General features: G+C 35.7%; 4 protein-coding genes across 40 annotated transcripts in view; 1 reads left to right on the top strand and 3 right to left on the bottom strand.

Annotated features, from left to right (window-relative positions):
* Nucleotides 1-4715: 4715 nt before the first annotated feature.
* On the bottom strand, nt 4716-9628 carry LOC18448740 (ENHANCED DISEASE RESISTANCE-like protein (DUF1336)). 2 transcript variants are annotated; one of them, XM_011630440.3, is made up of 3 exons: nt 9519-9628; nt 6562-7527; nt 4716-5065 (listed from the first exon to the last, which is right to left on the bottom strand). In XM_011630440.3, coding segments are annotated over exons 2-3 (945 nt in total). In that variant the 5' UTR covers nt 7506-7527; nt 9519-9628; the 3' UTR covers nt 4716-5064. The 2 variants fall into 2 exon arrangements, with proteins under 2 accessions (XP_011628742.1, XP_006858863.1); XM_006858801.4 differs by lacking the exon at nt 4716-5065 and having other exon boundaries at nt 6461-7527.
* A 7577-nt stretch (nt 9629-17205) lies between these two features.
* On the top strand, nt 17206-29646 carry LOC18448741 (U1 snRNP-associated protein usp106). 31 transcript variants are annotated; one of them, XR_016057257.1, is made up of 17 exons: nt 17206-17467; nt 18525-18577; nt 19044-19212; nt 19308-19371; nt 19886-19965; nt 20106-20262; nt 20348-20384; nt 20929-20990; nt 21246-21308; nt 24861-24919; nt 25054-25099; nt 25253-25334; nt 25872-26132; nt 26216-26314; nt 26840-26889; nt 26987-27262; nt 29013-29646. XR_016057257.1 is itself a non-coding variant. In XM_020676235.2 (13 exons), the coding sequence occupies exons 1-13, from the start codon at nt 17321-17323 to the stop codon at nt 29096-29098; spliced, it is 1290 nt and encodes a 429-aa protein (XP_020531894.2). In that variant the 5' UTR covers nt 17206-17320; the 3' UTR covers nt 29099-29646. The 31 variants fall into 31 exon arrangements, 3 of the variants coding, with proteins under 3 accessions (XP_020531894.2, XP_006858864.2, XP_088725264.1); XR_016057255.1 differs by having other exon boundaries at nt 25051-25099; XR_016057252.1 differs by lacking the exon at nt 20348-20384 and having other exon boundaries at nt 25861-26132; nt 29071-29646.
* Nucleotides 29647-34567: 4921 nt separating this feature from the next.
* Nucleotides 34568-45688, bottom strand: LOC18448742 (stress response protein). 2 transcript variants are annotated; one of them, XM_020676387.2, is made up of 8 exons: nt 45342-45688; nt 41449-41624; nt 41090-41146; nt 36524-36732; nt 35514-35642; nt 35308-35370; nt 35055-35177; nt 34568-34871 (listed from the first exon to the last, which is right to left on the bottom strand). In XM_020676387.2, exons 2-7 carry the CDS (start codon nt 41597-41599, stop codon nt 35079-35081), a joined length of 708 nt encoding a protein of 235 aa, XP_020532046.1. In that variant the 5' UTR covers nt 41600-41624; nt 45342-45688; the 3' UTR covers nt 34568-34871; nt 35055-35078. The 2 variants fall into 2 exon arrangements, with proteins under 2 accessions (XP_020532046.1, XP_006858865.1); XM_006858803.4 differs by having other exon boundaries at nt 35055-35165.
* A 5055-nt stretch (nt 45689-50743) lies between these two features.
* Nucleotides 50744-61161, bottom strand: part of LOC18448743 (protein PHOX1) — a 12885-nt gene continuing 2467 nt past the window's right edge. The window contains exons 1-6 of one of the 5 annotated variants that reach the window (XM_088869135.1): nt 60705-61161; nt 59701-59980; nt 59327-59550; nt 58937-59217; nt 51376-51522; nt 50744-51082 (exon numbers count right to left, since the gene is read on the bottom strand). The exon at nt 60705-61161 is cut by the window's right edge and continues 2467 nt beyond it. In XM_088869135.1, the coding sequence (XP_088725261.1) occupies nt 59832-59980; nt 60705-61161 (606 nt within the window). In that variant the 3' untranslated portion in view covers nt 50744-51082; nt 51376-51522; nt 58937-59217; nt 59327-59550; nt 59701-59831. Of the gene's footprint in view, nt 51083-51188; nt 51523-58936; nt 59218-59326; nt 59551-59700; nt 59981-60704 lie in introns of those variants that run through there. The other 4 variants (XM_088869136.1, XM_006858804.4, XM_020676212.2 and 1 more) reach the window with 4 other exon arrangements.

The raw sequence follows: 61161 nt of genomic DNA, 5'->3' as shown, positions 1-61161 counted from the left end.
TTTGAGGCTATCACAAATATTTTCAGTAGTAAAACCACATTTGTCGACACCATTTGAAGGTGTTTTCTATATTGATAATTTAGGACCTCCGCTCTATGCAAAATGCACCCTATAAAAAATGAATGAATAGGTATTTTTTATATAAAATCTGCACTTAAAATATAATTATTGGACACATCTCGTGCCCTTTTGAGCTTAGGCCGCAAGAACTGGGCGGCCTAGACCCTCCTGACCGCCTGGCGTTTTTTGGAGCACTGCAAGCAATCAGGAGCTACATTTTCTTAATAGACACTAGGTTCAGCCCTCCATTTTGTTAGTGCAGTAAATTTGAGAAGAAGCTGGGTGCTTACAAAACTGAAAAAGGGGCTTAAAAAAGCCGACTGGGGCCGATTTTTCTACACTCGAAGGTTTTTGAGAAGGTCAATGCTGGAAAATGGAAATTGTGGATTTACCGCATATTTATTCTTTTAACTCTTTAGAAACTGTGTCTTGATTGTCTTTTAGATAAACTAAGCTTATTGGAGAAATAGTCAAGATGGTCAGGAACACTAACAAACAAATGAGATCCAGATATTAGTGTTTTTTTAATACTGTTGTGCTGATACACAGAGCCTCTAGAGCTTGTGAACTTTAAATATCTTATGCAATGAAGAATATATTCATAGAATGTTGGGTCATCAGCAAACAATATATCTCTAGAATGAGTGTGGTGGAGATGAAGATGTTGAGATAAATGAGTAACAAGATGAACACATGAAATTCAAAATGAATACATTTGAAAAAAATTAGGCGTGGCATTAATAGGTAATAAGATAAGAAAGAGTAGACTTAGGTGGGCTGGCCATATGCGCCATAGATCTCGTACAACACCTGTTAGGAGGTGAGAGTTAGTTTAAGTATAAAGCTTGGTAGGAGGTGAGAGTTAGTTGAAGTATAAAGCTAAAAAAGTGCAAGGGGTTGAATCAAAAAGACATGTTTGGAAGTAATAAGAAAAGATGTAGAGACTTATAGCCTTACTGAGAGTATGACCGTTAATAGAGTAAAATGGCAGATCAGGATTCGTGTAGCCAACTATAATTAGTTAAAAAAAAGTTTTGACAATGATAATGATGTTATACAAAATGGATTTCTTTTTCTATCTTGACAAAACTGAAGAATACATTATTTTAAATTGTACAATCGCATAAACCAGCAATGCAACTTTGAATGTTGAGTGTAGACTGTCGAGCTACAAAGTGTTGGCCAATCTGGTTGATGATTTGTTTTTCCAAAACAAAAAGGTGAAATACGAAAGTTTGAAATAATAATAAAAAATTGAGAAATATGATAAGCTATTTTAATTTTCTAAATAAGAGCAGTGTACTGTGTTGAAAATTCCAAGTTCAAGTGGGCATTATACAGATTGTCCTCAGAGGGGTGAACTCCTTAGGGGCCCTTATCGTCCTTGCTGTGGAAAAACACAGTTGTTTGTGATTTTACGGCTGTAATTTATATTTGCTAATTATGTGAATTTTGTCTTATGAGGCTATCTTTCTGGACTTGACAGTATGAAGTCTACTGAAGACTGATTCAGCATGTGCAAATTGCAAACTCCATTTACACATCCATATGTCAGATCTTATGTATATCAAATTGAGAATAGTTCTCCAAATGGAAAACCTTTATATAAGGTTGCAACCCTATATTGTGCACCTCAAAAATATGCTAAAAAAGAGTGTTTCGAAGTTGAAGAACTTTTTAATTGAACATTTGGAACTCGAGATATATGGATATAAAAAAGCAATTGAATTTTAAGTTCAAAAAATTAGTGAATTTTAGGACAAGTTATCTGGGACGCTTATTTTTAACATTTTCAAGTGTTTATAGATCTATTTGATCTATAGCATTTTTGGATCTTTCAATTTTATAACTAAGGACAAATGCAAATTCTCAAAGCAAAATAAAGTTTCTGACACTAAAACTACATTCCAAACAAAATTGTGAAGTGAATCTTAATTCTGCAATATAAGGAGGCAGCCTTATGTAAACCTCACACGCCCTCCAAATTGGAGAAGTATTAAATGCATCAGGGGACATGGTTGTTGGACTGCATTCCCTAGTATTTCATACATCCATTGGAATCTATCCGCAACAACGCCAAAAAAATAAAAATAAAATAAAAAAAAGTACCAATTTTAATTTTCAAAATTTATTTATTTTGTTTTATGATCAACATGATTGATAGTTTCAGCTCTAAAAGTTTGGCACTCAAAATTCATCTTTAAGATGGATTCTGGAGGGAGAACACATATGAATGGCTTGGTTGACTCATAAAAACTGGATCCTTTCAAATTTATTGTCGCTAATGATATGTGAGCCGGGCTTTTGAGCCTTGGATGTTATGTTCTGATGTTCCACCCACCAAGTCATGCTATATTCAGAATTTTAGGTAGTGAATCTATTTTGATTAAAAAATATGTAGTTTGTGATTTTCTAAACAATGTTTGAAAACTTGTTGCTATGGGGAATGAGCCCATTTAAAGATGTCAAGGGAATTAAGATCAAGGGAAAGCAGACAATTTGGCACAAAAAGGTCACAATCCCTTTATAAGATGTGATGTGAAAATCATAGGCTGGGGATGTACGATTAATCATGCTTAGGTTTGGAAATTAATTTATTTCTACAATTTCCACAAGGAAATAGCGCACACTCTTATGTCTAATTTCACAATTGGTGGCTCGATATGAAAATTAACAGCCGCATTGTGTAAGATCTTCTAAAATTAAAATTTTATCATCATCAACTTCTAAAATTAAAATCTCATCATTATCATTCAAGCCTTATTCTAACGGTCTAAGATTGGCTAAGCTAAAATTAAAATCTACAATGAGAAAATTTGGAAGGCTTTTGCTTGGAAGATGAGGATGAGGAAATAGCAAATTTGTGTAAGATGAGGAAGTGTCTAAGATTTAGGCATGATGTGGCCGTTATTGGTTTATCATACCCTCTCTCTCTCTCATTTTGATGAGTCACTCTTATTCAGGGCTAGAGAACCCTGAACAAGGGGGATACTTCTTTAATTTGACCCAGGGTCTCCTAAGTGAGTCAAATTATTAATATGCATATACGGTACTTCTTTAATTTCAACCACAAAAGCTACTCTGGTCATTTGTATGAACCTCCTACGTGAATCAAATTCTTAAAATACCCATGCTTGTTCAATGGTCTGAAAAGAAACAATTTGAGATACAACAATATATACAAGAGTTATTCTTATCCTTCTTTTTTTTTGAAAAATTTCCCTTTTGTGTCTTATCCTTTTTTTTTTTTGGGAAAATTTCCCTTTTGTGTCCAGACTTTCTTGCTGTCAACCCAATCTTCTCCTTTCATTTTTTCCCCTATCCAAACCAAGGGTTTTGATGGTCAAAGAGGCAACACCATTGGTTTTGAAGGCATCAAGATGGTGGAACTTCTGTTCCCCCAAATTATTGCACAACACTCATCTATCTCTCTCTTAGAACTATGATTTCCCCCTTTCTCTAATAAATTTGACCCTTCTCTCTCCCTCTTAAGAAGCCGCGCCTTCCTTTTCTTCTTCTTCCTCCTCTCTCTCTCTCTCTCTCTCAAGTAAAGTACCATCCCTTTCTCTCTCTAGGCAAAGGCTCTATGTTGATGTTACGATCTAGCTGCAAAAAGCACAAAAGCCCCATTTCTATTCTACACAATCCACCAATTTCTCCCCTCTCTCATCTTATCTTAAGATAAGAAAGCAGTCTCATCGTATCCGCCCAAATTGTCAAACATTAATCCTTACGGTGCTTTCAGATCTTTTATCCATAAAAATCAGTACGAACATAGGCTCTCTTCGATGTAGAAAGGTAGATCGTAAGAAAAAGAAAAGAAAGACTAAGCATTTTGGGGTTGGGGGGTTCCCAACCTAGAAGTGAAGGCAAATCCATTGAGAATGGTTTGAAGGTGTACATGGTAGCTAGAAAGAATCTCTAGCCTGAAAATGAGGTACTCCATTGGGGCAGGCACATTGTTGCAAGAGCAGATAGAATGATGAAAGTGGTAAAAAGAAAGCTGGAGAGGGATAAAAAGGGTAAAAATGTCAAAAAATCTGCTTGTTAAAAGGTCATTGTTGGGCTCATCAAATAAATAGTAATTAGGTTTCAATCTATAAAATGAACAATCCAAGAGTCTTATATATCATAATATAATATATTTAAAATACACATGATCATTCCCCTTTTTTAAGATATTCAAGGAAGTTTTAAGTGAAATGAAAATTAAAAGGTGAACCTCTAATTTTTAATTTGATTAAAATTTATATTTTTCCAATTTTTTTCATGAGCACTTAAATTTACTATAAGGGATTTGTATACTATGATAACATTTCCCATTGTTGGGAGGTAAATTACTCCTAGCCATTAGATGTGAGATGGCTTGGGGTGCGTCACAAAGTTCTAAATATTTTTTTTGCACTTTAAATCTCATCAATGACAAAACCACCCAATTTAAAATCTAACAAACAATAACGATTAACCTCCTTGTACTAAAAATAAATAATCTCTTTATATACTTTTCCATAACTTAAATATATTTTGATTAATTTCCATTAAAAGTATTGAGCCTACATTACATATCATGCAAGGAGAATGTGGGTGGCAGCATATTACAATATTTCTATTCCAATAATCAACAAAACCAAGAAGATCAGTATTAATAGCTGTTCTGAGAACAAGGCAAGTATAAATAGCCACTCAATATTACTTGCAATATTTTTGTCCCAATTTACACATCAATGAATGGAAGGGAGAATAATGAACTAAATGGTCTCTCTCTCTCTCTCTCTCTCTCTCTCTCTCTCGTGTCAGAATCCACATGAATCTCTCTCTCTCTTGTGTCAGATAATCGACATGAACAATTTCCACCAACCAATCCATGATATTTACAATATTATGGTTTCTCATTTTGCAAGAAAACACCACCATGCGCAGTCTCACCATTTCATGAGTGGCATCCTTGTATCATCCTCCAGCCACAGCGAGTAGAGGGATCTTTCATAACTTGCCCTTGCCCAGTCTGAGGATATCCAACAGTTGATGTAAAGGATCCAATTATTAAATCGATATAAAAGAAAGCAGTATCAGACAACAATATGTGCTGGAATCAGTTTTTTGAAATCAGAACCGGCCTACCAAACTGGTACTCGGGCGGTTTCCTGAGGAAATTTTATATGGATGCAGTTTTTATAAGACCTAGACTTTGTGAAAACAAAGTATAGCCTCACGTTGAATACTCATCTGGAAAGTACTTTGGGCTTCAAATATCTCCATAATGACTCTCTCAAAATCAATTTTCAACATCAACTGTGAAATCGAAGGCTCAAAAAATGGTACAGATCTTGCAAATACATGAACACTTATTTTTGGGTGAAATGGATGGTCTAGATAATGTGTTACAATATGCACTGTTTTTAGGACTTGAAATCTTGAATTTTTTCACAACCATAATGCTCCAGGCCTAGATGATCGATTTGAAGGTCTTCTGATGCCAAATCTATGATTTTCTGATTTGAAGGTCTTCTGATGCCAAATCTATGATTTTCTTTGTACTGTTTTTTATAGGGACTATCAAAACGGTTTCCATTTTAAATAGAAACCAAAAATAATAATACAATAAATAAAACTGTAGGAACCGGGGGGGCTTTAGACCCGGACCGGTATCCACTAGTTCCAAGCTAGATCACCGTTCTCTAAAACACCACCTATAATCAATATCTATGAGTTTTCTTAAACATCTAGCTGGATAATATCATCCATGGATTCTTGGGTGGTCCATTCTGGACTAATCTATTCTCAGTTAAAGCAACGAACATGATGGAAATGGCTAATTCTCCGAAAATGGGTTTTTCCAATGGCATGACTCCCAATTTGAATGAGGGAGGTTGAGTTGAGAATTCAAAATTTGTCGCTTATATATATATATATATATATATATATATATATATATATAGAGTGAGAGAGAGAGAGAGAGAGAGACTACTATACCCAAACTAATGTGATAGAGAATACCACAAATCAAACAGGCGAGAGTGCACCAATAGTCAAGTTGAAGCGTTAGGCACAAATTGCATAGAACAAGTTATTAAACACAACAAGGAAATGATGAAAAATATGTGAAATTCATGGGAAGGCATTCACTCTTATTGAACAAACTCGACAATAGTTCTATTTACTTTCATCAGACAGAGAGAGAGAGTGAGAGAGATGCAGCTAGAAAATGCAACCATCCTATACGGAAATAGTGAATAATGCAATAGAGAGACAGTAATTTGAATGGTCAGTGATGTCCCCTACGTATAGACCAAGTCAATGCATTAACCATGAACTGCATAGAATTAGTTATAGGCATATAATAGCAAATTCAACAGGATACATGCAACTTCTAACCATGCCATGAACAAACTTCAAAAAATTTCTTCGTAATAACATCATTCATAACTTTTAGTCATCATACAGCACAAGACAGAAGTAATTAATCTAGCATAGTGCACAAATTGGAATTTTGAAACTCACCATCGCTTATTGTCTTCCTCCTCATTTTCATGCAAGTGGCCATTGGTATGTGCCGAACCAGAGACCGAGCCGTCTTGGGCACCTGGGTGTAGAAGCTGGGAGAAGCCTTGCCCAATTGACTTCCATAATCTAGTAGAGAGAGAGGACTGTGGATTCCCCAAAGCATCCTCCAAAGGAGGAGGCTCAAGAGGACCTGCAGAGGCTGGATTCAACTCAGAGAATCTCACTGCCCCCAGTAACCGTTCAGGCAATTCAGATTCTACTTGGCTTTCTATTAGAAATGCTAAATCAACAGTTAAAGTTTGAATATACCCAAAAGCCAAATGAACAATAGCATTAGCAACCATAGATGCCCCAATATCAACATCTACTTCGATATAATTATCCCCAAAATAATATTTACAAGAAACAGCTCGCCCCAATATACAAATCGCCTGCTCCCCAACTGCTGTTCTAACAATCCAGGGCCCTTTAACAATGTTGGCTATAAGCTTAAGCCTCGAATTCCTAAATGCATCATCTCCCTTTAGAAACTGGTCCATAAGAGACCCATTGGGAATTGGTTCGAGAGCCACAAAGTATGCAACCGCACTGTAATTATCTTTACTAGGGACTTGAAGATTGAATGCCCATACAAATGGCTTTGTGTCTGTAGATAATACTTCATTAAGAACCCTTTTGACGCGACTGTTAGGGTTGTTCAAGATCTCTGAGATTTTCGTGGGGCCTTTGATCCAATCAAAGGCCAGTGGCTTTAAGAGATAATCACCAGCTGGTATTTTAACCTTGGAAGTGAAATATTCGGGGCCTCTGACCATGAATGTGCCACCAGGGGGGGAGGCCCAACAATTGCGACAGTCATCTAGGCCAATAAGTGGAACTGCTCCTTGTGATTTTAGGGCTTGAATCCATTCGAGCTCGTTTTCATAATCATGGCCAGCCATGTAAGAGGGAAAAATGAATAACCTGGAAAGAAGGGAGAAGTAAGGTCCTAATACCACTAAACCATAACTGAACTACATATGCTGGGCCCTTGCAAAAACCAAACCAGATCAAATCATAATACTATAAATGATGTTCATGATGATGACATTGGTGGTGGTTGCGATAACTAGTAACAAGCACAATTAAAACAATGATAATAATAGGTTTAAGCGCATGAACATCTCATGTATGACGTACTCACACACACAAAAATTTTTTTTTTTTTATAATAATGTACACACATAATTAAATGCTTTAGTTACTCACAGCATAAAAAAGATGTAGAATATGGTTTATGGAACCCCAGTGCTTATGAAAGCCAATTTAAAACGTAAAAATAAATTTCTTGAGACATGAAAAAATAGAAGAATTCATCACAAGTCAGCCTCATAATTAAGGCTGATTTCCTAGCTATGTTGCAGGGATACTCTAGGCTCTATTAGGGCTGGGATAGCCCAGGACCTAGTCCTCATAGATTTGGCCCAAGCCCTGCCTGCCCTTGACCGGGCCAAAGAGGCCTGGCCCTAGCCCTATCAAGGTCGGGCCAGGCCAAATAAAATCAAAAGAAAAAAAAAAGCAAAGACTAAGAGAAAGAGGGCTGGGCCAGGCCGAGCCAGGCCGGCCATGGCCTAGGCCCAACCCAACCCTACCCACGGGACATGGCTGCTCAGCCCTAGCCCAGCCCTCAGGCCACATTTTGTGACCCAAGCCCTAGGTTTCTAAGGCCAGGCCATCCAGTCCATTGCCACTCCTGGCTCTATACCCATGTCAAAGTGGTACAAGCAAAGGTACAACATGAATACCAGATTCTAATCACGAGTAGGGGATTAGAATGAATGTGGACATGAGGAATCCAACACGACTGGATTCCTTTCAGGATGAATCAAATTCTTTCCCGACAATAATCCTGCAATACACTATTACATTTTGAACTTTTACTTGTTTTAATATTTGTGATTTTCCTTATTTGAACCCCTAAACATAGAGAAGCGGCAGGCATCTCAAACCTCTAGTTTAGAGGCTCTTATCTCTCCTACTTGTACCACATTACCAGTGAGTTCTTGACTATAACTAGATTCTTGGATTTTCTGTTGGGTTCTTGTATGAATATCACGTGAATCCGTTTCACATTTTTTTGCAGAAGCACATGCATGTTGCAATCAACAGCATATTGATTTTTCAATGTATAATTGTGTAGCTGAATCCTACTTTTCCTTTATTTTTTTCATATAACAAGAAATTGAAGAAAAACAAAAAAAGTTTAAAAAATTATATCACTTTATATTATCAAAAAAGGAAAACAGAATAGCAGTTCTTAGTTAAACCTGGAGGCAAAATAGTTTTCACACTCATTTTTCTCTTACAGATACCTAATTAGAACCATGAAATAGTTAGCTGAAAGTTAAATTCATCTCCTACTCTATAACCAGATGTAACAACTACAATTTGTTATAACAATCACAATAATTACAAGACAAGGACTATAAAGCAGGTTGAATCCACAGATCTCTACAGATTTCAATTGTGATCAAGAGGGAAGACCCAATAATTTATCCAGGCATAAAGTTAACCTAAAAGCAAATACACAAGAGATATAACCAAAATATATCTTTTTTCCAATAAAAAAAAATCAGGTTTGATGACCTAAGACCTAAAAATCAAAACTTGTATATAAGTGCCACCGAATCAAAGTCCTAACAAAAGATCTAGAAGTTTAACCCCAAAAAAAAACCAGAATGTTAGAGCAGTTGACGTACTAAATCAAAACCCTAAGCGGAGCTCCAAATGTTTTACCCTGAATCAGGAGCCAAAACCAATATGTAATGAAAAATTTTACCCAAAAAAAGAGAAGAAGAATAACAAATTATCCCCTGATAGAGATGCATGAAACTCTCAAGAGAAAATACCTCATGAAATTAAATAAAAAACGAAAATGCATAGTAAATAACAAAGAGGGATCATAAAAGTTATACCTCAGCAACCACTGAAGTAAATATCGGTGTAATTCAGCGGCTGGTCGGATGAATCTGGGCAAAGAAAAGCGCCAAGTGCGATAATGGATTTTAGAGCGAGAAAATGAGCTTCAGATATATGGTTTTAGAGAGCGAAACAATAGCGTTTCTTGTGCTGTGTGGTTTTCGCCTGTAAAGGAAAGAGGAGAGAAAAAGTTGAAAAAAAAAAAGCAAAACGATTCTTAATTTTTTTAGATAGAAACAATAGCCTTTTGAGTTATGGTTTTCTCCTCTGCATATTAGACGCCTTTAAAGGCCAGATGAGAGAAAAAGTTGAAAAAGGAAACAAATCGTAATTTTTTGGCGTATACAGCACGTACGATTAATGTGACTCTTTAACGTTTAGGAAGAGTGATAATCAGACCATTTAGCATTAGTATAAAGTGGTAATAGTTAATCTTGACCATTGGACGTGAAATTGGGCGGTTGTATTTATTCCATTGACATCTCATAGTTTAAATGAAATTTTTTCGAATTTTACGACCCACCAAAGCTATCAAATTTCGACGGTCATAAATAAGTAATCGTGACGTCGTTGTATCAATGGGGAGAATAGTCCCATCTTGTATAATCTCTTTTCTTTAAATTAGTTATCTTTTTAGGGCTTTAATTGTTGTTTTAAGTCTTTTTCTATTCTCTTGGATTAGTGGATGAGCTGGGATGGTAATGGGCTCAGGCCACCACGTGGGCATTCGGGCCAACCCAAACATTAGGCATGACCAGGCCAATATATCCAAAATACCTTTGGGTTGGGCATGGACAAACACTGGCCGTGCTCCAGCTCAGCATGAAACTTTTTAAATATTAATTTCTATATATAGAGATAATGATCTCTTACAATTAGTAATATAATAAAAAAGAATTCGTCACAAATATACTTTAATTTTCATTTAAAACTTTTTAAAGCGGTTTCTATAAGGTTGCAATCTTTAACAATCCAATTAAGGCGTACCACCAAATTTTATCATAACATATAATTTTGTTGTAAATTTTTTTTAAGATTATCTTAAAATCTAATTTTCTATCTAATTAGAAAAGCTTAAACTAAAAAAATGGTTAAAATCGAGGAGATCTATAAACACATGAAAATCTTCAAAATTGACGGTCTAGATAATGTGTTGCAATATGCATCATTTATGATACTCAAAAATATTTTTTTTTTATATTCATACATCTCGATATCGAGATGTTCAAATAGAGGATTTTTCAACATTTAAACAACCTTTCCGATATATTTTTGAGGTGCATATGTAATTTTACATTATTCTACATTTTAAGGTTGCAACCTTATATGAACTTTTCCCTTAATTTATATATATATAGATAATGATTTCGTACAGCTATTAATTTCCCTTTATACTTTAAGTTTTGTTTAAAAAAAACCTTAACCTTGCCCATACCCTTTTTTTTCAATTTTAGATTTTTTTTACCAAAATAACCTTCATAGTAGTCATATTAGTGCAAATTTTTTTACCAAAAAAAAACCTTCACGGTAGTTGTATTACGGTACTTAAAGTACTGTAAAAACTAAAATGTTATACATCATTTTAAGTAACGTAAAAACTAACTCATATTATATGGCATTTAAAATACGCTGTAAACTAACCCATGTTTAATTACCATACAAACTAAATACCCTATAAACTAACCCATGTTTAAGTACCATACAAACTAACTACCACATAATCTAACCCATGTTTAAGTACCATGCAAACTAAGCACTCGACATGCCGTAAACTTTTTGCTAGTGTTTACATTTATCTCTTTCATCCCGTTTATATTTATATATTTCATCTCTCTAATTCTTTTTATGTTTATCTCTCTTATTATTTTTATTATTTATCTCTTATTTATCTTTCTAACTCTCTTTCTCTCCCCAAAGAGATTTGTACAACAACCTATGCATACCTTACCATACCCTATAAAAACTCCCTTCAAACCCATCCCTTATGAAAATTAGATGGAGAAAATTTGTATCACCTTAGAATTGTGTTTACCGACTTGATGAAGTAAGTAGAGAGAGAAAGATAGTGAGAGAAATAAGAGATACAAAAATAGAGATAAAAAGAAGAGATAAATATTAAAAAGAATTAGAGAGAGAAATAAGAGACAAATCTAAAACAAAAATTGCCCCATGAAATAGTGAAAAAGATGAATATGAATAGAAGAAAATCGTTTATGGATGCTGTATAACATGGGTTAGTTTTTACGGTACTTAATGACGTATAACATGGGTTAGTTTTTAACTGTATAACATAGGTTAATTTTTACTGTACTTAAAACATGGAATAACTTTTACGGTACTTAATTGCCATATAACATGGATTACTTTTTACGGATTTTTTTTTTTTTAATAGACATAAAATTAAGGTATACATGTGATAATTTCCCTATAATAAAACAATATTAAGGCTATTTGCTTGGCCTCAACTTTTAAATATACATTATTTTCATTCTAATAAATAATCCAAAATAATAAAAATTTGAAAACAACCTTTTAAAATATTTTTTTAGCCCAATCAATATAAGCCGTCTATTTTAGTGAGATGCTTAGATCTAGGCCTTAGAACAATTTTTTCCCTTCCAAAATTTTCAGATGGCTTTATTATCATTAGATAAAAAAATATTTTTTTTAAAAAAAAGATTTTGAGTTCATAAAGGCATAGATATTAAAATTCACCAAATAGAATGTCTAATTATTGTTGAAGGATAAATCATTTTGACTCTATCTAGGGTGCAAATTGAATTTTATTTTTTTTAAATTGATTATTTGATAAAAAGACAGTGTGTGCAATTGTTTGAGTCATAAAAAAACCACAAATATAGTTTTCTAAAAATATGGTTTCATCATATTACAATGACATAATGACATGAAATTTGTATATGTATTCCATTCCCACAGGGTTAAGCTCATCCAGCAATACTAAGGGTTTAGGTCAGGTCCGGACTGGCCCCCAAATTGGGTTCAGGTACAGAGTTGGCAAAGTCTGTTGGCATCACAATGGTAAGTGATCAAAAAGCTACAAGAGCACTCACTCCTTTTGGTAAAACCTAGCCTTGTAGTAAGGATTGACATTCGTCACATGATCACTAACCCCAAAATCCAAAAAAAACTAGTAAGCACTCTACATATACCTCGATAAAATAATGTCCCAATATTGAATGGAGATCATTTGATTATAGGATCCTCGTATCTAAGTATTTAAAAACTCAAAATCTATGTTTTTTCTTGAAAATATATGTGTGGTTATTAGGATGGGATCCCAAAATCCCTGAAAAGAAAAACAAAAAAATAACTCCTAATTAAAATGTTTCTTAGAAGGAGCAAGTGTTGTGGTATTTAAGGCTAGGGGTGACAATAGCCTCATAATCGACCCAGGACCCGTCGGGCGTACTCAACAGGGGTCTGGGTATGGGTCCAATATTTGGACCCCAGCAGGTCGGGTCCGGGTCCAAAACCTAGACCCAAACACTATTCGGGTTCGGTTGGACTCGACCCCGTACCTATTAACTGTTGGATACAAGGTTTAAAAAATCGATGATCCGATCCGAATCGGGAATCGCCCGGGACGCTTTGGATTAGGCCAAAAAGGGGATTCGGGCAGTTTCAAATACTAGAATCACTGATTTTTTCCCGAAACCACCGATTCCGATGATTCTTCATGGAGTCTAACCGATTCTTCGCTAATTCCGACCGATTCTTCACCGAGTCAAGCGGAAAAAAGAGGATAAATAGTTTTTTTTTGAATTATTTTTTTTTAAAAATTGAAACGAAAATTGCCGATTTTTCCAATCCAATCCGCCGATTCCCTTGATTTGACACGGGTATGGGTGGGACCAATTCGAGTCACCGATCCATTTTTTAAACCCTGGTTGGAGATAAAATACTTCAAACCTATTCGTTTGGGTGTATTAAGGATCATATACAATAATAACTCGTAATCATCTTTAGCTATTAAACGACAAATCAAACGGCTTGAAATCTAATTGCGGGTGATTGTGACCTTGTTGGCAATAATTTGGGTATAGGATGGTAAAAAATGACAAAATAAAAAAAGAAGCTCATAGTGAGGGTTACAATGGACCCAACTAGACCCGAGATTTCGCGGGATAGACCTAGGACATAATGGATACAATATGGGTGGTCCAACGTTTGGACCAAACATGTCTAAAACATAGACCCGAATACTATTCGGGTATGGGTCCAAGTCCAGCCGGACTGGACGCATACCCAACCCATTGCCACCGCTATTTAGGGGTAAAGTGTGATTCGATCGAAATAACTATTTGAGAAAGTTATTTCTCACTAGACTCCCAATTCCCCATATTTGTTTCATGGGAAAGTGAAGCATGTAGGAAAGCGCACTCACTTTAAAACAAGTGTACCAAATTTCGAGTTATAAATTTTTTAATCGTGATGGAAATAGATTTTAGAACTATTACATGAGTTTCCATTGCCCAAAGTACTTTTGAGACGAGGGTTTGAGGTAAGGCTTTACTACCTCTTGTAGAAATCACACCCTTTAAAAAAAATTGACAAACACGTTGTGGATATGACTAGACAATTTGCAGTACATTTCTATCAAGTATTCAAAATTGATTATTTATATTTTTACAAAAATATAATTTTCATAAAATAACCTCGAATTGTAAATAAATGAACCATGAGACCAAATAATACGCACTAAAAATGGGTTAACAAATCCAAATAAAAAAGCTTCCAATAAAAAACATTGGGAATTAATTGTAATTAGAGCACATGAACAAAATTTACACAAATGTAGTGGAGGAGGGTTGAAAATTTAGGTTTTACTATTTGCACCTTGTTTCGGTTAGAGCAGTTGAAAATTTAGGTTTTACTATTTGCACATTGTTTTGGTTAGAGCAAAAATAGAGTGCAGATAGCAAAATAGCTCAATAATATAATAAGAAAAATATAAACTATATTCACATAATACCAATTTTATTGTGTCATCCATGCAATAAGATCCATTGATTCTATTCGATTTAATAATAACACAGAGATTTATTCTCTCCTGAAAATCTAGGATATCTATTGACAAAATTAGTGCACACGTAAATAAGATTTATTTGCATTTTTTTTTTGTATCTTGGCAAAATAGGATTTTCATAGCGTGCATATGATTAAAAATTGCAAAAAAACCCCAAAATGGATTTTTTACGCACTTTATCGCACTCAATTTTTCAAATGAAAATACCCTTCCCTCATATAACAAAAAAATTTCATTAGAGAGGTGAACAAGCAGTTAGGTGATTATTTTTGCTGGAATGGGCGGTCCGATGTTTTGAAGTTACGGTCCAGCATTTTGAAGTGGCAGTCCAACGTTTTGATATGGTCCGACATTTTGAAGTGGTAGTCCGGTATTTTCAAGTAGTGGTTCAGCATTTTGAAGTGAGCAGTCCGGCGTTATACAAGTACAGTCGGACGTTTTTATTCTATTGGGATCCGAAAATGATTTGTTACATGAGGGAAGGGTATTTTCGTAAAAAAAATATGATATGTTATACGAGGGAAGGGAATTTTAGTCTAAAAAAATGCTTGGTTACATGATGAAAGGGTATTTTCATCAAAAAAAACTGTTTGTATAGAGGTACTTGGTAGGAAATATGATTTTTTGTGGGAAGCTGAATAGTCCATTTTGGAGGGGTTGCAATTTGCCCTTGGGTGGATTTTTTAAACTCAATTTCCAAGGAAAATAAGAAATTAAGTCTCTCAATGATTTTAATTTTCACACAGCAACTTTAATTGTTTATATTGTCAAATTAAAATGAAAAAGTTATAAAATAATTATTCTTAATATAAAAGAGTCATAACATGCAAGTCTTATTTGAATTGCAATTGTAGAATGATAATAGATTACCAAAATAATTATAAAATACTTTATAATATAAGTACCTTGATATAACCCTTTTAAAATTGAAAAATATATTATTTGAAAAAAAATATTAATGTTAAATGAAAACAATAAAATAATGTATATTCCTAGTAGTTGCATTGCATATGCTAAGAAGTAGTCTCCCCATTGTTGGCTCCTACAATCTTAAAATATTAATGGTTCGTCCGTTAGGAAACCCAATATGGTTGGGGTGGTGGCGTCATTAGGGATGATGGACGCGGTTTCAAAGTTGCTTTCGTATCACGTCTAGGTAAACTATCTAATAATGTTGCATAATTCCAAGCATGGTAAAGAGGCATCAAATTGGATATGGAACCGAAATTTTTTGCTCCTTAAAAAAAATATTCGGTTTATATAGAGCCTAGGATATAACCAATCAAATTAGAGCATACCTTCAAATAGTATTGAGAAATATGATTTCAATACTGGTGTTTACGATGAAAATCGAACAGATCTTCCGATGAATATATCTTGGATCTTGACACTTTAAACTGATAAACAAAATGTGGTAAAGAAAGTGAGATAAATCGAATTCAGATCGAAAACCAGATCTGCCCATAAATGAGTAGATCTACTCTCAGATATGTGGCAGAGCCAGCATGATCAAAAACATTAAAACACAAATTCAAGCAACAAATTGATTAAAATGAAATAAAGACAATAAGAAGAAGAAGAAATAAAGGGCAAGAGAATAATACCGATTCGGGCCGGATAGCCCAGGACTCATGAGCCTTGGAGGGCTCGTCCGTATCAGAACCGGCGTCCTCTTTACCTCTCTGATTCAGATGTTGACCAGACGGTCTTTGGTTGAAAATGATTGTTGTGCCTTAGAGATGATTTAGAACTAGGGTTTCCCTAGGTATATGTAAAGGTTTATCAGGCATAATGGTTTTAGGTCACAGGTAGGCTATGTGGACTATAGATTTGAGTTTACTAGGACAATGTGGTCTTAAGGATTCAAGAAACCACAAAATTTGTTAGATTTAAAATAGGGTGTCTACAACTGGAAATTTTCGTGATAACCTTAAAATACATTTTCACATTTATTTATAAAGTTTAAAGTTTTAAAAATAGTATAGATCGACAAACTTAAAAATCTTGAAAATTGACGGTCAAAAAATGCATTACAAAATATTATTTGCAAAACTTGAAATCCATTTTTTTTCTTATGTCCACGCATCTTGATGTCGAGATGATCAATTTGAGGATATTTGAGCATCACAACAACTTCTTCTAGTTAAATTTTTGAGTAGGCTCAAATATGATTGTTTAGAGCCTCAGCCCTATATAAACTTTCCTCAAAATGACTCCCAACATTGAGTGCATTATTTGGAAGGCCGCTGTAACACCCCTTGAAGGGTTGGAGCCTCATCCCCACTGATTTATCCCTTAAAAAGAAAAAGAAAAAAGGTAGCATATTCTTCTTGGCCACAGTAACAATATGATCCCATGATTTATCGCACTCCAATCAACGGGTCGAACGGTGCGGAAGGAGGATGCGAAGTGTAGTAAATCTATATTTCCACTTCATCATGGTCCAGCCCCCCAACGGACGCTTGTAACCTCGTCTTCATGCAGTCAAGCTATGTATCATACTGTAAAATTACTAACATGGCTATTGATTAAGTGAAGATGACTCATATAACCCTTCATCAAGTCAAAAAGCTTCTCGTAGAGATGAAGGCGTTTTTTGCTCCATATAAATTCAGTAAACTCTCGCTGTAACATTCGCAGAAAGCAGTGCCCTAAAATATCTCTCCCTCTTTCTCTTCTCTGTCCTCTCTCTCTTCTCTTTCCTCTCTCTCTGTGAGTTCTGGTTGAGCTTTGGCGGGAAAAACCCCTACCATGGACGCTCTGAGAAAGCAGCTGGACGTTTTGATGGGGGCGAATAGGAATGGCGACGTGAGGGAAGTTAACCGTAAATATTATGATCGAGATGTTTGTCGCCTGTTTCTTTCTGGTCTTTGCCCTCATGAACTTTTTCAATTAACGGTGAGTAATCCTTGTAGTTATCAGGAGTTTTGATCTCTCTTTTTCTTCGTGATTTCCGGGGATGAATTTGTGTTAGCATGGTGCATTGATGTTGGTTTTGTGGTTTTGTTTTACAAGTTTAGATGTTTAGATGGATCTTGTTGGGTTTTGTGGTTCGAGTGATCATGGAATTGTTTTTAGGGTTTTGGGGTTAGTGTGTTTTGGAGGTTTCGGATGGAGCAAGGCGAGTATTATGGGTGGATTTGAAGGCTTCAATGGTTTAAGGTTTCAGAGATAGTGGGTTTAGAGTTTTAGGAAGCTTGAGATCTCAAAGATGAGTGGATCAGTTATTGAGTGTAGTGACATCGAAATTGAGGGTTAGAGGGATTCAAGGTTTGTATATTAATGATGCATGACTTTGAATTTGAAATTTTTTGTGCTTATGGGCTTCAGGGTTTTCAAGATTGAGGAATTGGAGAATTAGGATTTGAGGAATTTGGGTTTTGGAAACTGGGTTCATAGAATTACATATTGGTATTTCATTTTTGCTATTTCTTTTTCTTCCAAACGACTAATTGGAAGGCAGTAATTTTTTGAGTAGTCTCCCACTCTGTTGTTTAGTTCCATTTATTCATTTCCTTATTATGTAAACAGGGCTTGTATATTTCTCATTAGTTGTTTGGTCCCGCATCATGTCTGCTTCATCCCCTTTTTTTATCCTTACACATGTCAATTTGCATTTCCATGGATGTGAGTTTGATCATCCTAGTATTTGTAAGTTTGACTATCCTTTATGCTTTTTTACTTTGTTTTAAATGTAGTTGTAACCTTACACATGTCAATTTGCATTTCCGTGGATGTGACTTTTGGGTTATATGGCCCTTTATATCTGGTCGAGGGTTTAATATTGATTATGTTTTCACTAAGTTGTTCCTCCAGCTTCCATGTACTGCAATGTAGCTCTAATTGCCATAATGCCGGTGGAGTTATGATTAACGTTGGGTTTGATTTTAGATATTAGCTGTTGCGCAGATCTCTGTCACTACTAACTTGTTAAATGTTCCCTTGTCTGTGACAGAAAATGGATCTTGGCCCTTGTCCAAAGGTGCACTCATTGCAGCTGAGGAAAGAGTATCCTTAACATTCATTCAGAAAGCTATTGTATTTCTTGATCTGCTTCTTGCTTGAAGTGTTCACTATCTGCAATGTTATTTTGAGATACGTTTTATTTATACACTACTTGTATGTGTGCCCGCGCGCGTGCATGTGCATGTGCATTTGCGTGTGTGTGTGGATGTTCAACTTTAGTTTTGATACTCATTTAGTTTTGAATATAAAAATATGGTATCTTCTGATGGATGGGAGATTTGGTTATTTTTTGATTTTTTCATGTTTGTCTATTATATTTGGGCGATGTAAACTTGGGATTGGGCAGTGCTTTCTTGTGCCTTTTTTTAAGCGTATGCATGAAGAACGCTTTGGGTTTTGATGTTTTGTTGTGTTTTGCTGGAATCTAAAGTGCTGTTCGTTTTGTGCCTTAAAATTTTATGACTGGCATACCTTTTTGCATTAGCATTTTTTCTTTGACAGTTGACAGATATGACGAGGCCAAGGCAAAAGGTACTGATAATTATGATAGAGACCTGGAGGATCAAATAGAAAGACTTATTGTGGAGTGTGATAGGAAAATTACTAGAGCCCTTAAGCGTCTTGAGGATGAGGATGCTAAGGCTGCCATTGCTATATCTGTTTCTGAGGTTACCCAGGTAATGCTAGTGTTTCAAGTTTTTATTTGGTTTAGTATAGCCTCATCAGCAAGTTCGTTGGAGAAGACTAATTTTCTGGACACTGCAAAATGCAGTCACCCGAAGTTCTGGAGTTATCAAAGCAGATAAAGGAAAAACTTAAAGAAGTTGATACTCTAGGTAATTTGTCTCTTGATTCATTTTTATTGTTCTTTTGTCATTTTTTTTCTGCTAAAAAACATAAATCCTCTAAGGATTTTTACATATGGGCTGTGGAAAACATTTGTCTTTGTTATTGATCTTTGCATCCGTTTGTTTTTAGATCACTCATATCTCTCCCATAATCATTTGTTTTTGATGGAGACTTTCAATCTTCATATAACCTCGTCCATAGCTTGAAAACTGTTTCACAATGGGGCGACATTTCAAGACAGCCCTCATTGTAGAAAATTAATATCTTGCATTTTTGCCACGTAGCTACTAACTTTGAGTATCATTCCTATATTGTTTGAGTAAAACTTACTATACACTTGCATTTATAGTTGATCTTTGATGCGAGTTTTCTCTATGGGGTATTTAAATGATGGTTTACGCTGCAAGAAAAGAGAAAAAAAGAAAAGGAAAAATAACTAATTGAAATGGTTTTATTGACAAATAACAATGCATCGATTATGTTGGGGCCCAAACTCTTCAGATTTGGAAGGGAAGACGGACAGTAAAATCAGAGCCTTAGAAGTGGTAGAAGAGCTTAGAGCTAAAAGAGCTGATAAGCAGGTAGGTCGACTGTAGACACAATCTGATCTCTTGTTTTGCATGATCATTCCCATCTGCTTTTTAGTGAACCATTTGTTCACTTCACACGTGGTTACCATATGTATTTTGCATACTCACTTAGTGCTATTATTGTATATCAGTCAATGCTTCTACTTGATGCCTTCAACAAGGACAGAGCTTCTTTGCCACAGCCACTCCAAAACCCTCCATCATTGGCACCCTTACCAGTACCTCTTCCTCCAGATCCTCGTACACAGGAAATGATAAATGAAAAGTTAAAAAAATCCGAGGAACTTGGTGAGCATAATAGTCCATCAATTTATATTATGCATATTTCAGTATTGTCTTTGGTAATTTGAATATATACATTCTGCTATTTCAGTCTTGCTGTTTAAGAAATGGGCTTCAGCTTCTCTGCTGTAAGATTAGTTGTTTATGTTCTCTTATTTGCTTTAGATGACTAAATTACTATTTCAGAACTTCCACTGTTTATTGCATGCTATTGTTTCTATTGTTAATTGTAATAAACATATTGCTTAGTCATTTTTCTATTTAATATGGGAACCATTGTTTGATTTACTTTGTTAAACTGGAAATATTATTCTATGCTGAGACCAATAGGGATGCTGATTGGTTGGGGTGCCGCTATTATTGAAGGTAAAGTTCGTGGGGGTATCATAATATGTTGTTATTTTGTATGCTTCTTTGTAAATGTGAGTATTGAGGAGTAGATGGTAATTTTGAAATTCCTAGCAAGGTTTGATTATTGTTTTAGTTTTCAGACATTCGCTGCGGCTTATACCTAGGTATTTTTGGCTGAAAATAGTTGGGATATCATGAATTATTACCAGTTTCTTAATTTCTAATCGTTGTAACTATGCTTGCGCCTATTTCTATCTCACTCTTATGGTCTTTTCTCTATAATGTTGTGTGTTATGGATGTGAGCTGTATGGCTTTTTTAGGTGAACTTGGAATGGTTGATGAAGCACAGAAAGCATTGGAGGAGGCAGAGGCTCTTAAAAAGGTATTCTCTCATTGTGGTTCTTCTAGAATATGCTTCCTGAGCTGTACTTATTATCTTTCATTTCGAACTTGTTTTGAGCCTAACAGTCGTTATGAATTGTTTTATGAAATTTATGCTTGCCTATTGATGTCTTGTGGTTTTCTGTTCTTGTTTATTTATTTGTTTTGGTTATGCAAATGGCTTATATGAAGCACTGGAGCTTGTTGTTGAAAGAGTAAACTAGATTTCTAACTTTGTATTTTGTTTTGTTTTCAGTTGAGTGCAAGACAGGAACCAGTTGTTGACTCTGCAAAATATACTGCTGCTGATGTGCGCATTGTGAGTTCAAACATTTTGGACCGTTTTGTCTTATACATGCCAATTTTCAAATTATGGCATTGGTGTCCCATTCTGGTGGAAAAATTGCCTTATTGATAGAATGTCTTTGTGTCTCTATTGATGTTGGATATCTCATGAATGCAAATGTGTAAAGGAAGATTATCAAATCTAGTTATTTTTTATCAGTTGAACTTTCAATTTTGAATAAGAGTTTTTCTATATTGTGTATATTAGTATTTTGATGTTGCATTCTGAGTTCTCTAATATTGCATTATGAACAACACTTTGCATGGGACTGTTTCATTTATGTTGAAGATACTTATAAAAAATCATGAAATATTAATAGTGTAATAAAAAAGAGGTAAAAACTGCAACCTAATGTTTTGAATTGCTGCTTGCTGAGGATTGGACTTGAAGATTTTTTGGCAGGGACGGCTTGTTGTGGGCCCTTGGTTACAGGAGATTTTTTGTTTTTTGAGTGTTGCCTTGCAACATAAAAAACTGTATTGCCTCTCCTAAATCCATTGTACATCGATATAGAATGTGCATTTTGATGAGGTAGTACAGTTTTTAGCTACCCATGCACACACCAATGCTCCAAAAAACGCCGGCTGGCACCTAGGCGGCCTGGGGTTCTAGGCTGTCCAGTGCTTAGGCGGGTGCCGAGGTGGCTTCTGGGCGTCCAGGATGAAAAGGGGGCAAATGGTGTCCCGTAACCTTGTTTTAGGTACATTTTGGACAAAATGTGCATATTCATCTATTTTTTATAATCTAAACCAGTGGTTTAAAAAGCCAATCGATGTGCTGGATTGGGCACCCCGAAAACCTATTTGGATTGGTGAATCGGCGATCTGGATCGGGAATCAACCGAATCGGTCGGATTAAGCCTTAAAAAACATCCAAAAAAATTATTAAAATTCATTATAAATGTTGTTTTTTAGGAATCCAATAAGAAATGGGGGTACTCCACTAATAACTTTCATTTTTTCGCATCAATATGCGAATATTGGGATGTTCTTTCCCTGTATTAAGAATCTTAGCAAACATTTGTTAAAATCTAACGAAATAAAATATTATACATTGAAATTAGAATTGTTGGTTCATATTTTGTTATTTTATCATCATTTTACAATACAAATAAGAATAAATTTGAAAATTGTCTTATAGTATTATCTAATTTAAAAATCTAATTTACAACTATAATAAAAATAATACATTGCATAATTTATAATGTCAATAAATTAATAAATAAAATATAAGATTTGATTATTATAAATAAATAAATCTAATGTATAATAATTAGTGTTGATAGACATATAGAATTTAGTAACATAAATTTGCCATCATATATTAATAAAATTAAGAAAATATATAAAGAAATTCATCTTTGCAATGCAGGTTAATTGATAAAGCAATTTGCAATAAATTCTAAAGTGGTATGAGCTAGTGTTATTTTCCTCTATTAAAGTGTTATTTTTTTTTTTAATGTTTAATAAACCAGTATTAGTATTATTTTTTGCTTTTTTTAATATCCTATGAGCTAGTTCTAATTTTTTTAAGACCAATTAGCTAATAGTTTAATTCTATCGGTCTTTTTTTTGGGACAAGTAAATTTAAATTTTTTTGGTGAAAGAAAGGGGTGGTGGGCCCTATCAACCAATTATTATTTTTAATAATTTTTCGCTGCTTTAAATTAATATTTAAAGGCCACCATGTTATAACAGAAATTAATATAATTATGCCATTTATTTTTTGGTAAAAAGCTAGGTCCCATCCTTTAAAACCTAGCCCTAAACGCTATTAACTAATGCCATTTAGTTATTAACTAACGCTATTAACTAATGCCTTTAACGCTATTAACCAATGCCCTTAACGGTACAAAGAGGAAAATGTTAATTTATTTACCAAAAAGAGGAAAACGCTATTAACTAATTCCTTTAGCGGTATAATGCCTTTAACGCTATAGAGACGCATTAACTAATGCTACTAACAAAATGTCATTTATTATATAAGAGAGAGAGAGAGAGAGAAAAAGCTACGCTATAGCCTCCATAGTTATCCCACTTCGAAAAGTCAGGAGAGGTTTGGCATATATAAAAGCTTTCTCATCATCCTTATACGTGGGCGTCTGTAAAGCATGCATGATGGAAGGCTCGCGTTTGGCTGTAGCGAGGGGCACGTGGCGAAAGGGAGGCCTCACAAGTTATAAAAATTACAAAAATACCCTTGTGTGTCACAGTGTCATCAATTTTCTCCGTTTCACTGCAGTGAATCACCGATTTACTGTAGTGAATTGCCTGTTTCAGCTCTAGAGTCACACGGTTTTCGGTATTTCGCCGGAATCGGCATGGGGTGGCCGATTTCCGTATCGACCCGGAATCGTTGGGTCGACTAGGCTTTTTTAAAATCACTGATCTAAACAAAAAAAATATCAAAAATACCCCACCCGATAGGTATTTTTTCACTCGGGCGCAATCCCTTGGACGGCTGCCTAGGTACCTTAGGCGAGGTGGGGGTCTAGGGTCCCTAGTGGGTGCCTAGGGACAGCCTGCCTAGTCTGGGTGGACTGCCCACGCCCCCCATACCGCTTAGTCGGACCGCTTTTTTAATCAATGGCACACACATAAATGTACCTCTGGAAATATAATATACAGGATATTATGAAATGTCCATAATTGTTATCTCTTAGCTTTGAGACTAGAGGATATTTTGGTGATTACCACCTAAACTCCCTTCCACATTACAATGATGTTTGTGGTTAGCATTTGTGGACATATCAACACCGTAATCAGTCCGTATATCTGAACATTTTGCATGTTTGTATTAGAAGATGGAAAAAAAAAGTGATCTGGGATATTGCATTGCTGGCCATTCTAAATGCACTTTTAATTGTTTTCTCAGCCTGAGAGTGGCCTCCACTCTCCTGCTCTATGGGTCTTTCCCTTAAATGAGAAAGGCCTGCATTATCCTATTGCACGCATTGAATTTATACTCTTTAAATGGAGTATGTCAATCGACAAGTGGAAATCTAAGTAACATCAATTTTTTTAACCTGAGCATATGGATTGGTTTTGAGTTGACATTTGTCATTGTATGTCAGATCTGAATGAGAATTAGAGATGAAAAATATCATGCAGAAGCCCTTTATTACTGATCAAAAGAAAGGAGAGAAAAAGAAAGGAAATCTTACTTTTTATTTGCCAAATGCCAATGCAGTACCACTTCTGCCTTAATGTGTCAAGTGCTCAGGTGTTTGATGGCAGGCAGCCTCAACCTGTTCTGCGCTCTCTCTCTTCCCCCCCTGCCCCCCCTTCTCGTTCTCTCTCTCTCTCTCTCTCTCTCCCCCCTTCCCTCCCCCTCTCTCTCATACACACACACGTACACATTCACGTGCACATGACATCCTTGTTGGTCCTGGGATGGAACTTGCCACCCACACTACCATGTGGTTAACCAGTGGCATTCTTGGTTATTTTTTTCAGTGGAATAATCCTTTGTTACTGTTAAGTCATGCGCGTGATCAATAATTCTGCTTTGTGTTTCTTTTTGCAGACTGATCAGAAGTTACGTGTTTGTGACATTTGCGGGGCCTTCCTAAGTGTTTATGACAGGTAAATTTTTACGGTTCTTCCTCTGAAACTATGGTTGTGATATGAAAGTTCTATGTGCAAGAAGACTAGTGTTTGGGATATTTCAAATACTTCAGCTTTTGACCAGGCGCATCATACCTCCTTGTTATCAGCAGGCTTTTGGGCCCGGTTTTACGAGGAAAACTTTTGCAGCTTCAGAATGTGCGTGTTATCTGTTTTATGTTTGTAGATTAAAATTGTTTAGGACTCTTAGGATCACCAGGCAGTCCACTTTCCTGAAAATGTATAGGAGCAATTCATGGCAACTGACACTATCTATTGAATGATCTGTTTGATGTTATGCTGTGATTTCAGTGATCGTCGTTTAGCTGATCATTTCGGAGGTAAGCTTCACTTGGGCTACATGCAGATTCGTGAGAAATTAGGAGAACTTCAGGTATGGTTCTTCAGTTATATACTTTGGTTCATTTGTAGAGAAATATTAGTATGTATCATCATCATCATCATCATCATCAGCATCATCTTCTGAGCCTTATCCCAACTATTTGGGGTTGACCACATGAATCCTGTTCTGCAATTCTGCACCATATTATCTATGTTGACAAAATTAGCTCAACAAAATTCAGTAGGTCAACAAAATTCCTAGTTGTTAAAAGGTATAGTAATTAGTATGACACAGCTTTCTGACCAAAAATCCATCTGTACTGAAGGGACACACATTTTAACATCCGGTTCCTCTTGTTTTTGAAGATGGTTACCTTGTTTTGTTGTTTCGATTGCTGATAAAATGTTCTATAACTTATACCATAATATGTAGAATGTGTATATATAATGTCCTTGTGAGTTTCCTAGCCGCAGTAGACACCAGTATGTGCTTGTGCTATTTCCTTGTTCAAATAATGCTTGTGTGTTTGTTTGGACTTCGGCTTTCAGATATCTTATCAGTCCACTTTTTTGTTAAGGGGATCATCAGTCAAGAACTATGTCATTACAATAATTAAATAGGAGGGTGTTATGGAGTCCAAATGCAGTTAAAGATAAGTATTTTCATCCAATTTGTGTTGGGAAGTAAATATGTGAAAATACGTCTCACATAATAAGCGTTTGTCCCTCTTTGGTGGAATAGACTTATCAATGGTCACCCTTTTGGTTGGCCTCATGGCAAGCTCAATTAATCTATTGGGAAAGGCTTTATCACACTCAGCAAGGTGACTCTGTACAATATTTGAAATGGGTAATTCTATTCAGAATAACCAGCTTATTATATGGAATTACCAGCCGATTTTATATGCCTGAATTCCAAAATGCCATATACAGGCATGCATCTTGCTTTTGGTATCATGGCAAGCTCAATTAATCTATTGGGAAAGGCTTTATCACACTCAGCAAGGTGACTCTGTACAATATTTGAAACGGGTAATTCTATTCGGAATAACCAGCTTATTATATGGAATTACCAGCCGATTTTATATGCCTGAATTCCAAAATGCCATATACAGGCATGCATCTTGCTTTTGAACTTCAGTACATTTCCTAACAACTTCTTCCTGAATCTTACTTTATAGATCTTTCAGTACGTTTTTTTGTCTTAAATGTTTTTCATTTGTTCCTGTTGAAATGTTTATTTTGTGGGATCTGTTGATTCTGCGTGCTCTATTTTGTTTTGTGTGTGTTATAATAATGATAGTGATACCAATAATGTACAGGTGCCTTTTCCTAATAACAATTCGTTCAAATGGTTCAAGTACATTGCATTTATGATTTTGGATTTGTGAATTTTTTAATGTATCGAAAACAGCATTCGTCATTTATGGCCATTCTCACTTCTCTATCTCATTGTTTGTAACTGAAGCCTTTATTAGCATTAGGTGTGGTTGGAAGTGAGCATGTTTTTAAATCAAAGTTTTATTTACCACAAAATAATCTCTTACGATTTGTCAGGAAGAGAGAAATAAGAGTCGAAAGTCAGATCGAGCTGAAGATGATAGAAGGTTGGGTTTCTCGTTGCCCCTTGCCTCCTTCCCCTCACCCTCTTTTGGGTTTTAGGGCTAGCTAAGGCAATCAATTCATTCTTTTGTTATGTCTCAGGTCAAGGGGCCAAAGTCGGGACCATGAAACGGGTGGGAGCAGGGACAGGGATAGAGAGAGGGATGAGAGAGGTGGGAGTCGTGATAGGGGTAGGGATCGGGATCGTCGAGGAAGGGATGGTGACCGTGGCTACGATAGGGGCCGTAATTACGACCGTGAGCGCGAAAGAGAAGCAGATCGCTCCCGTATTAATGATTTGAGGAGTCGGAAGAGGTCACGTTCGAGGTCAAAGGAACGTTCGAGAGATTATGATCGTGAGAGAAGTGATCGCCACAGGTAATATATTGTCTATCTCAAACTCTGGTTTAATGGCTGTACAACTAGCTTTCTTCTCCTCCCTTCCCCCCCTTCTTGAGTTTTGGTAGGCATTGTAGGTTTTAAAATGTAGGTATACAATAAGACGTAGTACAAGGTTACAATTACCATTAGTCGTTAGATGTGAAAGCAGATTATTGGAGGTTCACTATTGAGATTACGCGAAGTTCAAAAAAATTCTCGGACTCCGTGACATACTTTTAGCCGTCTGGCTTCAAATCTTAAAAGTCTATGATCCCTTTGGAAAATTGTTCAAGACTGGTAGAGTTGAAATTTTTTCTCTTGCGCATATTATTTTTTGATTACAAGCTGTTTGGCACTGGTTAGGCATGAGTTTCTTGAGAGATTTCAAGCAAAGGTAGAGAGAGAGAGAGAGAGAGAGAGAGAGAGAGAGAGAGACCCTGTTCGCCACTGATTGTGAGAGAGAGAGAGAGAGAGAGGGAGAGCTGATTATGGTCATGTGTTGAACGCTGCTGCACTAGATCCCATTGGAATAGCTAATGTAAGCACACTAGGTAAGTAAAATGTCAAGTGGGAGATAAAGCCTGGGCTCTTGCATTGCACATCGTGCTTACCACTACAAATGAGTGCTTACCACTACAAATGAATATAGGAACAGATGGTATGACAATCAGTTATTAGATTGTTTTGAAATATTTGAAAAGCTGCTGAAAGTATTGAAAATCTGCGCCCTCTATGCATGGATCTGTTTGCGTCGTACATTGTGTTATAAGCATGTTAATACCTTCGAAGTGCAGTTTGATAATTTGTGTCATCATCATCGTCATAGCTTTTTCCCCGTCAATTGGGATTGGCTGCATTTTAAGATTCATGATGAGTTTTGGCAAAATTTTACTGCCTACGTAACACAACCCATCTTTTTTACCTGGAATGGGACGGGTTAAGGGAAAGTTTAACATGGGATGGGTTAAGGGAAAGTTTAACATGGGATGGGTTAAGGGAAAGTTGAAGGTCATCACCGACCAGTTTGATAATTTGTGTATACACCTTTAACATGGGATGGGCGGGGTGGGGTGGGTGGGAAAGCTCAGTAGGATTATGATTAGCAAATCTAGTTTTAGTTCTGTTTCTTGTTGGACTGCCCTCGACCGGGAATACCATATGCAGTGATTAATGATAAAATCATAATTTAAAATTTTAATAATTAGAAATTAGACATAAAATAAAGTACTCTCACCCAACTTCTATAACTTAGTGTCCGCTCTCCTGATCATTATTTATTTTCCTAGCCCATAAGTAAAGGAAGGAGCCTTCCTTTTTGAGCCATGCATTTCTTTCCAGCTGCTTGGTTTGTAGTAGGTATTTGGTTCACTGCTTTGGGTATTAGCACTATGGCTTTCAACATAAATAGTTTCAATTTTCAACCAATCCATAGTTAACTGTCAAGATTGTGTTTTTAACACTTGGGCTGCATATCAACTGTGCTAACCTTGTTGTGGAAGTTATGCATGGAAGCAAACCTCACAACTACCCTATAGTCTTCAGCTATTGAAGCTCTACAAATGGATACTTTGATCAATATATATGAGTCATCGAAGGAACAATACCAAAAGTATTGTCGAACAAGATATTTGGTGTTATTTTTTGACGAAATGTTTTGTTATTTCTTGTTTGCGGCATTTTGTTAATCTCTTTCCTCTCTTGTTGCAATTTTCCCTTCTTGAAATTTTTTGTGTACTTTTTGTTGCAGGCGCTATGACAGATACAATAGGTACTAATACATCACCAGGGTGTGCTTTTTGTTGCAGGCGCTATGACAGATACAATAGGTACTAATACATCACCAGGGTGTGCTTTTAAAATGCTTCTATGAGTTAGTGGTTGCAGACTTGTGAATGATTTTCAATGTATGACTCCATCACATGGGATTACTTGCGTCTTATTTCACAATACTTTTTAAAACTCTGATTACCAAGAGTTTGCATCTCTCTCAGAAAAAAGGTTTAGTTAGTTAGGATTTTTTGCTCTCTCTCTACCTTTTTGGTATCAACCCGTTTGCCCAAGGACGTCCAAAACTTCCCATCGATGATGCCTTAAAAATGTGGAGTTGTGTCATGCTCTGAAAGTTCTAACTGACCCAGCATTTACATCTTCTCATCTCTGAATTTCTGTTAGTTTTAGGATTTTTCATGGGACTTGGTTTCAAGTGTTTGGGTGCTGGATATCAGCATTTAATGCCCTTTGCTTTATTTCAAGGCCATCAAGTTATTACCTTACCAACTGGTTTTTAGGTTGGTTTTTTATTTGTTTGAACATTGGTTTTAGGTTGGTTTTTGACTGTGATTCTAAAAAATAGAATAGAATTTTGAGTTTGATCACAAAAAGGGAGGAATCTTTGTTCTTTATTATAATGGATGATTTTTGTTGAGGTGATGGTTTTAGCATAGGAGAAAATTGGTACAGATGATTTTTGTTGAGGTGATGGTTTTAGCAAAGGAGAAGCTTGGTACCGATGATTTTTGTTGAGGTGATGGTTTTAACAAAGGAGAAGCTTGGTACCATACTGGTTTTGAGCTTTAGGGTGGCCAATGGTCACTGCCAGGCCGCAGGCTTGACGTTGATTATAGTGATTTCGGGCCTGTAGCCAGCTGAAACTAAGCTGCCCCCAGGTGTAAAAGCAGATTGTATCCGAAACTAAGCAAGCCCCAGGTGTAAAAGCATATTGAATCTCTCTCTGAAAATTGATCGACCGCCTAAGCCACTCTCTCTGTAAAGGCATTGGCCCCATTGGTTGGGGTGAAAGCAAATCGACCGTCTCTCTATAGAAAACAAATAAACAAAATAAAACAAATCGACTGGTAAGCTGCTCTCTTTGTAAAATCCATAGCTCTCTCTATAGACCCTCCCTTTACATAAGCCTCCGTCTCTCTATAGAAAGCAAATCGATTGGTAAGCTGCTCTCTCTTTATAAAAACTATAGCTCTCTCTATAAACCCTCTCTTTACCTAAGCCTCTTGCCGGGTGGGGCCAGGCCTTAATGTAGTTAGCGTTTTTCTTGTACAGGCGTGGATGGGGCTAAAGCCAGTATGGTGGCAATGTAATTTTTCAAAATTTTTCAGTGCTCTTTAATTTTAATTTAAGATATTTTCTAATTTTTTTGATATTTTTTAACATTTTTTGGCGCTGGGCATAACTCAGCCCAATTCGGACCAGGTTACTCAATTTGGGCCGAGTACTTGGCTTGGTTACGGGCTGAGCAAATACTTGGCTTGGGTATGGGCTGAGCACCCGTCTGGGTCACTATTTCCAGCACTGGCCTTTGTTCCTTTTTATGAGTGCTTACCTCGCCCACATCCATCCCAGACGTGGGATAATGGTTTTTTTGATAGAAGTTCAAAGCTTTATTTATTTGGAACTAAAAGAAATTACATAGTTAGAGACTGTTGTCTCAAATAAGGTGGTTCCACCTTTGGCAAGAGAATCTGCCATGAACAAAAGAGTGAGTTATAGACAGTTGTCTCAAATAAAGTGGTTTCACCTTTGGCAAGAGAATCTGCCAAGCGGTTGGCCTCATGAAAGAACAAAAGACCTCATGAAAGAACAAAAGAGCAAATGAGAGGTTTAGTTAAGTCCAAAATAAAGATATGAACAAAAGAGCAAATGAGAGGTCTAGTTAAGTCCAAGTTAAGTCCAAAATTTTCAACAAAAGAGATCGGAGTTTTTAGGGTCGTGTTTGCTTTAGTTTGCACCATTTAATGGCATTAAGAGAATCACGTTCCAGCGTGCCAAAATTTTTAGCAGTGAACAATTTTAGCTCATGAAGAAGCATCATTTCCGCACAATTAGCAGTTTTAACACTCAAAGGTTCAGCATAAGAAAAGATCACCACTCCAATCCAATCTTTCACCATTTCAAATCCAGTAGGACTTGGGTTTTTTTAGAGAACTTCCTCCAAATCCGGTAGGACTTGGGTATTTTAGAAAACTTCCATCAAAATTGAGTTTGAAAACCTCAAACAAAGATGGCCTTCATCTCCCTCGAGGCTTCAAAGGACATCTAAAAAATTTCTCCTCGCATCCATCTCAATAGTTTTACCTATTTTTGTAATAGAACATGATAGCCAAATGGAAGGTAAGATCTTGTCCAACACGTAGCCAACAGATAAACAAGTCCCACCGAACACTTCTTTATTTCTTTCTTTCTAAACTTATCGCAGAATCATGCCTTTTGAAATTTGTCATAAAACTAAACAAGTTGGTGGCAGCTACGGGATTGTTAAATTTGAAATAATCTCTTGTACAGCCGCAGGCGTTATCATAGTATTACCCAATTGGACAAAAAACCAATGTCAAATTTGTTGTGTACAAGGGCAATAAAAGAACAAATGGGCTCCTATTTCAGCGTTATTCTTGCATAATAAACAAATATTTGACAAAATTTTAGCTCGTTTGATGAAATTATCAATCGTGAGCACCTTATCTTGCACGGCCAGCCACAAGAAAGCTCTGACCTTGGGTGGTGCAAGCCATTTCTAGACATGGGATTTTGTGAACGTAAAAGGGCTAACCTTCCTTTTGCTCTGTAAGATTCTACAAATGTTCTTCATTTGTGCCATATTTCATTATTTTTGGTCCATTTATTCTTTAAATAGTTTCAATAGGTCTGAAAATTTATTCCGAATCAATCACAATCAATTTAAAAACAAATCAATACTAGAGCTCAAAAAATGCTCCAATCATCTTCAGGGACCGACTATGAATTTAGTCCATTTGAGGGCAATTTATCTTGACCTTTTTTTGAGTTTTATAAAAATTGAGATAGAATGACCCAACAAATGGGTTTGTGCATTATATATATATTTCAATTTATACACAAACGTATACAATGGATTACATGCTATAGTCCCATCACCTCTCTCTCGCTCTCTCTCTATGGCAACGGGTTTGTGCAACATATTTTTTGTTCATATGCAGACCTTTAAAAGCTATTATATGGAAATGCCCGTTATATTGATTCTCTCTCTCTCAAACAATTAGGTATGTGATTATATCCCATCTCTTTACAAGAAAATATCTAGGCCTAATCTGGAGAGCAAGTGAGGCCAATATTTCAAACAGATAAAGATTCTCGGTATGATCAACAAACATTTAGACATGAAACGGTTTTTCAATATTTTATGTATTTTTAATAAAATAATAGAAATTCATAATGTAATGGTCATTTTATTAAAAATATTAAAAAATAAAAAATAGTGATTTTTTGAGAATTTGTTAAGGCCAGTTCGGGCTGATTCGGCCAATCCACCAATCCGAATTGTCGATCCAAACCAGTTTTCAGGATGGGGGATCCGTTTTTCTATAACATTGACTAGAACAAAAGTCAAAATCGGTCTACACATTTTATCAAATCTAGCTTGCTCCTCTAGATATATACCTCAACATACACAACTCTGATTATTTGAAAACTCAATTAGAGAAAAGAAGTACAAGAATGCTAGAGAAAAAACAGTTAAGACTGTAGCTAACTTGAAAAGGCACAAGCTCATGTAAGTACCAAAGTACCCAGTTCAGTCACAAGTAACAAGATTCAAGAAAAGAGGAAGAAATGAGTAAATAGGGTTTGAGAGAATAAAAGGGATATATACGAAGGAAAATTGTTCATAAAAATGGGCCCGTGGCCCCTTATTGAGCTTGATCAAATTGATCAATAAGTATGGATTGAGTAGAGGTAAGCAGCTAACTAGCTATTTAGTGAGAGTGATGGAGTGACATGGGCTGGTACATAAATGCTCATAAGTAGCAACTCACATGGCAGTTTTACTTGCCCAAATTTTAAAGGATGAAGTTTCTATAAGGCCTAAGCTTTATGAAAACAAAATAAAGCCTCAACTCAAATCCTCGTTTGGAAAATACTTTTGACAACAAAAATCTCTATGAGGATCTAAAATTAATTTCTGACGTTTTAAAACTCAAAAAATAGTACAAATCTTGTGAATCTCTAGATAATTTGTTACATTATATACTATTTTTAGAGCTTAAAATCCTAATTTTTTTCACAACTATAATGTTGAAGCCGAGATGATCGATGTAAAAGTTTTCTAAGGCTTGAATTGTAATTTTCGATGAGTAATATAATGACAAAGGCTGCAGCCGTGTCAAACCATTTTCCAACTTTAAATCCATGCATTTTTTCACCAATAAGGTCTCTTTATCTCTCTTCAGCATCCGTTCTAAAATACACCTCTTCTGTAGTATGTCGATGGCTCCAAAACAAAACATCCATTAGCAGTAGCTTATCCCCTTGTCTCTCTTGCACTCCTTCAGTTTTTGTGCTGTTTGCATAAGGCTGAAGCTCTAAACAATCTAAGTAAGGCGCATGCTTAAATACTGTTGAAATATATTATTTCAGTATCAAATATCTTTTTGATAGCTTAAAAATTCATTTTCATATCTATTTATAAATTTTTAAAATTTAAAAATAATGTAGATCGAACACATCTATGAACACCTAAAAATCTTGAAAATTTGTCCTAAATAATATATTACAATATATACTATTTTTAAGACTAAGAAATCTATTTTTTCCCACATCTATACATCTTGAAGTCGAGATGATCAAATTAAGGGTTTTTCAGCATCGAAACATCTAATAAAATTTTAAGCAGCGCCGTAATTCGATGGGTTTAGGGCCTCACAAGTATATAAACTTTTTCCTTCTAGTAAGCAATGATTCTAGGACTATTGATCATTCGCTCAAATAGGCACAAGGGGATAGGATGGTTCCATCATATATAGTCCCCACTGTTTTTTTGACTGAGAGAAGTGTATGCAAATAGCAAGAGCAGTTGAGGAACATTTGCATTAACGCATGTTTCGGTGTTTCCTTCTGCACAAAGCATATCCTTCATCACTCCACATTTCTTTTTCAGCACTCCACAGTGATCTGCTTTGCCTAGTGTTTTAATACATAGATCAGTCGGTGGGCTATTCTGGATCATCAATCCTGGTGGGATCAGATTGATGCTTTCGTATGGGAATCAGCCCAAAGAAAAAAAAAAAAAAAAAGTTAAATTGAAAATTTAAGAAATTGAAAATAATAAAACTAAAATTGGTAGAAAAACAATTTTGTTCTACAGAATGGCCCAGTTCGTTGAGTGGCTCAACTAGTTCTTTGAATTAGGCCGATTCCCCACTCCAGGCATTAATTGGCCCGGCTACCACCGATTCCCATCCACTGGTGATTCTCGACCATGATCAATGGTCATTGGCCAAACTTTTGACAATAAAAGAAGTTTTCGGATGCATATGTTAAATGCTCACATTCATTTATATTCATCACTGTTTGACTAGCTGTTAAAGTATCTCAGCATGTTAGTAAAGAATACTTTCTACACACATATACATAGATCCCCAATGAAGCACTCAAAAATGGAGGGCCATCTGATTTAGAAGTTTGCATCCAGCAGTGAATACTTTGTCAGGAATTGCACCAAAATGAGGGAAGGGCATGACAGATAATTTATCATCAAATGCTCATCTAATAAGCAGTGGGGTACGCGATGGAACCACAAAAGAGCAGAAAGAAGTGAATAAAGACAATTCTTGGCAATCTGAAAAGGCCAATCAATAATGAAGATGGATAAATAACTGATAACCTAGCTTTAATATACTTCCATAATATCCTCTTCTCTTTACATTCTTGAAGTGCAGGCCTCTCTAAACAGCCTATCATGATTCTATCAAAAGCAAAAATGATTCGAAAAGTAAAAGTTTCCAAGCAAGGGAAGGTATACCAGTCAAAAATCTTGATTTGGCCTTCAGTCCTTGGCTTTGTGCCTTTTCTTCTTTGGAGAATCTGCAGGCCCCTTTGATTTGCTCTCCTTCATTCGTCCATTCAACATTTTCTGAAAATCCATCTTGATTCATCAATCCAAAATATTATCCAGACTGCAGATCTCATTATTTTTCTTCTGATAATAAAATCTGCCTTTTTCATGTTTTCTTAATGTACTGCAATAGCCAAGAGTCTGAATGATGGCATCTTACCTTTCTTGCCCTCAGTCTTTGTCGCTGCCGTCCCCTACTACGCGTTTTTGGATTAGATGAACTCTAAGGAAAAAAAAAAAAGACCCTGTTAGATCAATTTCATCCATATTCTTCATCAAGAAAAAAAAATGCGCACATACGAGAAGCCCACTATAAAATGGATCCGTATATCAATTATCATATTTACTCAAGAATAAGAAGGATACCTGTGCAGTAGCCACAGTTCGGGCATGCCTCTCTGCATGTGTTTCTTGGTCCTCCTCAATTTCTCCATCGCTATTGAGCATTAATTTTAGCCTCCCTTCAGCAAAAAGCTTCTTCGAGCGATCGTGCCTCTGAGGACAAATAATCTGGATTACTTTTCTTTTTTTCTTATAGTTGTTTTTTTATTTAGTCAATTATCTTATGGATAAGCATTAATTATCTCCAAATGATATGAGTTTTGTTTCATTAATCCAGGTGAAAGGTGATCCTAACCCAGGAGGCATATCTCTACAGATGGAAAACTAACCTGAGATGCACCTAACATGGTGTGGGAAAAGGCAGGTTAACTTTCTCAAAAAAGAGCATGGTGTGGGAAAGGCTTTTCAATAACAATTTATGGAGCTTGCAACCAGTTCCAATCTAACTGTGGAATAAGCCAACTAAAAGCATTAATTTACTTGATGACGAGCTGGAACTTATATATCCTCTATCCATTTACAATCAATCGACCCAAATAAACACAGCTAACAAAAATGAGGGAAAAGCTAATATGATGCTGATATTCAACAAATCACTTCACACCCCTCCTCAATTCATGAGTTGCTTGGTTTTAAAAACAATCATATATCATTAATGAACTGAGTACAAAGTACGAAAGGTATAATCAGGGTTATTTCAATTTTTCAACAATGTAAAACGTGGGTATACAACATCTAACATGTAAATAGAGTGGACTATCAAACGTTTTTCTTCGGATTGTTGGCTTCAAAGCCAACAAATGTTTTCGTTTCTTTTTTTTTTTTTGATAATTAGCTTCATTGATTTAAAATGCATACATCTAGTTGTGCAAACTGCAGAAAGCGTATACAGAGAGAGACTATACACGTGAGAGATAAAAGTGGAAAATGTAGTTAAGAAAGAGTGGAATTAGGGGAAGGGGAGAGCTAGGCATCCAAGATCTAAAGGATAAAAGCAAAGTTCTGAGTAAAATCTCTTTCTACGTAATTTATACCTTTGACTTAAGATGTGCCCTCAAAACTTCCTCAGACAAACAAACAATTCGTGGGCACAGGCGGCACTTGTATACAGATCGACACTTTATTACACAATCATCTATATTGGCTTCAAAGGGTTCTTTCTTATCACATGCTGTGTCTCTGCCATCTTTCAGAATTTGATTGCTAGTTTTTGTGTTCCCTTCATCCTTCTTTACCAGCAAATCTGAGCATCCAACAAGCAAGTTATACAAGCAAACAGTTGAATTTTCAAACATCAGGCAACCTATATGTTTCACTGTAAGAGACCAGAGAAGTATAACATTCCTCAAGCAGAGCTGTAAACATGTTGGATCAACTCTGACCTCTTGGGTGATCAGGTTGGGTCCAGTCAAGATATTAAAAAATAATGTATTATATATTTTTACCAAATATAAATTTAATAAATATAATTATATCATTACATAACCCGACCCAACCCAAATTAGCCCATGTTGGATGTCAACCCTGACCCCAATTGGGTCCAAGTCAAATGGACCAGACCTGACCCACAGGGTCTGGACACAGACCCAGGTTGGGTCAAACCAACTCAATTAACACCCCTATACAATAGTTGATAGTATAAGGAAATGAACAATGTAGTTTGAAGAAATCCCAGTGCATCTAACAATTCAAGGATATGAAAAAACTATTAAGCTACTAATCAATCCTTAAACATGAATCCTATGTTCTAAAATCCGGATAGGTTGGCCGAACCAGCCATTCAGGAAATTAGTCCGAATTTGCGACCCAACCAATTAAATAAAAACAAAAGAACCGAGCAATCCGGCTGGTCCAAATAAGCCAATTCCCTGATAAATGTGGGTGGTTTCATAGGAACTGGACCAATTTTCGGATCCAACAGGGAACAGGTTGGTCACCACCGGTTCCCGATCCTGAGGGGCGATCCCATCCAGATTGCCATTATTTTAAACACTGCTTGAATCAATGAACAACACAATAGTCACTCAATTATCAGCAACCTGAGATGCCTCAAGAAGGAAAATGACCAAATACTCCTCAAATTGCAAATTACTAGAATAACTTAAGGTAGAAAAGTTAAAATAACATAGTTGTACAGAGGTAACATGTACAAACAGTATGTCAACAACTTCTACCAACCTCATTCAGTTGAATATAGAGAAACCATTATGCACAAGATAGCTTGTCCAAAAGAATCGACACTACCACCCGAATTCCTCAAGAGTTTGTGAACTCAGAGGAACAGGTTAAATCTTCTGTCGTTGTCTCGAAATTGCTTCTCACAACAAAATGAGCATCATAATAATGCTAGGAATAGAAGGTGGATATCTTCATTCTCCACATCTAGGATTAGCTCCTTGTCACAACTTGTTTTGAAAAACTGAACTAGAGGAATTGAAGGAAAATATAAAAGAAAGAGGGAAAAGAAAAAAATCAGCCAAAGTTTGAGAGCAAGAAAATTATGTCCACTCTCCTCTCATGCGTGCCTTGTAAATAGAATATGGCAGAATAGCACTTGCACATTTCTAGATAAATGGTTCTCATGGAGAAAGGAAATATGGCAGACAACCACCCTCTAGCACTCATGACGAATTTTTCCTGAGGAAAAATACTGCTCTGAACCAAGTGAATTTTTCTTGAGGAAAACTACTGCTCTGAACCAAGTGAATTTTTCCTGAGGAAAAATACTGCTCTGAACCAAGTTCTAGAAGCTACCCAACTTTTCCTCTTTCTCTTCCACCTTAACCCAACCAACTCAAACCAACCCACTTCCCCTTTGTTCTAGACCCTGGTGCTGCTGTCATATGGAGAGCATCAAAGAGGACTAGACTCCACACTATCATGCAGAGTCTCTCTAGTGAGTCGACTCATGTAGGATTAGGAGGATCGACATAGCCAAGGGCAACATCAACCATAAACTGCAACCAATGGGTATTTATGTTGCATGTACACGTGTCAGTGTCAGGTATTGGTGTCTGATTCTTCAAGCCTTAAAAAGGTAGGAACCAGTGACATGGCTCTATATATAAACAATAGATACATATATAAACAAACACAAATTTAACGATATGTGCATATATTCGCTTGTCTTTTAGTAAAAGTTTCAACTTCATCCCTTATAAAGATGACAAAAGTACCCTTTAAATTTTAGTGATAATTAATAAATATATATATATATATATATATATATATATATATATATATGGGAATTGCTACAAAACACCTGCTCGTGTTTAGTGGTGAGGTGCGCCCACGGTGTTCCAAAGAAGGTTTTTTTTTAGAGGGTTGAGATGGGCGCGTTCAAATAGAAAGCATCAGGTTTCCTTACCTTTCTATTTTCTCGCTCTCGTGCCCATTACCCCTCTCACAGTCTCTCCCTCTCGTGCCCACTACCTCTCTCTTGCCTGTCAAAAGAACTCATGCAGTCCAAGCTCTTCAATTTCTCACTCCAACAAAACAAAATCTTTCACCCATCTGTCTCTTTTGGGAGACAGGTTCATCAGTAATGCCAAAAACCTCACCTTAGATTAATATGATTTTCCTTTCTATTGAAGGCCGAAAATGACCACTGAAAATTCGCAGTGAGAAAGTGCCTTTCTCTCTCTAAATTCTCTCTCATTCTTCTAACAATTGAACCAGCACTGAGATAGAGAAGGCATGGCTCAGTAATATCAAGACCCCAAAACCCACTAAAATTATTTCGACTTCCTCTCTATTGACAGCTGAAAATAAACACAGAATGGGGCTTTGGTCATGCAACTCACATTGGACCAAGCTTGCAAGACGAGAGAGAGAGAGGGCTTCAAAGTCCTGTTGGAATATGGTGGTTTGGGGAAAGAGTGATGGTAATGGGCACAAGATAGGTAAATGGGGGATGACTTTGAGGAGGACGAGAGAGGTAGAAGTAATGGGCACGAGAGAAAGAGAGAGTTTTGGGGCTACTGGAATATGATGGTTTGGGGAAATAGAGAGAGAGGTAATGGGGTACGAGATAAAGAAAATGAGGGGAGGGCTTTAAGGAGGTCAAGAGAGAGGTAATGGGCACGAGAGAGAGAGAGTTTTGGGGCTACTGGTCAATGGTGGTTTGGGGAAAAGAAAGAGGTAATAGGAGTAGAGAGAGAAAGAGGTTGGGAAAATGGGGAGGTAAAGAGAGAGGTGGACAGGGGTAGAGATAGATTACTTAGTACCGGTATGGGGGAGAGAGAAGGGGAGACGTAAGGTCCGTGCGTCAGTTTGTATTGACAACATTAAGTGGTTTTTGAATTTGAACTGCCCATCTCAGCCCTTTAAAAAACTCCTTCACAACATCACTGTTGGCGCACCTCTCCATTAAACGCGAGCTAATGTTTTGTAGCAATTCCTATACATACATACATACATATATATATATATATATATATATATATATGGATGGGTTATATTAAGGTGCTCACATTATAGAGCATTTTATAATTGTACTCAACAAATTTTGAGCACTTATATACCCTTATTTTGTACATGGAGAATTTTTTTAGTATGGATCTTTTTTGTCATTAGGAAGAACGTGACTTCATCCATATGAGGTGTGAAATCACCCACATGGAGCATTAAATGCCACTAGTGTGCTTCATGTAGGTAACATCACACCCCATGTGAATGATATCACATCCCTCTTAATGACCAAAAATACCCATACTAAAAAAATGCTCTATGTACAAAACAAGAGTATATAAGTGTCCAAAATTTATTGAGTACAATTATAAAATACTCTATAGTGTGAGTACCCTAACAAAACCCTATATATATATATATATATATATATATATAGGTAAGAGTTTATATAAGTGTGAGGCCCTAAACAATAAAATAAAGGTGCGCCTCAAAAATTCACTAGGTTTCGATGCTGACAAACACTCAATTCAATCATCTAGACATCAAGATGTATGGACATGAGAAAAATAGATTTTAAATCTTGGAAATAATGCATCTTATAATACATTATCTAGACCGACAATTTTCAAGATTTTCAAGTGTACATAGATCTACTCAACCTGCACAATTTTTAATCTTTAAATTTTATAATTAGAGATGAAAAGAAATTTTCAGGTCATCATAAAGATTTCAGACACTGAAACAATATATTTCGGTACTATTTGATGTGCACCTTACTTTGATTCTTTAGGGCCTCAACCTTATACAAACCACACCCCATATGGGACCTTACTTTGATTCTTTAGGGCCTCAACCTCATACAAACCACACCCCATATGGGAGACCTTAAACCTGATTTTTTGGTTCAAAAGCAGTCAAGGCTACAGTGACAACAAGATTCACAATTTAATCAAGGAGTTAAAGAAGAGAACAGGATATCTTTTGGAAATTTCGTAGTTAGTCCAAAGTCCCACAACTAAACAATTAACCAACACTCAAACACAATAAGTATTTGCGACCATTTTTTAACCCATTCCTAAACCGTTCCAACAGCACCTGTAAAATGAAATAGAAATTCCCAACAAAACTACTCAAAATATATTAGGTGTCAAGCATTATCAAAAAAGAAACGGGAAAAAAAAAGTCCACACCTGAAGAGTAGCAGTCAAGCTCATTTTCAGAGCTCTCTTCACTCTCATACCCTGAACCTATTGGAAAAAAACACTGGATGAGAAAGACATCGGAAAAAAAAAATGGATGAGAGAAATTGAAGATCCAAGGATGACGATCTTTTAACTGAAAGAAATAGTCGAAGCATTACACCTCATGTAATTTCTGCCCATTTTTAATATTAAAAATAGGTAAAACCCAATAAATTCCACTAAAGAAATCTCCTTCCCTTTTTTGATAAAGTTAAGAGAAAATAGCTGAAAGGAACTGAACTTACAAGCATGGTCTCAATTGCAACTAAACAGAGAAGAGATATGAGAACCCAATAAGGAAAACAAACCTGGGAATGGAGAAGAAGCCCCTTTGTCTTCCCTTTCTTCTTCTTCTTCTTCTTGGTTAGGATCTAAATCTTCGTCAGAAGAGGAGAAAGAAGAGGCAGAGTCGTCATCCTTATCTCCATGATCTTGCTTGTAGAAACACCTCTTGATCATTGTCGAGAGAAAGAGAGAGAGTAGGCTGAAAGTAGTGCAAAGATGGAGCAGGCTTAATCGAAGAATATTATATATACTCACTTTCTACTTCAGCAACTAATACAAAAAAATCAAGATGCTATGAATAAAGCTACCCATATTTATTTACCTTTTTAATTAGTAGGTTCGCTTTGTTTTGTTGAGTGACTTATTTCTAAGTGCAAATTTTTTTCTTATATCAATCAACATAAGAGGTGGAACTTAGATTTGGAATGACAAGTGTTCTAAAATAAAGCTCCCCACCTCCAGCAAGTACTTCATATCATTTTTGAAATATAAAATAATATAAGTATATTACATCCATAGAATTTTTGTGATGCCTATTTGTCTCTCATTGCCGTGCAAGAAATCATAGCCTTTCAATTCAATTAATTAGACCAACATTCAAAAATAATTGTCAATTTACAATACAAAACATAAACGCATTAGATTGGCAAGGCCACTGCACGCACAACTTGTGGACCAGATAATTTCTAAAAAGTATGTTCGATGCGTAAATAAAAGCATTGAGAATAGCAAAATGCGATCTACAACGTAATGTGTGTATTATCAATGATTAAGAATTTGCCAATCCAGATCGAAAATCGCCCAAGAACATGCCAGTTTGTGGGCTGAATCACTGGCTCTAATTTATAATATATAAAACATATAGAAAAAGATTAAATAGCTCTAGTGGTTAGATCTATCCGACCTTTTCCACAAGGTTGGACATATATATATATATGGAAGCATCTACGCAGTGCCTATGGGCGAAATGCTACAGTGATTTCACCGATAGGCTCATCGCCATCCGAAAAAATCGGATGCCATGCATTTTTTAACCGCCACGGACATAGCATGTCCGTGGCGGTAGCGTTACGGACATACTAGGTCTATGACCGCAAAAAAATCACAAGGAACCAGAACGGACGGCGGGTCATCGGTGGCGGTGGCGAAACACTGTAGCAATTCACCTATAGGCATTTTTTAGGTTTTTCCTATATATATATATATATATATATATATGTTTTGAATGGTAATTTGATAACTTCTCCATCAACCAGCTTAACCATATTTTTTCTTTTATAGCATTGCCATGTTTTATGATTTTCTTCTACGACTTCTACATCAGTTCTGGTCAAATCTTTATTTCCCTATGTTTTCAGTGACTTTTATAACTTCTCCATTAACTGGCCTAACATTCATTAATGTCAATTGTAACTATTCACTCAAATCCATAACGAGTATATATTTTGCATGATCACACGTTTCACATATAGAACCCAATTTGGTTACATATTTTAAACAAAGAGTTTTAATGTTCATCAAATGACTATCATAAATTTTGATTGATGCAGATACATCACCTTTCTTTTTGGTGTCTTAAGAATGTAAATCTATGGTCTCCCTGAATATTTAAACCATTCTCAACATAATAGAAAAAGGATGATATGAATCATATAACCACTAAATTGGACTTTAAACAACCAGCTGTGGATTGACGTCTTTAGACACAAATACCATCTCCCGAACTCTCCTTGGCTGCCGGATCTTAAACCAAATCAGAGGTCATCTGGTCTTTGGAGGTCTATTTGCCCAGTTTTCTTTGCCTTCAAATCTCACATAAGTTTTTAACCAAGAGAAGGAGATCGCATCCTTTTTTGGCACGACCTTTGGCTGGGCCATACTCCTCTTAGGGATAGATTTCCTGATCTTTTTTCTCTGGCCAGAAATCAAGAGGCTACGATAGCCCAAGAAATGCTTTCGGCAGGTTCATCCCGCTCTTGGAACCTAGTCTTCATAAGGGCTCTCATGGACCTAGAGATTGGAAATTTTGCCACCTTGTCGGCAGAACTTCAATCTTGCTTCCTCACTCCCTCGGGTCAAGATCAAATTATTTGGCGTCCGTCCCAGACGGGAACCTTCTCCGTCTCCTCTTCTATCACAGTCTTTCTCTCATGCCAACTTTCCCTCTAGCTCCTAACGTTGTTGCAGCCAAAGCCTGGACAACTTTAGCCCCACCCAAAATCAAGATCTTCATGTGGTTGGCCCTCTCCCAAAGAGTCCTAACTGTAGATCAATTGCAAAGAAGAGCGAGCCCGATTCCTAATCAATGTGTCATGTGTCTCGAAGCTTAAGAGATCAATGATCATCTACTACTGCACTGCCCATTTGCCTTTAACATTTGGGCCTCCATCCTCAAATTGTTTAACATGCCATGGGTGTTACCTGAAGAGGTGACTTCCATCCAACCTTACCAGTGGCACAAGGCTGAAATTCTCCTTTGGAAATCTATGGTGGCAGCAGCTTTGTGGGCCATCTGGCTGGAGCGCAACAATAGAATTTTCAGGCGGAATTCTCAACTTGCTACAAAGTTTTCAACAAGCTCAAGTCCATGATAATCTTTTAAGTGATCAATCATCAGCGTTTCAAAGGAGTTACTGCCTCGGCTTTCAGCCAAGACTGGACAAATATTTTTCAACTCCATCAACCGTGCCGGCAAAGGGCTTCCTGATGGAAACCCCCTCAATTTTGAGGGGTGCTCTCTTGGCAACCCCGGTCCGTCAGGGATAGGAGCAATCTTCATAGACCACCTCGGTACTACTGTGGCTACAACATCTAAACAAATAGGCCACATTGGCTCCATGGAGGCTGAAGCACTCGCTCTCTTGGAAGGCCTCAAACTCACCCCTTCAACTGCATTCGCTTGTAGTGGAGGGTGATTCTAAGAACACCATTACTTGGCACAGAGTCTTTCTTCCTCACCCCGTCCTTGGTCCTTGGCACACGTCTTTGACGAGATTGATAATCTTTTCCAGAATATGTCCATCATGTGGATGCATACTTGGAGGGAAGGAAATCAGGACGCTGACTCCCTGACTAAAGAAGCAGCGGCGATGGCTAATGTTTAGATCTTTTTGTTTTGGTTTTTTGGCCTTTCCTCATGTTTTGCAAATCAACCTGTTTTCCTAGGTTGTTGTGCCTCATTGTAACCTCTTAAAAGAGGATTTTGATTATGCTTTTTGTTTGTTCTCTTCCTTGAGCATCCTCGCTTTTGGATTGCCAAGGACTCTCGTATTATTCTCTCTTATATATTAAAGGTTAACATTAAGAAAAAAAAAAAAAGCTCGGGCTTGGATAGGCCCCTACCCAGCCGGTGCCCAACTCTTTTGGACTGCCCGAATGCCTCCGTAATAATAATAATAATAATAACCATATGGTCAACTTCTTGCCAAAAATTGTACATCCATCTCTCTCTAGCCTTTCCACCATTGCAAGATTAACAAACAAGTAACTAATCTCTCTCCAACATCGCAAGATTAACAACCAACTAACGAATCTCTCTCTATAGCCATTCCACCATTGCAATATTAACAAACAAGTAACTGTCATCTTTCACACTTCAATTAATATCCACTCTCTGATATCGACCAACGACCGCAATGACCCTCTGGTGTACCATACTGCATAGGTGGGAAAGTAGAAAGAAAGAGGAACGATAATTTGTCCCTTCTCTTTCTAGAGAGACAAATCCCTATTTTCCAGAGGCAATGACACACATAATCAACGAGATCCTCAGTCTCCACTCACATTAAATTGAATAAAATAAAAGATTAAACAAACAACAAAGATAAACAACCACAAGAAAAACCCAAGCAAACTAAAAAGAAAAAGAGGAGACGAGCATAATTTTTGAGCTTTTCACATATGAGAACTCACTAACCTCTGAGTAACGTATTCTTGTTCTCAATCCAGCGCTAGAAACCAATTTGAAGATACCTCACACTAATCCCCAAACTCTTCCCCTGCACAGTCTGTAATTTCAGAGAGAAAAATAGAGAGAGAGAGAGAGAGAGAGAGAGAGAGAGATTTGGTTGGGTTTCAAATCGGGGTGAATTGGTGGTTTTGACTGGAGCGGACGATGAACAAAAGAGGGTAAGGGGGAGCAGTGAAATATCAGAGAGAAAGTTTAGAATTACAGAGAGAGAGAGAGAGAGAGAGAGAGAGAGAGAGAATAGGAAGATGAGAGAGAAGGGTTAGATGCAGAGAGAGGAAGAGAGGGTTTCGAACAAGGTCCTTAGGGTTTCGAACGGGGGAAATTTAGGCGGGGAGCTTTTTTGGGATCGGGTGGTATGATCCCGCGAGATCAAAATGTCCGCTTATTTCCTCGGGCAAACGATCTATCCACGGCATTTTAGAATCGAAATTTGGAGATCCACCAATGTTTTCAGTTTTAGTTTTGGGTGTGGTTTATATAAGGTTACAATCTTAAACAATCAAAGTAGGTGCACCCCTAAATTTTCTTATAAGATGTAATTTTAGTGCAAAAATTTCTGAAGATGATGTAAAAATCTATTTTTAACTTTAATTATAATATTTTAGACTTTAAAAATGTTTCAAATCAAATAGACCGATAAACACATAAAAAATATAAAAATTAAGGGTTAAGATAATATCGTAAGATGCATTATTTTTTGGACTCAAAATCTTTTTTCTTTCGTATTTATACATCTGAACGTCTAGATGATCAATTAAAGAGCTTTCCAATTTCAAAACAACTTACAATGAATTTTTAAAGTGCACCTTAATTCTACATTATAAGCTTTCAACCTTATGTAAACTTTAGTTTTAAAGGCTTAGATCCAACTTTGTAAAAAATAGATAAATGGTATTTTTTTCATGGTGCATAGTGTTTCAAATTTATTTTATTCCCAAAAATAGTCCAAAATTATGTTTAACTGGATGAAGAAATTACTCCAATAATAGGAGCATGAAATGTTTTGACTCTTTTTTAAGGTGTGAATTTTAAAGTCCATGCTTCAAGTGACAATTATAAGGTTATAATATGTTACATAATTCATACACTAATATAAAAAAGGGAAAATTTGTTTTAAAACCTAGATGTAAACTAGCCAACCATCCAGGATACTAGGTCGCCGATCTGCATCAACAAGGGAGAATCGGTCCATAAAAAATAAAATATATAAAATAATTGTAATAATAATAATAATAATAATTTATTAGACTGGTTATATAATTCATTTTCTTTTTGAGATACTTTTTAAGAAATTATCTATTTAATTATATACTTTTATAAAAGACTATATTTTCATTTGGTCTTGAGATATTGGTAGTTTGTTTAAAATTACACTTTATTGTAGGACACTTTACCACAATAAATAAAGGATGTGGTTTGCATAAGGTTGCAACTTTAAACAATCTAATTAAGGGGCAGGACCAAAATTTATTACAAGATGTAATTTTGGTATAAAAATTTATTAGAATTTCTTGAAAATCTATTTCCAATACTAATTATAACATTTTAAACTTCATCAATAGTTCAAATCAAATAGATCTATAAACATATGAAATTATTGAAAAGTGACGGTTTAGATGATGTGTTGCAAGTGCACTATTTATGAGATTTAATTTCTTTTCATATTCGTATATCTCGATATCAAGATGATCGATTAGAGGATTTTTCAACATTAAAACAACATTTTTCCGATGGAATTTTGAAGTGCAACCTTACATAAATAAATAAATAAATGGCTTAAAGATACGTTTGGGCGGTGAAATGACAAAAGTTGGTGTGTATATGCTCGTATAGGGGCACATTGTATGATTACTCTCTTGGGAAAAACTTTTTATGTTCCCCTACAACATAGAAGTTCTATCCTCCTCCTACCATCCAGCTGTCCATTTTTTTATTAAGAGAGCCACTCACCGTTTGATCTTAGATCCAACATCTTAAAGTATTTTGTTTTTATTTTTTTTAATACAGTTTTTCTGAATATAAATTTTGGTACGTACCATCTTCTCATTGGGGCTCACCTATAAAAAATATTAACAATAATTTTTCAATAAAATAATGACCAAAATACCCCTTGAAACTTTTAGAGGTATTTTGATCATTTTATTTTAATGAAAATATTTTTTTATATATTTTTTGTTAGTGCGAGTTTAATAGAGGAATGGACGTCCAAAATTTGGTGTCAAAATAGTTGTAGAAGAAAAAAAATTAAAAATAAAATAGTGTAAAGACGTAACATTGTGATTAGGACAATTTTAGCCCTCCATTAAAAAATGAACGGTTGGATAAGGGGAAGATAGAACTTCTACGTTGGTATGTATATGCTCGTATAGGGGCACATTGTATGATTACTCCCTCGTGGTAAAGACATACCAGGCCCTGTTTTATAGATATAAAGTTTAGAGATCCATTATAAAATTATATTTGAAAGATAAAAGTTAAAGTTTAAAACTTAAAACATTTATTTGGTGAAACAATATACATAAGGTATCATACAATCTCTTGATATTTTTTTCATGTTGTGTATTACTAATTTGGACAATTTGTTTTAAACATTATACACTAGTACCTTGTTTTACCATAGTTGTTTTCTTTCTTTTCACCACATCTCCATCCAAGCCTAAGTCCCAAAGCTCCCAATACATTTTAAGAGTGCCACGTGATCCCGAACCAAGTGGTGTTATATATATATATATATATATAATATAATATAATAATATAATAATAGATAGATTTGAAAATTCACAAAAATAGATATGAGATGATATATTTAACGATTTAGCCATATAGTTTGATTTAATTTGAAAATATCTATAGAAAAGACACATGATTATGAATTAGAATAGGCGCAAGTATGTAAAATATTAAATAGTGCATCCTTCATTGGCATTTTGATAAATTATCGTTGAATATTATAATATTATTTATTTCACATACTGTAAAATCTAGTTGGTTTTCATATTAAATTTTATTTATTGGATTCCAGTCACTTTTTTTTAAAAAAAAACATGGCACCTGTTTTCCAAAGTATATCTAGTTATAGTGATTGGAACATTTAATTTGATAGGGATTCCACATTTGACTTATAATAGATAGCTTATAGTAAAATAGTTTTGAATGTTTTTTTTTTAATCTCTCTTTTCAATTTCTTCGCTTTTCTTTGCTTGCATTGATTTTTATATGATAGATGAGATAGACTTTGTAAGTGGAGATAGACGTGAGAATTTTCAGCTAATCATCATTAGTTTTACAAACTTATGAAAGTTAAAGGTAATGTATGTTATATTTATTTTTATTTGATTGTAAAATATTTGGAGATTATTTACATCTATTTAAAAATATAATATTTATTTTTTGTCAAAATTGTTATGTTTATTTCTATTTCTTGAATTCCAATTATTTTATTTTCTTTCTAAATCAGGTACCTATTTTATTGACAAAAAAATATGTACTTAGATTGACTCGTCTCTCATTCTAGCAAGAAATCATGTTTTTAATTTATCGTAGATTGTTTTGAAAACTATTTTTTAGCATAGGTGGATATTCTATGGGAGTTATATAAGACATTTTTTGGCTAAGAATATTGGATTTAGATTAAGAGCCTATCTAAAAGAGTTTAGAGGTAGATCTTTTAAAAATAGGAGGAAAAGGGAAAGATAACACAGTTAAATTGTTCTTCATCGGGAAAAAAAGGCTACCACGAAAATACCATTCATGAATTTATGAAATGAAATGGAAAACATGCTGTTGTTTACAAATGAATTTAATAGAAAATTATATAAAGATTACAAACTGTTAACTTCTATTACCTATTTTACCACGTAATCGATATCCTCAAATGTTTCAAAGTTTGAGATTTTCTCAATATCAACCTCCATACGATGGAAAAAGTTTATATAAGGTTGCAACGTGTAAAAATGTAGAATTACACATGCACCTCAAAAGTCGAGCGGAAAAAGTCGTTGTAATATTGAAAAGCTTTCTAATTGATCATCTCGACATCAATATGTATTAATATGAAAAAAAAAAAAATTTTGAGTTCTAAAAATAATACATCATATAGCACATTATCTAGACCGTCCATTTTCAAGATCCATTTTCAAGATTTTCATATATTTATCGATCTACTTTATTTTAACCATTTTTAGAGTTTAAAATTTTATAATTAGTTATGAAAATAGATTTTCATATAATCCTAAGAATTTTGACACCAAAATTACATGTTATGATAAAATTTGTAGGTACGCCTTTATTGGATTGTTTAAGATTGCAACCTTTTATAAACCACACCTTATATGATTATATTAAAAAAGCCTTACAAGAATTTTCTTCTAGAAATGAGACCTCATAAGTTCGTTTTTTACTTTGGCCCTCCCACTTTTATAAATGGGTAAATAGACCCATTTGTCGCTCTTCTGAAAAATAAAATCTTAAAACTTCTCATCTGTCATTTTTTCCCTATTCTATTTGGAAACCTAACATATTCTTCCATCCTCTCACATTCTCTCTCCAAATAATGTGAGAGGAGGCCATGTGTGAGGTTCTATAGAGAGAGAAAGCAAGTGGAGGAAAAAATGAGACTGGATTTCTATAGATTTTTAGAAAAAGGATGTTATTGGAAGCAAAAATGAGATTTGATTTCTAGAGAGCGAATATGAGACAAGACAAGAGTTGGGTCGGGTTTTTAGAAAAAAATGTGACAGTGGAGAAGAACATGTTGGGTGTTTAGAGCGAGTGTGATAATTAAGGAATAATAAGTTGGGTTTTAACTGGGAATATGAGAAAGGGAAGAGCTTAAACTTTTGGCTTTTAGAGGACAGACAAAGGGGGGGGGGAAGAAATAATGTTTGCATTAATTGTTAGACTGGCATTCATTTGGACTACTTTTACAACCAAAAAAATGTAATTCATCCTTCTAAATTGGTAGCCGTTGGCATGAACAAAAATTTGAAAGTCGTCGGTTCAAACAAATCCAACAAATGGGCATTTTGCCTGTGAGAACAAGTGTTTAATTTCCTGTGAGAGCACCAAATGCTTTTCCTATTTTCTTAGTTATTGGGTTGATTCCCTACATGGACGATTCAACCTTAGAGCAAATTGTATTGTTTACGCTCGGATTTGCGCCTAGCTAGAATTTCAAAGGGGATGTCTACATGCATTCACCAAAAATATGTGCGATGCAGCTGACTTCCCATATGATAAAAACTATAAATGTGGTGTCTCCAAAAGTACATATTTGTGCTTTCAGAATTCAAGTTTCTGAAACTCGTATCGATATCCAAAACGGCATTGTGTCGTGCCTATGCTAATAGTGCACACAAATAATATTATGATTGTTTTATGATTGTATCATAGAATTATTGTGTTCTCCAGAAAATTGTCGAAACACAAGCTAAAATGGATGCTACCAAGTGGGAGAATGCACCTCATAATGGATGCTACCAAGTTTTGAAATGTTCCACACCAGAAATTACAAATTAGGGCAGCCAAGCATCTGGGTTCCAACTGTTTGTAAACCTAGTAAGGTATGCATTCCACACGCAGGTTCACTTTCCTTGTGTAAATATGTTGAACAGGCCCCTGAATTTAAATTGATAGGATAAAAAATGGGAAGTTTCATTATATTTTGATCACAATAGTTTCTTGTGGGCCTGCAAAATTAGTAAAATTTTATCACGTTTTTTTATCAATCCAATGAAATTGATGAACAAATCACCGAACTGTGATTAGTTCATCAGGTGCAAAAGAATCCAAAGCTCAAAACAAACAAGGGAGTCACATTAGTAGTTCAGTGCAATAAGCACAGAAACAATCAAAGCAAACAAGAGAGTAGGAAAAAAAATACAAGCCTCAAAGAGAACAAACTATGTAGAAACACTAGATATAAATGAAGAGAAAAAATGATATAATTCCCCAAGCCAGCTAAAAGAATAGATAAATATACTTATCAATCTCCTTGCCATAAGTGCTTTTCTTGATCTATTTAATCTGGTTTTTCATCTTTCGTCCTCTGTCCACAGATTCGACATCATGAATGCATCATATGTGAAAAACATCACGGCAAAGAAGTGTCACAGACCAACAAAGAGATCTGTAGAGTCATCATGAATCGGTCTGTTAATTCAGAATTATAAAGAAAAGTCTTTCTTGCTACATATAGTATTATTAATTCTGATAAAATTTACCATAGCTTGGCGATCGGAAATTTTATATGATTCTATCTACCATACATTCTTAAGAGCCGTACTTTTCCCATTTGTCTAAGCCAGGTGGGCACTTAAAAGCATCAATTTGGAGGGGAAAGGACGTGTACCAGTTATCTTAGAAGCTAAAAGAAAAAAAAAAAAAATCCAAGAAAAAAATTGTTGCAAGAAGAATATCAACACACAGATAAGGGTGGGAGCACTCTCAATAGGCCTGAATAATGCAATTATGGTAGAAGACACACTGATAAGTGCATGCATATGATACAGCAGAATACATAGCAAGTTTGATATTGTTTGATGACTACTTTCAAACCTGACTTTCTAAAAAAAACAGCAAAAAAAAAAAGGAAATAGGAGACAGAGAATGGCTGAAGAAGCTAAAGAACGCCGATAGAAGGCCAAATTATGCCCAACAATTCATTATTTGTTATTTTCTCTATCATTTTATTAATCAAATTTGAAAGTCGCATTCGTGTAATGATGTCATTGCAGATGTGACTTTCATTGAGCAAAAACATAACACTCTTAGTCTCACCCTCCCCAACTGTTTTGCATTTTGTAAAGATTTTTCAAAATATTGCTAGAACCTTCCTTTTGTACTTTTCAGAGGCTTGTTTGGCCATTAAAGTGGCACCTTTGAGGGAGAGAGGAGGGAGGGAGGGATTAGTGATATCTATCAGGATCTATAAATGTTGGCCTTTTGAAAGCAATGCCCATGTAGTGATATCTACAAATGTTGGCTTTTTGACGCAATAGCTCATGTATGATTGGAGGGGGGTTGGAAGGATTCTTGGAGGCTAGCCTCGCATTGCTCAGTTCAGTGAGGTGGAAGAGTAAGGAGAACACTGTAAGGTCATCCAGTCCATTCCCTAATTTGTGGAAGAAGGTAAAGAGGAAGCTACTGTTAATTTCAGTATCGGACATGAAATATGATTGAGCTGGGTAAACTCCTAGGTTTACTCCTGATGACCACTAGAAAGAACTTTTTTTTTTTTAAGCTTCCACTATAAAGGACTATTAGTATTATAATCAGGATGTTGGAAAACAGGAGAATGAATGCAGTATTCAGATTAAAAAGAAAACACTTGAGGGAAACGGTGATGCAAGATAGCTGAAAAAGTCGTCTCCTCAATTGACTACAAAAAAGTGTGGAAGAGAGTTGTTAGGACAAAAGAGATCAGGGCAGTGAGGCGGTACACAAGCACGTTAACAAGAAGTTCCTATGGAATGAACCCCCACAAAAGACAAAAATTGGTACATGGAACATGTTAACCGCCTCATGTATGCGAATGTAATGGGATGAACGAGGTGTTGCTAGGCAGCTGAACTATTCCAGATCTCAAAAGGGGCTTTTATTGTAATATTGTATGACTTCAATGCAGTTTTCTTCATGCATAAGAAGAGAAGTAGAGAGAGAAGTATTTAGCATTTTGACACCATCAAACTGGTGCATCTACCTATAGGAGGTGAACGGTTTTCTACTTCCCATGATGAAGAGACTACATAACCTTTATAATCCTATAATGAAGTGACTCGATTGACACCTTAGTTATTGATAAACTCGTTTCTTTGAGTAAATCGATGAACATTTCTACAACCAAGCCTTAAATATACCTCAGTAGTTATTGGGATATTGTTTTCTAATAGGTGCAGAATGTCATTTTGTTTTGAAAACATGAAGCTGGTGCATCTAAACTTCTTACAATAAGTACTAAAATGGTGGCCTGATTGCATTGAATAAGGATGACTAGAATTTGATTAGCTCAAAAGCTCCAATATATCAAGGGACAACGAAGGAGTGGAATTCCCTTGTGCAGACCTAAGGAATAGAAGATGACAATCCAGTGTGAGATGTTGGGACTAGATAGAGCTTTGAAAGCCTACAACGCCAGAGAAGTAGGAAGCAAGCAGTTGGCACAGAAAGAATAGAGCGAGATAACTTGAAAGTCATTTCTACCACAACATTGCCAATACTGGAAGACAAGGTAAAGTTAAAGGGATGAACCAATTATTGTTGTGGAAAATATCATTTAAGGGTCGAAACTCTTTACAAAATCATTAAGGGGGTTAAAAGATCCCAACTAATATTAGAGGGTTTACTTTTCAATTTTCATTTCATTAAGGTACCTCCTCAAAAGTTAACTTCAAAAATACCCAAATTGCCCTTGTTCAGTAGGGGCTTTTCTGCAATCCAACCCACCCTAAACATGCAAAGTGCTCAAATCATTTGGTTGGGGCCTCTTAGGTAGGTCAAATTCCTAAAATGCCTCTACATGTTCAGGGTTCCCAACCCTGAACAAGACAATTTGGGCATTTAGAGGATTTTTTTAAGAAATGAAAATTAAAAAGTAAACCCCCTAATGGTAATTGGGATGTTTCGACCCTTAATGATTCTATAAAGGGTTATGACCCCTTAAATGATATTTTCCCCTTATTTTTAAGGTGGGATACTACATATATATATATAGCTTTATTTTCTAATTCTAAATTTGGAAAAATAAAAATGAATAAAACAGAAATAAAAATCTATAAAAGATAAATTAAATATCTAAAATGATAGAATTGAAATTCATATTCTTATATTAGAGGAAATATGGTGTGGGGGTTAAGAGTGGTAAAGACTGCAGAACTTCAGTTTTGGTGGCATCTGGAGCCATACGTTGAAGTGGCTGCAAAGAATTCCAAGGAAGAAGAAGCTTGAAGGGAAGCATTCACACATGGTAGATAGAACCCTGGACTTATTGGACGCTATACACATTGAGGGCACTGCATATAGATAGACCCATGAAACCCATGAAACTTTCAGGAATGATCACGTTAAACAAGTTCTGAGATAATATATGGACTTTAATAGGCTACTAGAGCATGGATACAAAGATCAAGGATTCAGCACGGTTACAAAGATCTACGATTCAGGTTAGATTTTCGGTAGAGGGATCCCAACCAGTCTAAAGCATTTTCACCCTCTAGTTATTGGGATTATTGTGCTACTAGTACATGAGAACAATCTTCTAATCGTAAGAAAAATTCACAAGGTAACACTAATTTGAAACATAAAATTGCTGTCTTACTTCATATTATGGATCTTAGTCACATGCAATATGACTTACTATTGAGATTATAGTCCCTACAAGGTCACCTGCTAACACAGGCAATACACTGAGACATTGTAGATAGGATGCATCTTATGGAGAGACTATATATATAGATATATATATATATATATATATATATATGTGTGTGTGTGTGTGTGTGTGTGTGTGTGTGTGTGTGTGGGTGTGTGTGTTGATTTGATAGCATGTGTAGAAGTAGACTAGGCTGAAAGCCCAGCACTACTTTGGCTTCAGAATATTGAGCATTTCTAGGCTACTCCCCAGTCTCCATTATATGATGCCAAGTTATTACTTGAAATAAATTGCAATCTATGACACTTGTCAATAGCAAAACTATGCGGTTACACATGTTAATCATGAGCTAGGGACAGAGTTGATGTTTCTAACGCCATTGCATGAAGACAATGTTAGTGCTGTTAGGATAGTGATAACTCCCCCCCCCCCCCTCTCATAGTAAGAGAGAGGTATTAAGAATGTCATCACTTTACTCCAGATGCATCTCTCTACATATATAATATGAACAGTCTGAACTTCAAGCACATATCCTCACAAGGGTGTGATAACATCTACAAACACATGTTTTGAGGACAAAATATCAATGGTTTTACTCCCGATGTCAGCTTAAGGAGGGTGCCAAGTGTATCGAAATTTTATATGTGAGGGTCATAAAATTCTCTTTTGTAATACATTGAAGGCATATCCACAATTTCATGTCACCAGTGGACTCTATTCATCACATGGACACTTTTTCAGTTACTTGTTCCAAAGACCAGCATATATTACATATATTATGTGACCCCCTGAGAGGTCGCTCATAAGAATTACTTTACATTGGGGTCATTACACATCTTAATATTTGAAAGGTCTTCTCTCAATGTAGTTTTACATGCAGTCTCACTAGTTGTGATCTTGTTGCTTCAGCGGATAGACTTGTTGATTTAACTAGTTGCAGTTTCTCTGGTTGTTACAGGTAGTCATTTAAAGGTGGGCATATTTGTACACAAATTGATTTTAACCTGTTGTATGCAATCCCTAAAATATAAGGGTGCCTCTAGTCATTCTTTATTTATTTAGAGTTCAGAAAAGAAAATTTTATTCATAGTCACCGGGATTCCCAACTTGGTGGCAATCCTAGTGGTCCCACGCTCCCAGAGCTGGACCTTGGATGAATCTCGCTCCCATATGGGGGGAACATGATCCCAATCAGTAAGGGATCAGTTAAATCACATTCATGTTGAATGGATCTTTTAAAGGAAACAAGTCTTAAATGCATATCCATTAAAAAAAAGAAAGTAATTATGCTACAAAATTGTGTTCTATATATTTTTCAAAGAGAAAAGATGCTTTTATTGGATGGGTCTGGAATTCTAAAATTTTTCATGTGATCCCAAAAAGTTGAGATCCAACTTCCCAAAATGTTGGTATCCGGATCCCTAAAATTTAGGTCGTACGAATAGTGATCCGGACCATAGGGAGCTTCTTGTCGATCACTATCAAACATTCCAGATCCCAATCTTGATCCCAACAACTATGACTATTTTATTTCATTCCATTTTTTATGAAAGTAGGCTCATCAAACTATAAATTCCATTTTTTATGAAACTAGGCTCATCAAAGTATAAATTCTTCATCCCTTAGAAAACTCATGTGCCTAGACAAAATGCTTTTTCGGCTTCTTATAGTGGGAAGACTTGCTTGTCCCATGTCAACACTGTGTTGAAATTTTCTCATTTTCTTAGTAAATTTTATGTTGAATTTTACTTTCAGTAGATCCAAGATACAAAATCATCCAATCAAAGGCATATGCTGACTTTTTCTAAAATTCTAGAGAACACCTCTTATAAACTCCTCAGACAAATTTCAATGCTTTCTAAATACATAATTAATTACCGCAAGAAAGGATTCTCAGCCGGCATGAGAACTCTTCATATCACTCTCTTACACACTAGGTGACCTGCAAGCTTCAAAGTAGTATAACACAAATTGCTCAACTGATAGATATAGTAAGGGTTGAATTAAGGAAAGATTATTTTCAATTGTATAACTTATATAGAAAAAGTGTATAATGGATTAGATGATGTTGAGTGCCCCAGCAAAAGTTTCCAGTCATATGTCTTACATGTACGTACACCACTTATTCTTTTTGTAAGTTTTTAGTAACTTTATGTGGCTATGTTATTGTCATGTGATTGCTATACTATGGTTGAAAATGGGATCGGGCAATAAATATTGGATGGGGTTACAGAAAATGAATACAATAAAAAATACTCCGAGAGATTGGAATACATACTTAATGGAGAGAAAAGTAATAATATGCTCTTTTGAAACTTGAGCATAATTTTCCGATAGACTGCAGTATAGGTTCAAATGGCCTAACATGAAATATATTTAGTTTGTGGATGCTCCAATTCAGAGCTTCCATGTGAGAACTAATGTCAGAAAATTTTTCAAACCAAACTGATCCTATTGCATTTTTAAATTTTGCTTGAACTACTGTTGTAAACTTCTATTACCAGTAATGTTGGTCAAACTTCAACTGTTTTAAAACATCAATAGGTCTTTAAAAGCGGTTCCCATTGGAATATGAATCATTCTTCCTTATATGATATTTTCATTAACATATCTTCTCACTTCTGGCATTTGTTTAGTGTTTTTGGTGATCCTTTACTTTTTGATCGGGTTTTTTTATCTGATACTTAATTGTCACCTAGTGTGAATTGGTTAGCGGAGGAGCATCTAGCCTCCCACTACAAAGATTCCCTAGTTGAGTTGGATGTGAAGGATTGGACTCTGAGGAGTTATGGACAAAAGTAAAGGGAGAGATAGATGGGGCAGTTCCTGTATGTGAACTGGTCAAAATGAGGTCGACTCAGTTGACAACGGAAGCTGGGGAGGGATCGAAGGGGTGAGGAGACTGATATGTGTTTAGACTATTAGTACATTCATGTAGTCGAATTATTTATGGCAATATTTGTTCTTATTTTTGTGGGGAGGAGAAACTCCATCACGGCTGATCCCGAGCTCGTATGAGAAAGAAGAAGGGTTGCATTAGGTTGGCCGTCAGCATAAAACTTTTGCCACATCATAATCATCAACAAAGCCTTTCCCAACTAATTGGGGTCGGCTACAAGAATCCTGATCTGCTATTCCGAATTCATGAGAAGTTTTGGCAAAGTTTTTCTATAGGAATTAGCCAACCCCAAGTAGTTGGGGTAAGACTTGGATGATGAAGACGACGATGATGATATAGAAAAGCTAGTACTTCATGGAAGAGGACTTGTACCAAAGTTTCTCATTAGAGTGTAATAGTCATCTTTTTGGAGTCTGTTGATTCAGCATACTATGGTGATCCAAATTTAACCAGTAGTCAAACAACACTGTTGTTTTGGGTAACAAACAAGAAGTTTGTTTGCATAAAGAGAAAAGGTGTCATTAGAATTTGATGGTCATGCTCTTGTCATTAGTTGAATCCGCATACTATGCCAAATCAACTTCAACTAACAGCCAAACAACACATTTATCGGGATAAAGAGGAAAGGTATCAGTCTAGAAGATTAGACAGAAGAAGGAAAAAGGCAAGTTAGTTAAGTAAATTTCCAATCACAGAGCTTCCTAAAGAACTAAGGCGGAAAATCTCCATGGGATTGGTATAAATGCAAAGATAGAGTGTTTGTAATCATATACACATTAAGTCCTTCAGTGCTCAAGTTCGGCGATGTTTCTTATGCTGGTTGATAAGACAGCTAAACCAGAACACTAACAAACCATCTAAAAAAAATAGTAATTGGGATGTGAGAGGCTATGAAAGCTTCTCAATATTGCATTGGATTAATCATCATTTCATTTAATTTTTTGCATGCATCAAATAACTAAAACAGGATAGTGACTTCTCAAACATTCCATCATCCATAATGCACACCAAAAGGGGAATTCGGTGGAAAAAGATAATCCATAATTTGCTTTACATAGAAGAAATTGCAAGGGGGGTAAAACCGCATGATCTGAAATGCAAAATTCATGTAGATAATGAAGCTAAAGACTGCAGATTTCAATATCCAAATAACTTGAAGTAGGAAAAGAATAATCATATAATAAAGAGGAGAATTGAAAAACTTGACATTCTAATAAATACATTTTTCTGCTTCTAGAATTAAATAAATAAAAATCTTAAAGGAGTAGAATTTACCTGTTTAAAGCAAGATACATCTTCTGCTTCAAGACAACGAATCTAAATAAAAATAAAGGCTCACAATCGCCGAAAAATTGCCTAATAGGAACTTTGATTTCTATCTCACACCAGAATAAATAAATGAACAAATCATACATCTTCCAAAACATGATGCAATTTTGGAACCCTCCGACGAAATAAAGGCTCTAGCCTGAACGAAGGAACACCCTTCAACCACCTTTTAGCATCATACATTTCATTCCATGCCTGAACTATCTCATCAATCTTGAAATTCAAGCCTGCATCATACATAGTAAATTGAGAAATAATAGTCAACTATCCTTTCACTTATTGACTTCATGACAACTTCAGGGAAGTACGAAAAAAAATGGGTATAGAATAGCTTACATATCAGTAATCTGAAATATCAGACATGCATGAAGAAGGTGGTCTATAATTTAAAATCCTTCATAATAAAGGATTGGTATATATTACCATCTTGAGCAATGACATGCACTCGATGGTTGTTCGAGAAAGAACAAGATAAAAATGGGTGTCGAGTAGTTTAGATAGCTATGGAGGATAAAACGGCATGATCTGATTGCAAGGGGGACAAAATGGCATGATCCGAACTGCAAAATTCATGTAGATAATGAAGCTAAAGACTGCAGATTTCAATATCCAAATAACTTGAAGTAGGAAAAGAATAATCATATAATAAAGAGGAGAATTGAAAAACTTCATGTTCTAATAAATAAAAATATTAAAGGAGTAGAATTTACCTGATTAAAGCAATATACATCTTCTGCTTCGAGACAATGAATCTAAATAAAAATAAAGGCTCACAATCGCCCAAAAATTGCCTAATAGGAACTTTGAATTCTATCTCACACCAGAATAAATAATGAACAAATCATACATCTTCCAAAACATGATGCAATTTTGGAACCCTCCGACGAAATAAAGGCTCTAGCCTGAACGAAGGAACACCCTTCAACCACCTTTTAGCATCATACATTTCATTCCATGCCTGAACTATCTCATCAATCTTGAAATTCAAGCCTGCATCATACATAGTAAATTGAGAAATAATAGTCAACTATCCTTTTACTTATTGACTTCATGACAACTTCAGGGAAGTACGAAAAACATGGGTATAGAATAGCTTACATATCAGTAATCTGAAATATCAGACATGCATGAAGAAGGTGGTCTATAATTTAAAATCCTTCATAATGAAGGATTGGTATATATTACCATCTTGAGCAATGACATGCGCTCGATGGTTCTTCGAGAAAGAACAAGAGAAAAATGGGTGTCGAGTAGTATAGATAGCTATGGAAGGTCCTCTATTTGAAAAATAACAATTCATAGCTACAAAAAAATGGTTATCAACTAGTTAACATGGCTATAGATGTATTCCGTGTTTTAAAACCCGGATCTAGCGGCTGGATTGGTCCCGTGCTGGATCCCCAGTGTGGGAATCGCCGAATCGGTCAAAAATAAAGAAAATAATAATATTCTAATAAAAAATTAAGATAAAATAAAATGAGAGGAACAGGGATTATGACGATCCAGATTGCTTGGTTCTTAGACAAACCGAGTGAGTTTGTCAAAACCAGACCGATTCCCAATTCTAGCTAGGAACCGGGTCGGTCCCCATTGATTCCAAATCAGGATCGGTAATTCACGATCTGGATCAACATTTTTGAATCATTAGAAATAATCATTGACCATCAATATCTTGGGCCATAATTTAAAAATCCGAATATATGGGTCAGTGTACCTTCTAGAGCAGTTGAATTTGAAGGGTGGTTCTTTATCATGACAGCTATGTCAATTGGGGAAGCACCGGCATGTTTGAATTTCTCAACAGCAGCTTCCAAACATTCGTCCCAGACTTGTAAGCCCAATTTAAATTCTATAACAGAGCGCTCATAAAGCATAGTACCCCATAAGAGGTTGATTTGTGACCTCATATTTGCAGCCAGTTCAGCAGCTTCATCAGGAGATAGTTCCTTTGTGACCCCATTTTCTCCTGTCTTTTGTGTTTCAGTTTTCCCCTTAATTTTTAGGTCATTCAAGCGCTTGTCTTCCATCTCCTCCCACATATTCGTGCCCCTCTCCATATTGTCCTCAGCATTGTTGAACAACTGAAGGACCTCTGAAGAAGGCCAAGTCTCTAAATCCACATGGCTACCAAGAACAAAATCCCATCCTAGTTTGGCTTGCTCAAACTGTTG

Source organism: Amborella trichopoda, chromosome 6 (assembly GCF_054954075.1).
Source record: "Amborella trichopoda isolate Santa Cruz 75 chromosome 6, AtrichopodaSantaCruz75HAP2 v2.0, whole genome shotgun sequence".
Classification (NCBI taxonomy): domain Eukaryota; kingdom Viridiplantae; phylum Streptophyta; class Magnoliopsida; order Amborellales; family Amborellaceae; genus Amborella; species Amborella trichopoda.
Note: the sequence above shows the minus strand (reverse complement) of the source record. Positions and strands in the feature narration are given on the sequence as shown.

What these genes read in the sequence shown, in the direction of transcription:
- LOC18448740 (XM_006858801.4), bottom strand. Translation starts at nt 7,505, where the DNA reads ATGGCTGGCCATGATTATGAAAACGAGCTCGAATGGATTCAAGCCCTA.
- LOC18448741 (XM_020676235.2), top strand. Translation starts at nt 17,321, where the DNA reads ATGGACGCTCTGAGAAAGCAGCTGGACGTTTTGATGGGGGCGAATAGG. An exon ending in CTAAAAGAGCTGATAAGCAG is followed by an intron (nt 19,966 to 20,105) that starts GTAGGTCGACTG and finishes ATTGTATATCAG; the next exon opens with TCAATGCTTCTACTTGATGC. An exon ending in GAGAGAAGTGATCGCCACAG is followed by an intron (nt 27,263 to 29,070) that starts GTAATATATTGT and finishes TTTTTGTTGCAG; the next exon opens with GCGCTATGACAGATACAATA.
- LOC18448742 (XM_020676387.2), bottom strand. Translation starts at nt 41,599, where the DNA reads ATGATCAAGAGGTGTTTCTACAAGCAAGATCATGGAGATAAGGATGAC. An exon ending in GGCTTCTTCTCCATTCCCAG is followed by an intron (nt 41,147 to 41,448) that starts GTTTGTTTTCCT and finishes TTTTTCCAATAG; the next exon opens with GTTCAGGGTATGAGAGTGAA. An exon ending in AAAGACTGAGGGCAAGAAAG is followed by an intron (nt 35,178 to 35,307) that starts GTAAGATGCCAT and finishes TGATGAATCAAG; the next exon opens with ATGGATTTTCAGAAAATGTT.